Source organism: Azolla caroliniana, unplaced genomic scaffold (genome assembly GCF_043228905.1).
Source record: "Azolla caroliniana isolate FFs.n. ecotype wild unplaced genomic scaffold, voAzoCaro1.0.p SCAF_8, whole genome shotgun sequence".
In the NCBI taxonomy this organism is placed as follows: Eukaryota; Viridiplantae; Streptophyta; class Polypodiopsida; order Salviniales; family Salviniaceae; genus Azolla; species Azolla caroliniana.
Window position 1 is genome coordinate 8,280,032 of NW_028230443.1, and position 72,089 is coordinate 8,352,120.

General features: G+C 45.0%; 2 protein-coding genes across 3 annotated transcripts; both read left to right on the top strand.

Moving 5' to 3' along the window:
* The first annotated feature begins 25,947 nt into the window (after window positions 1-25,947).
* Window positions 25,948-26,619, top strand: LOC147860961 (uncharacterized). The gene has a single exon (XM_087323899.1). It carries the CDS (start codon window positions 25,948-25,950, stop codon window positions 26,617-26,619), a length of 672 nt encoding a protein of 223 aa, XP_087180025.1.
* Window positions 26,620-31,086: 4,467 nt separating this feature from the next.
* EMB2247 (protein EMBRYO DEFECTIVE 2247) lies at window positions 31,087-48,380 on the top strand. 2 transcript variants are annotated; one of them, XM_087323444.1, is made up of 27 exons: window positions 31,087-31,327; window positions 32,456-32,528; window positions 32,610-32,736; window positions 33,350-33,433; window positions 37,067-37,161; window positions 37,425-37,516; window positions 39,730-39,783; window positions 40,114-40,166; window positions 40,486-40,553; window positions 42,027-42,102; window positions 42,254-42,337; window positions 43,162-43,310; window positions 44,299-44,416; window positions 44,520-44,636; window positions 45,275-45,495; window positions 45,599-45,688; window positions 45,777-45,888; window positions 45,959-46,072; window positions 46,155-46,289; window positions 46,589-46,639; window positions 46,724-46,836; window positions 46,958-47,105; window positions 47,184-47,288; window positions 47,377-47,478; window positions 47,546-47,618; window positions 47,713-47,879; window positions 47,983-48,380. In XM_087323444.1, the coding sequence occupies exons 1-27, from the start codon at window positions 31,111-31,113 to the stop codon at window positions 48,112-48,114; spliced, it is 2,970 nt and encodes a 989-aa protein (XP_087179570.1). In that variant the 5' UTR covers window positions 31,087-31,110; the 3' UTR covers window positions 48,115-48,380. The 2 variants fall into 2 exon arrangements, with proteins under 2 accessions (XP_087179570.1, XP_087179571.1); XM_087323445.1 differs by lacking the exons at window positions 31,087-31,327; window positions 32,456-32,528; window positions 37,067-37,161.
* The last annotated feature ends 23,709 nt before the right edge of the window (window positions 48,381-72,089 follow it).

Genomic DNA, 72,089 nt, shown 5'->3' on the forward strand with positions numbered 1-72,089 from the left:
TGCATGGCGAAGCCCGAATGGTCCCCTCGTCACAAGACGGCCGAACGTACACGGAAGACACAAACACACGCACAAATGCTCGTACGCCTTTATGAGGAGGAGAGGTGCATGGGCCAGCCCGAACGGTCCCCTTGTCACAAGATGACCGAACGTACACGGAAGACACGAATAAAGAAAGAAGGAGAGAAAGAAACACAAATGATATCGACCAAAGAGATAAATACGTGTTTGATTCCAACGCACGAGGACCCCTTATAAAATAGGGTTTTGTTTACAATGGAAACTTATAGTTAACCACAAGCTCAATCCAAACATAAATATTAAATGCCCTTAGAGACAAAAGCAAATCCGAACACGGCGAAGATGAACACACGAGAACCACCAAAATGCCAATCCCAACGAACCACGACCTCCTGAACGGCGAGCACACGGGCTCACAACAACGAACGGGGCAGAGCAACTTCGAACCAACGAAGCTTGGGCTCACGAGCACTTCGAGTGCCGACGCGAAGAAGACGAGCACGTGGCGATGGGGGGGATGAAGGGGTATGAGATGAAAAGAAGTGGTGAATAAGAAAATGAAGAGCTTCGAAGGAAAATTGGCGATAGTCTCCTCCTCCCGAATGAGCCCCCCTCGACCTCCTTTTATAAGAAAAGAAGAAGGGGAGGTCGCCAAATTTATCTTCAATGAAAAAGGAATAAAATTCCTTAAATCACGTTGCACTATAAGTCCAAATTTGAACCGTGCACCTCTAGCTAGTAGTCAATGTGACTATCCACTAGCCCACTAACTCTCTCTTATATAATATATAATTCTATCTCTATAAATTCATAGCCTGTCTCCCCTCTACCTTTTATCTCTCCTCTCTCTTACTTTTTGCACGAGCTTCTATACCTCCTTTTCACCCTTTCTTTTTCCTTTTTATTTTGCATATGTACAATTAATCGCTTTTGTGTGCACACACATTGCACATGCACATTTTTGACCCCCCGCTTTCGCCAGTTTTTCCCACTCTCGAGCACGCCACATCACGACAATGTTGGACCGAAGTTTACGAGATCCGACCAGCATAGGACACACGTTCACTGACATAACGCTACAGGAGCTCAAGGTCAGTGGGGGTGGCTTTCTACTACCGGCAGAAGAGGACCGGTTTCAGAGAATGCTCAGGAGGCACGGGAAGGCTTTCACATTCTCACCGGAGGGGATCGGGTGCGTAGACCCGACGGTTGTGGAACCAATGGTGATCTTCACGGTACCGCATGTACCGTGGAATCTCAAACCAATGCCAGTACCCAGAGCTCACATCCCGATGCTAATGGAGCTGCTGAAACAAAAGGTGGATATGGGCATCTTCGAACCGTCGAGTGCCCCGTATTCTAATCGGTGCTTTATCGTGCCAAAGAAGACCAGCACGTTGCGCTTTATTCAAGATTTGCAGCCTGTCAACAAGGTGACCATTCAGAACGTAGCAATCGGACCGACCATAGACGAGTTCGCGAAGGCCTTCTCCGAAAGGTTGATTTACTCAGTTGGTGATCTGTACTCGGTGTATGATCAGTTCCAACTAGCCGTGGAGAGCAGGAACATTACAATGATGCGGACTCCTCTCGGCCTAGTGCGGATGTGTACCCTCCTACAAGGAGGGACGAACTCGGTAGCCCACATGGTGAACGCAATGAACAAAGTGCTGAGAGATTATATCTTGGGCATCACCATGCCATTCTTAGACGACATCCCGATCAAAGGATGCCCGGTGGAGGAAAAGGACGAGACAATCGGATCGGAACGGATGTCGATCCGGAAGACGAAGGATAAGCGTGGGCTGGTCTTCTCCGACAAGAGTCTAATTTTGGCGCATACCGGTGGATGCGCGGTTAGGTGGGGGCGGATGTCGTGGAGAAAACCGTCCCTAGGCCGAAACCAGGTATAACGTGCATAAACCGGCCCTTACACGTGGGCACAAGTTTTGTTGTATAGTACGTAGATAGGTACAAGTCGACTGAGGTGAAATCCTAGGTAGCACGCATTCATTAGGGAGAAAATCGAGGCGTATCCCTGTCCGAATGGACAGGGAATAAACATGGTGATACAGATGGTAACGGCCTCCCTCCTTGGGCTATAAAAGAGAGGGAGGGGTATTCCAAAGGGGTAATCGTGTTTTGTGGAGGACGAAGTGCTGCTAGACTGGAACCGAGCTCTTCTCCTCTGTCTTCTCCATAGTCATTTTGTGCAGGTTTTTGGGAGGCTGACTCTGCTCTACGGAACGCCTGAGTGCTTCCGGCAAAGTCTCCATCTCGCACTCTGTGTGTGTGTGTGTGTGTGTGTGTGTGTGTGTGTGCGTGCGTGCGTGCGTGTGTGTGTGTGCAGGCGTCAGAGCCTATCACTCACCGGCTTGCCGGTTGCAACTCCTTGATTTGTATATACATATACATTCGTTCTGTCTCCATTGGTCAGAGTTAGTTGCGACTCCTATGAATCTGTTTGTCTGTGCACGTGTGAAGTACATCGGTAGTTTCTTTCCCCTCTTCTCATTCGGTTATTTCTCGGTCCAAGGCCCCCGTGGTCCCGCCTCGTTCTCCACGTTGTCGTGTGGTTTTTCACATACGATATGAAAACTAGTAAAATAATTATTTACGATTAGCTTAATATATGGATATGGAAAGATAGATGTGTTCAAGAGCCTCATAGTGTATTTTACTACGCATAAAACGGATAAAAAAGTATCAAGTTATGTGAGTGTGAAGTTTGAAGAAAAGAAAAGAAAATACAAAACTGTGAGATATCCCACATAAATAAGATAACATTGGAACCCAGAATATATAAGGGAAACCAAAACATATTCATTCTATCAATGTGTGGAGCATGGAATGTTCAAGGTGACTTGGGCTACACTATGTGGTGTCACACTTCGGGCGTATGCGCATGTGCATGGTTGCGTGGACGTTTTCGGACGTATGCGCGCATGGATGTCTTCGGGCGTACGTGTGGATGTTTCGAACGGACGCGTATGTGCAGACAAGCGCGCGGTCGAGACTTTTGCGCGCAGATGTGTGCACGGTGCAGGTTGGATGTGCGCACACGTGGATGCGTACACTACGGCGCGGTCGGGATGCGCGCATGCGTGGATGCGTACATTACTACGCGGTCGGGACTTTTGCGCGCAGACGCATCTACGGTTTGGTTGCGACGCACGTATGGATTGCGCACGAGCTAAACTTTATGGATGATTGTGTCATTTGGCCGAATTATATGGACAATCGCATGCAACCAAAAGCCAAGGCCATGCAACTAAAAGTAAAAGGCATCCATCTAAAAATGGAAGCATGCAACTAAAAGCAAAGGCCACGGTGCAGGTTGGATGTGCGCACATGTGGATGCGTACACTATGGCGTGGTCGGGATGCGCGCATGCGTGGATGCGTACATTACTACGCGGTCGGGACTTTTGCGCGCAGACGCATCTACGGTTTGGTTGCGACGCACGTACGGATTGCGCACGAGCTAAACTTTATGGATGATTGTGTCATTTGGCCGAATTATATGGACAATCGCATGCAACCAAAAGCCAAGGCCATGCAACTAAAAGTAAAAGGCATCCATCTAAAAATGGAAGCATGCAACTAAAAGCAAAGGTCATGCAACTAAAAATAGAGGCCATCCAGCTAAAAGTGGGCATGCAAAGTAACATTGGGGAGGGGGATCAACGAGGAGCTCGATATATGTCGCTTTTTTTCCCTCCTAGTTTTTTTTTTTTTCCCCCCCTTCTTTTTTCTTCCCTCTCGGATTCGAGAAAGAAATTATCTCACATATTAATATCAAACTCCTAACTTTGTTTACTCGATCTTTCTGGTCAAAAATTATCTCTCGTATTCATATCAGACCACTCCTTGCATGGTTGTTGGCTCCTTTCTTTGAAAAATTAATCTCTCATTTCCATACCCAACCCATTGTAACACGATTCTGAAATGATAAAGAATCGATTTTCTTTTGCAATAAACGAATGATTTACTCGAGCGAGACCCGAAAGCCGCTACGAGTGAACTTCGGAAGAGGCGGGCTGAAAAAGATTGTGGAAGAGGAAGATGCAAGGCATCTAGAAGCCATGCACTACGCCGCATCCACCTTCCTCAGCCGGTCAAGAACAAGCCGAAACACAACCGGAACCCGAACGGCAAAGTGGTCAGCAGGCAGAGCAAGAAGTGCAACTCGACGCAGTTAGGCAGGACCGGCCACTGGCAAGTGAACCCATCAGCCAACTCTCCATGCAGACGCAACAACAGGGTACCGGCAGCCAATGGCTCTAAAGTGGTGGCGGACCAACAACAGCCACGTCGGACAAAGACAGCCGAATGTGTCGGACGACGGAGATAGCCGGACCGACGACAGGACATCAGCGGAAGAGTAACCGGAGAAGCGGCCGGACGAGCCAGACGGACAGCAGCCGACAGCCGGAAGGAACTGTGGCAGTCAGAAACCCTAAACAAATAGCTAGAGTTGCTAAAATGATGGGTTGGATGGCATCGGAACCGGAGACAGAGATGGAGAAATGGACACAAAGACGGAGCTGGCAGACAAGGCCGGACAGAGACAAACGACACCGGCAACGTCGAACAGAGATGGACGACCAACAATGATGGAACCGGAAAACAGAGAAAAACGGTCAGACATGGAGGCAAGGGCAGACGCACAAATCGTATGGCGACGGTGCAGAGGAAGCCATTACAACTATTGCACAACGAGCGACATAGGAAAACAAGGAAGAAAGAAGAAGACAAAGAAGATGCAGACAACGAACAACGACAACAATAGGAAAGAAAACAGAGAAAAGAAGAAGAGAATGAAGTAGGAAGAGAACATAGAAGAAGAAGAAGAAGGAGAAGAAGAAGAAGGAGAAGAAGGAGGAGATGTAGTCGTTGATGAACAGAGAAGTAAGAGGAAGAAGTCATGGAAGAAGAGAAGGCACATAACAGAGGATGGAGAGAAACGAGAAAGGAAGAAGAAGACAAATCCGGAAGAAGAACTACATAAGAAAAGAAGAAGAAGCAAATGAAGATAGGACAGAAATGACGACAAGAAGAGAAGCGGGAAACGAAAGCAGAAAGAAGAAGAAAGAGATGAGGGATACACACAAGAGAGAGTGCAATAACAGACCACAACAATAACCTAGAGATAAAGACGAAATTGAAGCAGAAGATAGGACGAGAAGAAAAATAGAGAAAGGGGCATTCGAGGAGTTTTGAAAACCTGAGGGCATCCAAAGAATTTCAAAAAACATGATGGCATTGTCAAAATTTTAAGAAATCAAAGGGCACCTATGGAATTTCGAAAACTCATGAACCTAAAAGAAATGGACACGATCCACACACAACTCACAAGATAAAAGGAAGATACACATACACATAACGTTTTGGTGAAGTGTCTTAAGTGGACACCCTTTGTCGTAAGTTATCTCGCTGTAACACCCTTTGGTGAAGTGTCTTAAGTGGACACCCTTTGTTAGGTTGTTCTCCGGCCCTAAGGATTAACAAAGTTTTTGGCGACCACGATTCCTGCATAATCGTAGTGAACAACGGCGGGAATGGATGACTAGGCCAACAGACGACCCGGTTACAGAGAGAGCACGAAGACTTGTTGAACGGCGAAGGCGGCGAGAGGCTTTCCAACAAGCGGCGAAAGAAATCCGATCGAATTGATCATTTTCCAAAGTGATCCGGAAAGTGGCGGAGGAGTTGCTCCGTCTGAAACAAAACGCTTACCCGGACGAAGGAAGCAGCTTAAGCAGTCTCCGAGAAGCGGAATCCCTTCTCCAGGCCTTGGCCAAAAGAGATGGTGAATCTGAAGCGTTTTCGGCGCTGGAATCGGATTCAGAAGGGGGTTACAGCGCGCACACGAATATCGCAGCAGTAACGACACCCCAGGAGGACCGGAGGATGAGTAGTCGGATACATTACTGACACCGGAACTAGAATTGTCAGACCGGGAACCTCCGGCACTAGACGTGGAGCAACCTCCGGAGACGGAAGAGGACAAAGAAAGACCTCCGACACCGGAAGTCAAGCCGGCAACACCGAAGGAGGACCGACAAAGACCTCCGACTCCGACAGAGGACCAGCCACGACCTCTGACGCCGACAGAAGAGCAAGAAAGACCACCGACACCGCCAGCCCGCGCACCGACACCGGACGACGACATGTCGTTCCAGTACCCCAAGTATAGGGATGACCCGGACGCGGAGGCTCATGTTCATGCATTTCAACAAACATGGGAGGCGAACCATGTGTCACAACGGTTAACCGCGGCCGAAGAGGAACGATCTAAGATAGCCGCGTGACATTGGAAGGACCGGCCGCCAGATGGCACCGGACGCAGGACCCCAGCACCATCACCACCTTTGCGGACCTGAAAGCTAAATTCTTGCACTTCTTTCAGAAGGAGGTGAACCAGAGAGAAATGGTGGGCATATTTTATACCATCCGGTAGGACCCTGGGGAGAGCATTCCGCAGTTTGTCATCCGGTTTCAACGGATGCACAGTCAGCTTACCCGAACACCTCCAGAGGAAGAAACACGGGCGCTCCGGGAACCTCTACGTACGGTATGCACGGTCATCGACTTTCGCACAAGTACCGTCGACCAGATCATCGACTGGGTTAGAGAAATGGAGAAAACAAGCTCATGGCTAACAATGGGAGCACTCCAACGAGCGTTACCAACCGATGAGGATCTCCGGTTTCGACAGGCCATTCAATGCACAACATGCCTAAATGCCGGACACTCAGCACTAGAATGTACCATGCAGTCGCAATGTCTACTGTGTCATTCTAGGAACCACACAATGGAGTAGTGCGAGTACAATTTGTTGAATCGCCAAGCACCACTGGTTCGGCAAATCGAACCACGGAGTACCAAGGAGGAGGAAGAAGAACGTTGGAGGTGAGAAGTGTGATACCGACCGACACAGGATGTCCGGTACAGGGACAACTATGACCGATATGATAGATATGATCGGTACTGGGATCATAATGGACGGTATGAGAGATACAATCGGGACCAATCCCCCGGTTACAACCAACGACGGGAAGCCTACGGGAGACATGATGACCAGCCCCGTCAAGAGTATCGGAATAAAAAGAAACGCCATTTCAAGAAAAGGGGTTACCTACGAGAACCGGAGAAGGGTGCCTCAAGCAGCCAACCGGATCAAAGCCCCGCCGTTACCATAGGTCCTCCACCGGGGCCAGGAAACAACGCCGAATCCAACACTACCCGGAAAGCATATTGCTACTATTGCCGACAAGAAGGACATTATAGTAATCAATGTCCGGCAAAGAGCTATGATAAACAACCGGCGGTGAACATGGTAGTCACCGAAGTCACAGACCTACAACAGGTAACCACAAGATCGAAGGGTAAGGCAACAGAATGGGAGGCGCAAGAGGCCATCCGCAAGCAGGCAACGGAATGGGTAGAAAAGACGAATGCGCGAAACATGGCAGAGCTTGCGCAACAAAAGGAAAATACCGAAGAGCTCGCCGGCGGCAGTCAGCCAGAAAATGCAACATGGCAGGCATTGCAGGAATGCCAAATCACGTTTCCATTAGGACGGCTCCTGCAGCTAGTGCCTAGATTCACAGAAGGACTCAAGACAGGCATGACAGCAGGAGAAACACCACTGGCTCCAACATTCTTCTCAAATCCAGAGGAGGGACCGGCAGTAGTAGACACAAACAGTCCGGCAATCACAACCATCGTGAAGGGAAAGGAGTTACCCGAAACAGTAATAGATGGAGGATCCAGTGTCAATGTGATTAGCCTCTGAACGTGCAAAACCTTGGGAATCCAAGAGTGGGAACCATGCCCGTTCTGGCTGCGAATGGCGGATAGAAGCTCAGTGCGACCGACCGGCTTGATACGAGATTTGGAAGTAACGATCGGCGGCCACACATTTCGCATTTCGGCAGTAGTGCTACAACTACAGGCACAAGGAGCTTGCCCACTATTGTTGGGGCGGCTGTGGTTGAAAACGACGCACATTAAACAAAATTGGAAGAAGAATATAATCACCTTCCGGCGAGGAAAAACAAAAGTATGGGTACCGACACAACCACGGACGGGTACCGGGAAGGAATTGACACCCCTATATGCCGAATGCGTCAATATGATGGACGGATTAGCAGACGAAGAGGTAGATCAATATTTGCAAGATAATCTGAAGATCGTACCACTGTTCGAAATCAACGTAGCTGAAGCCGTATCACCATATATACTGCAACCAGACGGAGCCGATGAGGAACCAAATAAAGAAGTGATCTGGGAGCTACGGCAAGCACAGGAGGCGCTGGAAAGAGAAATGGCTGTATCACAACGGGTTAAAGCATCCCAACTCGAGGAGGTAAATCTAGGAACTACGGAAGAGGCGAGACCGGTGCACATCGCCAAGGAAATGACTCCGGAGAACAAAACGGCGATGATTACACTTCTCAAATAATTTCGGGACTTGTTTGCCTGGTCTTACGAGGATATGCGAGGGCTCGATCCTTAGCTATATCAGCATCAGATACATTTGAGCAAAGACGCCAAACCGGTAGCACAACGACGGTACCGGATGAATCCAAATTACGCCGCCAAAGTCAAGGAGGAAATCGACAAGTTGCTGAGGGTTGGCTTTATCCGCCCAGTAAAGAAATCTACATGGCTGAGCCCGATAGTAGTCGTACCAAAGAAAAACGGCAAAATTAGAGTTTGTGTCAACTACCATAAGCTTAATGCGGCGACGATAACAAATGCATTCCCACTCCCATTTACGGATAGAGTTTTGGACACAGTCGCTGGCCATGAGGTATACAGTTTCTTAGACGGATTCAGCGGATACAACCAGATCCAGATGCACCCCGATGACAAGGAGAAAACGGCTTTCGTCACCGAATGGGGAGTGTTTGTTGTCGTAGTAATGATGTTCGGACTAAAATCGGCGCTAGCAACGTTCTAGAGGATCATCATGGAAATATTCAGAGAGTTCATACCGGCATTCATGCAGGTGTTTCTGGATGACTTCGCCGTCTATAGCCGGGAAGGAGATCACTTTCAGCACCTCCAACTGTGTCTAGAGAAATGTCGGGCTTACCGGCTAACCTTGAATCTGGCAAAATGTGTATTCGGAGTGTCAAGCGGGGCGCTATTAGGACACATTGTGAGCAAGGAAGGAATTGTCGTGGACCCGGACAAAGTAAAAGCAATCTTGGAGGCACCGGCACCAACAACGGCCAAAGCATTAAGCCATTTCTTAGGTCAAATCTGGTGGCATAGCCGAATGCTCCGGTATATGGCGGACCTAGCTACACCACTACATGTTGTGGTACACCGAACACCGTGGACCGACACCGAAGACAAGGCGTACCGAGCACTCAAAGTACTATTGTCGCAAGCACCGGTAGTACAAACCCTGGATTGGGCTAAGGAGTTTCATGTGTCCGTGGATGCGTCCGACATTGCAATCGGAAGTTTGATGATGCAACTTACGAAGCCAAGGTGGTACCGGCCCGTATATTACGCAAGCCGAAAGTTATCCCAAGCCGAACGAAATTATTCCACCACGAAAAGGGAAGCTTTGGGCATGATCTACAGTGTGACAAAATTCAGACATTATTTGCTGGGAAGGAAATTTTCCTTCCACGTAGATCATTCGGCACTCCTCTATTTAGTTTCCAAAGCGTCACTAACCGGTAAGTTGGCACGGTGGACGTTACTGTTGCAGGAATTTGAGTTCGAAATATTCCACCGACCCGGCATACAGCACGCAGTCGCAGACTATTTGAGCCGGTTAGATTCCGGCGAGACTGGTGACGGAGTCCCGGACGAGTTTCCGGATGCTGAGCTATTTCGAGTCACCGCGGAAACGGCAACAGATGAAACGGTGGCACAAGAAGATAAATGGCTAACGAATATGCAACAATTTCTGAGCACCGGATTGCCTCTGGAGGAGATGAACTGAGACGAGAGGAAACACCTGGCGGTACAAAGTCGGCACTTCTGTTTAGTACGGGACACGCTATACCACAAAGGCGCGGACGGTATATGGCAACAGGCGGGGCGCAGCGACGAGAAGGATATAATACTACGAGAAGCACACTGCGGAGTCGCCGGAGGCCATTACGCCGGAGATGCTACGGCAAGGAAGATATGGCAGAGTGGCCTACGGTGGCCGACAACATTGAAAGACACGGTCCGGTACGCTAAAGAATGTGATCTATGTTAGCGAATGGGCCAGCCAACCGAACAAGCTAGGATGCCGCACCAGCCAGTATTGCCATTAGAACCATTTCAGAAATGGGGGCTGGATTTTGTGGGTCCATTTAAACCGCCAGCGATGCGAACCGGCAACCAATATGTAATTGTCGCTACGGATTACTACATGAAATGGGTAGAAGCCAAAGCCTTGCGCGACAACACCACGGCGTCGATGGCGAAATTCTTGTATGAATACATCTGGTGCAGGTATGGATGCCCGATCAAGCTAATAAGTGACCAAGGAGGGCACTTCCTCGGCCAAGTGGTGGAAAGCCTGACGTCGTTCTATGTCGTGGTGCATAAACAGAGCACGCCATACTATCCGCAAGCAAACGGGTTAGCCGAGTCGACAAACAAAATGCTACAGAATATCCTTCGGAAAATCGTCAACGAAAACCGGACAGAGTAGGATACGAAGTTGCACAACGCACTCTGGGCTTACCGGACAGCCTACAAAACAAACATCCAAACCACACCATTCCAGCTAGCATTCGGATTGGAGGTCGTCATGCCGGTAGAGTTCCAGGTCCCGAGCTTACGGATTCAGATTAGGGAACGGTTAAACGAAAAGGAATCGGAGGCAATTCGGTTAGCGGCTCTGTGTGAACTAGAAGAACACCGACTAGCGAGTATCATGCACCTGGAACTGGAGCAGCGGCGAAGAAAGGCGTTTGTGGATCGCCATCGAAAAGGAAATGAAAAGATGTTTGGAATCGGCAAGCCGGTACTAGTGTTCAAGACCCGAATGGGAAAGATGCCGGGGAAACCAAGCAATCGGCAACAACGAAGCCGGTAAGGGGGACAAAGAGTCGGCAGACGGGTTGGATAAGAGGACGGCAAACCGTCACAAGGCCGGCAAGATTCCTCATTCGGGTAAGGGTCCGATAGGACCGGAGGCGAGGCGAATTAACCTAACAATTGATAATCAAAAAAAAAAAAAAAAAATCGAAACGAATCAAAGAAATCATGCAAAGGAGTGGTGGGAACGGCCATGCAAACGAGGGGTAAAGAGGCACTTCAAAAAGGTACGAGGGGGCTATGAATAGGGCATTAAACCACCACCACATGGCACGTAATGCTATTATAGTACACGACCTGCACATGCGTAGGCTCGAAAAAGGCGCCAAGATGCAAAGAGAAACACCCCCCCCCCCATCAAGACCTTCTTCTTTCGCGAACCAAGGAGCACAGACGTAGACAAGCACTTGAAGATCATCAGAAGAGAGCCAACACACACAGAGCTTCCTCACACAGAGCCTCCTCACACAGAGCTTCCTCATACACAGCCCTCTACCAACGTTGTCTGACCTCGACGCAGACATGGACTGCCAGACTCTCTCTGAGGCTGCCAAGAAATGGCTACGACAACACGGATTGGAGGGGTTCCTCACAATCATGGAAGCACCAGCACATAGAGAAGTCGACAAGATCATCAAAGAAATTGACACCGAGCTGATCACGGAGGAAGCGATTCGTGCACTAACAGGCCTTCCGGAGGGAGGCATCTATACTATTGACAACCCTACCTCCGAACAGCTCATCAAATACTTCGGCGAGTATTCTCTGGCCAGCAAGGGCTACAGGACACAGGGCGGAGAAGATATGTTATTCCGAGAAATTTCCCGTGTACTCCATGAGTTCGGCCACGTATACCCTCGACCCCCCGTCATGCCTCAGAACCGAGCAAGCTTGATCATTGCAACATACGAAGGGGTCAAGGTGGATTGGCCGGTGTTGATCGCCGATGGATTATGTGCGGCTATTGACACCGTAAGAGGTAAGGAAGCCAAAGAAGGCCGCAAAATATGGCATGCGGTGGTGCAATGGCTCACCCTATTGGCGCCACCTATCGAGCCCGTCCAAACCAAGAAGTGGGGAAGAGCAACAGACGACACCCCGAAAATTGCTTCAAAACGACAGCAGTTGTTGGCCACCAAGACCACTAAGGGGAAGACAGCCGATACGGAGCAGGCGGCGAAGGAGCACGCCATCCGGAAGCAACCGACGGACACGCAGGAGGAGACACCGGCACGGCCCCTGAAGAGCACATTTCGCCGACCGGTGCAACAAAAAACGGACACCCTGGCGGCAAGAATGAATGCCGAGACTCATGAGGAGGAAACGGAGGAAGAACCTACGAAGCACCTCCAGCGCCGGCCGACGACGAGCACCGCAGAATCGGCCAAGAAGTGTTTGGACCCACAGAAGGATGGAACGCCTTTACCCCACATTGAGAATCCCACGCCAAGGGAGGAACCGGAACCGGTTCGGATGGAGCCGGTCTCAGAAGCCCCTGCACAACAAGCAATACCGGCAAGCCCCGAAACGCAAGCGTCGGTAAGGCATGTGCTACCTTCGTTAGCCGGTCAAGAACAAGTCGAAACACAACCGGAACCCGAACGGCAAAGTGGTCAGCAGGCAGAGCAGGAAGTGCAGCTCGACGCACTTAGGCAGGACCGGCCACTAGCAAGTGAACCCATTAGCCAACCCTCCGTGCAAACGCAACAACAGGGTACCAACAGCCAATGGCTCCGGTGGATAGGAGAGCAGGTTGCCGGAGTGATACTATATGTAGAGATGGAAGAACGAGCGCAGATGGAACGGTTGCTAGTCACAACCGATGAACTAGAGACGGCCCGGTCAAGGATCCAGTGCCTTGAACAAGACTTGGATCGGGTCACAGAAGACATGGCCAAAATGGCCTTAACCACAACACAGATCCAAGCACCGGTGACTCCGATGGATGTACAGAATAAAGAAACAACCACGCCTATACATACGAATAAGACCCCGGAGACAGAAACCGTCCTGGAGAAAGATGCGGAGCAAGCCCAAGAGCTTGCCGAATTAAGGGACGAACTTGCCGCACAAGAAGCACTATGGAGCCGTGAACGAGATTTGAAGAAAGCGGCAGAAGAGGAGCTAAGGAAGACTTCTAAAAACCTCCGCTGGGCAGAAGAAAATATGCGGAAAGGGCATCAAGCTTACGACTGGCTAAAGGAGGAAAAAGAAAAATTGATGTAGGAGAAGGACAAGTTGCGACGGATGGTAGAAACAGAAATCGAAAGGCTGAAAGAAGAACTCCGTCAACAAAAGGACCGGGAAGACCGCACTCGCCGGCAAATCAACCAGAGGCTGAAGTAGAAGATAGAGGACTTCGACCACCTGCACCGGAATTTTAAGAGCTTGGACACGGAGTATAAGCAACAACAGGAAAGAATGGCCGAGCTCCGACAGGAAGTTGATAGGGCCACAACGGCACTCGCCGACGAACGGGTTGAGAATACAAAGCTATTGGAGGAAGCGGCAAGGGACCGGATGGAGCTCCACAAGTAGCACAATGAAGAAAAGGAGAGGGCGACAATGGTGTTACAGAGGGTGCAAACAACCTGTCAAAGTCAATTGTCGCGTTATAGGGAGCAGGAGGCGCACACTGTCAGAATCATCAAGCAATTGAAAGAGGAGCGACAAGCCGCGGAGAACAAATCACAGATGGGAATGGAACAAATCTAGTGCATCCTCCGGGCGATGGCTAAACAAGACCAAACGCTTGATTGACGAGAGCTTCGTGTGATGCTGGACGAAATGGGCGCAGAATACGACTGAACTCCAGTTGCTCAGGGCGGACGCCGAAAACCGACGGAAGGAAGGTGACGACTGTTACATGCTCACATCGGAGGACTTCACCGCCATAAAGGATGAGCTGGCAGAAGATTTCACGGCTCTGGCGGATGAGCAATTGGTGCAGGTCCGACAACTCATAGCTCAACTGGACGACGATCAGATGGATGCTCAAATCCAGTTTGAGAGCTATGAGCGGTCCAGGCTTAGGGAAGAAAAAGCAAGGCAGGCGGCAATGGTCAACCTCAGTGATGAGGAACCGTCGCCGGTACAATGACCAGACGGAGACTAGGTCGGGGTAAGTCAACCAGAGACAACTCCGATGGAGGAAACAATGAAGGAAACGCCGGTGCTAGAAAGAAAGAAAGAAAGATGTATTAACGTCTTCTAAGGCCAAATTTGGCCCATGAGACAATTGGTTTACAACAATAGAGTATTTATCCAGTCATCATAACTAAAAATAAAATTAAGTAAAAAAAAATAGAACTTAAACTAAAAGAGTTCTAGTAGTGTACAATATGTAGTATACTCGAAAGTGACTATACACTAAGCCTAATTTTATTTCCACCCAAGCCTCTCGAAAAGAAATGGGGGGTCAAAGGGTCTTGATGTGGGTTCCAATGTAGAGAGTGCCCTAGCCATGGCTTCTAGGCGGTGTAGCTCACGTTCCCTTATTTTTAATATTGCTTCCACATCACGTTGAGTTGTTTTGAAACCCGGCACCCGAGGACGTCTGGTTCTTCTCTGGTTTTCTGCCTCATCAATGGAAAGGCCGGGTGGTGCAAGTGTATCGACATTCGTTGTCTCCTCAGGTTCCTGAAAAACTGCATTTGTTACATGTTCGTGATCATTAGCAACATTATTGTCAACATTTTGTAATTTATTCTCTCTGTGTTGTTTTAGCTCTAGAATGTATTTGCCTAATTTATTTATATCTAGAGTATCTAATAGTTTGGGGAGGGTGGGAGACGGACCAAGTATGTCTTGGTATTTTGCCCTTATCTCGGCATAGGTTGGACACTTGCATGTAAAGTGGTACTCATCCTCTATCTCTATGTGACATAACCTACATATCCTTTCCTCCCTAGGGACTCCACTAGTACGGCCATTTTCAATCTCAAGTTGGTGAGACGATATTCTAAGTTGTCCAATGGAAACCCTTAGTGCATGTGGTAAGAATACATCTAGATATTTTGGCCGTGTGATAAAACCTAACTCAGAGAAGTGCATGAAGTGTTTCTTATAGTACGACATTTTAGATGGGAGTGGCTCTAGTGGGGTGATCCATTTACACCGAGTGTAAATTTGCCATATTTCTTGGCGTATTACTTTATTGCGGTTCTCATGAGAGATTAAGGTGTTATCACTCGTGTGGTTGTACCTAAGGGGAGGTAGGTTATTAATGTCTAGACCATTCGTGAGAAGCCAAGTCACCATCATGCCATACCATGAGCTAGTATAGCCGGACTCATACAATGATCGAGAGGCCTTAAAGGCTTGATGAGATATTCTATCATGTGGTTGGCTATGTATCCTATCAATAAAGACTACAAGTTGAAAAAGTGCCTCTACTAGCATTGGGGGTAACGTGAACTCGGCCCTAATAATGTCATGTGGTACAGTCGATTTGCTTCGGAGTTGGCGTGATAGCATCATCACCAATGGTCTCTCTAATTGCGTCCACATGAAGGATGGTAATCCTGGAGCCCAAACCGCTGATGCATACATGAGGGAGGGGGTCACTAATGAGTCAAAGAGCCACCCTTTAGTCCGTGGCTCTTGAAAGTGTGCTTGGTGGCATTGTCTCTCTAGGAGTGAGAGGGATACATGTCCTCTCGTGAGTCTATCCTTCGCTGCCTGTGTCATCGAAAATTTACCTGAGTGGGCACTAAAAGTGACTCCGAGATATACGTACGATCCAACCACCTCGACTGGGCTATGGGAGATAGTTAGTTGACACTTGGCTCTAACTTGGGCCGATGTGTGGAAGATAAGGACTTTCGTTTTCCCTAGATTCACTACCAATCCTCGTTGTACACAAAAGTCATCTAAGGCATTGAGGTGCCTCTGTAGGTCGTGTTCGGATTCAGAGAGCAAAACTATGTCATCCGCATAGAGCAAGATACGAACCTGCGTATCCCCAAGGACCACTCCGGTGCCTCCCTCACGAGCAATAAAATATGTGATCTCATCAATGTAGATCCCAAAAAGCGTCGGTGATAGGGGGCAACCATCGGAGTCGCAGCCAGAGTCGCAGCCACAAACGGAGAAGCAACCCCAGCCACAATCGGAGCAGCCGTAGCAGCAACAATAGCCACAACAGATTCTCCTAGAACCACTGGAGACCCTGGAGCAAAGCATCCTGGATATCTTGGACGAAGAGTAAGGGGCCGGTGTGGGATTCGACGTACAAGGTACTATCCCACGGGCGTGCCATGTGTTACCCGGCCGACAAAGGAGCTAAGGACGACAAAGACCAGGGTGTGAAAAGGGGAATTGTTATTTAGGAATCTGTTCAAATTACTAGTCTTAATATATAGATTAATATATGAGAAGATGTGGATGGACGGACCAGAATTAGTATGCCGATCCGGATCCGGACCGATCCCGAATAGGTGCGGTTGGCACCATTTTGTACTTCGCGTCGGTGACCTATATAAAGGCCCGGTTATAATGTAGTCATTAACGGAGAGTAATATAAACCTTTTGTTTAATCATTGAGTATTGTTCACCGTTCTGTGCTTATTGTATATCTTATGCGTGTTAATGATGTATTTCTAAGTAACCGATTAAGGTCCAATTAACCGTTGTGTTGTAAGTTATCTCGTTGTAACACCCTTTGGTGAAGTGTCTTAAGTGGACACCCTGTGTTAGGCTATTGTCCGGACCTAAGGATTAACACACAACCTCCGCAAAGCTTGTGTTATCGTTGATTGGATCCTGTTGGGATTACGGTCCCTTTCGGATGGGATGGTCGGATGCCCGAAGATGAATGCCGACAAGCCCGGTTGCGGTTTCGGAACCGGATGATGAAGACCCCGGCTTCGGAGCCGGATGAAGAATGTACCCGGAGAGAGATCCGGATGCAGGGACATATCTGTGAATATGTTTGCCAAGGGCCCTTGAGGCTATAGTTGTAAATAGCCCTAAAGTCATATGTGTATAAATATGACTTAGGGCAAACAGTTTTATAGTTGCTACTCATTTTTCTGTTTTTCCACTCAAGAGGAGTGAAGAGAGAGCAGCCGTGAGAGAGATAGAGCGTGAGAGAGGAAGAGGTCGATGCCTCTGTGTAATACCGCCGCCTGTGGCGAGGATAGCGAGCTCAGGGTCGTCGCCTTGCAGCTCGCCATTATATATTTCTCTGTGCATAGTTTTGGTTTGGAGTCTTGCACTCCCGTGGTTTTTCCCGTATAGGGTTTTCCACGTTAACCCCTGTGTTATCGTGTCTTTCTCTGTATTTCCCATTTTCTGCAACAACGATTCGTGTGTTTCCTCGGTTGTGGCCGAGTGGTGAAGGTGAATCGGAGCGTCGATTCTCAACAAACTGGTATCAGAGCGAGCTGCTGCAGAAAATGGAAGGCGGCGGCAGCGGGCAGCCGGGGATGATGGTGCTGAATGCGCAGAATTACGCCGACTGGAAGATCAAGATGGAGGATCTTCTGATTGTTCGGGACCTGTACGAACCGATTGACAGGTCGAAAATACCGAAGGGGGTACTTGAGTCGGAATGGAGGCTTCTGAACCGGAAAGCCGTTGCAACCATTCGGCAATACGTCGACGTGAGTGTTCTACAACATGTGGCGAACGACACCAACGCATATGAGATGTGGCGGAAGCTGTCGGGCCTCTACGAGAGGAAGAATGCGTTGAACCGGACCTCCCTGATGAGGAAGATAGTGAACCTTAAGTACCGGGACGGCGAGAGTATGGTGGAACACGTAAGCACGTTCATGGGATTCGTGAACCAGCTTGTGGCGATCAAGTTCCCGTTGGAGGATGCAATGCAAGCCATCATATTGATGTGTACATTGCCGGAAAGCTGGGAGAACTTGGTGGTGACTCTCAGCACCTCCTGCACCGAAGATAACTTGTCTTTACAAACGGTAAAGACAAGCATTTTGAACGAAGAAGCGCGTCGGAGAGATAAAGAACCGGCCTCCGATCCGAAGATGCTACTTGCCGAATCGGATCGGGGAAGACAACGGAACCGGAGTCCGCAAAGACGGGAGAAGTCGGGGACCCGGTCGCAGTCAAGAGGAAGGCCCACATGCTTCCACTGTGGGAAGCCGGGGCACTTCTGAAAGAATTGTCGGCATTACCGAAAAGACAGCGGAGCCGACGACACCGATTCGAAGAAGTTTTCGGATCGGAACGGTGCTTACCGGGGAGCCACGGACCGGAATGGTTCGGATCGGCGAGGGCAGGACCGGAAAGGAACGACGGCACTCGCGGCAAGTGAAGAGGAAATCATGCTCATCACCGAAGAAGGTGAACTAAACATTGCCGGCGATGAGACGACCTGGGTGGTCGATTCCGGAGCATCGTTCCACCTGACCCCGGAGAGAAGATACTTCTCATCCTACACAGTCGGTGAGCATGGCTGTGTTCGGATGGGAAATGAAGGTACGTGCCGGATTGCCGGCATAGGAGACGTGTGGTTGACAACCTCGACCGGATGCAAAATGCTGCTGAAGGATGTCCGACACGTTCCGGAGGTTCGATTGAACCTGATTTCGGCCGGGAGGCTAGACGATGAAGGCTACACAGGTAGCATCCGGAACGGCGTAATGAAGTTCAGCAAGGGGAGCCTGATAGTGGCTCGGGCCCGGAAAGTCAACACACTGTACCTTATGAATGCCTGGTTGTGTCCAGATGAGTTGAACGTGGCAGCCGACACTGCCGGTGAGTTGTGGCACAAGAGACTGTGGCACATGAGTGAGAAGGGGATGAAGAGGCTTGCAGAAGACAACCTTATTCCAGTGAAGCATGTGCACCTGGAGAAGTGCACCGATTGCCTGGCTGGTAAGCAGCACCGAACCTCTTTCCACTCAAGGCCACCGACGAGACGTAGCGCACCATTGGAGTTGGTGCACACTGATGTGTGTCAGGTAGAAACGAAGTCATATGGCGGAGCCCAGTACTTCGTAACATTCATTGATGATCACAGCCGGAAGCTGTGGACGGCACCGTTGAAGACAAAGGACCAAGTGTTGTGCGTTTTCAAAGAACTCCACGCGAGAGTGGAAAGGGAATCCGGCAAGAAGCTGAAAGCGATACGAGCGGATAACGGAGGAGAATACCGAGGGCAATTTGAGGAGTATTGCCGTTCGATGGGAATCCGGCTCGAGTTTACTGTGCCGAAGACGCCGGAACTGAACGGGCTGGCCGAGAGGATGAACCGGACCATAATGGAGAGGGTCCGGAGTATGCTGGCACATGCGAAATTACCCAAGGGATTTTGGGCTGAGGCAATGTCGACGGCGACATATGTGATAAATAGATCACCCTCAGTACCCCTGGATGGAGACACGCCACAGAGAGTGTGGACCGGTAAGGAAGTGTCCTACCGGCATCTGAAGGTATTCGGGTGTCTCGCATATGTGCATGTGGCAAAGGACCGGAGAGGAAAGCTAGATCCAAAGACCCGGCCATGCATATTCCTCGGTTACGGCGACGACGAGTTCGGCTACCGAGTATGGGACCCGGTCGACAAGAAGATATTCAGGAGTCGAGATATCATCTTCATGGAGGACAAGACACTCGCCGACTGGGAGTCGGAGAAGAAGATGAAGAGCTCCAAGTCGACCGGTGAGGATCAACTCTACGAGGAGCAGTCCCGACCGGCAAGGGACCGGTTAACACTCGAAGATCCGGCCGAAGACGGTGAAGAAACAGAACCGGCCGAAGAAGATGAAAATGATACCGGAACCGGCCCCGATCCCGAAATGGATTCGGATGAAGAAGAATCGGAAGAACCGGTTACCGAAGCTCCGGAACGGAGATATCCTCTAAGAGAGAGAAGGGCCCCCCGGAGATTTCCGGAACCAGAGCACGTGCTGCTAACCGACGAGGGGGAGCCGGAGAGCTTTGAAGAAGCTAAACTTGACACCCATAGCCGCAGGTGGCTAAGTGCCATGCAGGAGGAGATGGATTCCCTGCATGAGAACCACACATATGAACTTGTGGAGTTGCCGAAAGGAAAACGGGCACTCCGTAACAAGTGGGTGTTCAAGCTGAAACCGGGAGATGCCGGAAACCCCCCGAGATACAAAGCCAGGATCGTGGTGAAGGGGTTTCAGCAGAAGAAGGGCGTCGACTTCGACGAGATATTTGCCCCGGTAGTGAAGATGACCTCCATCCGGACGGTGCTGAGCATAGCGGCAAGCATGGACCTCGAGGTAGAACAGATGGACGTGAAGACGGCATTCCTTCACGGTGACCTCGAAGAAGAGATCTACATGCTGCAACCGGAAGGATTCGAGAAGAAAGGGAAGGAGCACCTGGTATGCCGGTTGAAGAAGAGCCTTTACGGACTGAAGCAGGCTCCCCGGCAGTGGTACCGGAAGTTCGACTCCTTCATGACCGACGAAGGGTACCACAAAACGCAGTCTGATCACTACGTGTTTGTGAAGAAGTTCGAAGGAGGAGACTTTCTAATACTCCTCCTGTACGTGGACGACATGTTGATCGTCGGACGGGACCAGGTCAAGATACGGATGCTGAAGAAGGCTCTCCACCGAACCTTCTCAATGAAAGACCTGGGTCCGGCGAGGCAAATACTAGGGATGCACATCATCCGGGACCGGAAGAAGAAGCAGCTGTGGTTGTCACAGGAGAAGTACGTAACAAAGGTGCTTCATCGGTTCAACATGTCGGAAGCAAGACCGGTCGGGTCAACACTCCCGACAAACTGCAAGCTGTCCAGCAAGCAAAGCCCCAAGACAAAGGCTGAGAAGGAGGACATGATGAAAGTACCATATGCCTCTGCCATCGGGAGCTTGATGTACGCAATGGTGTGTACCCGACCGGACATAGGATATGCAGTCGGAGTGGTGAGTCGGTACATGAGCAATCCCGGCAAAGAGCATTGGAACGCGGCCAAGTGGATACTCCGATACCTGAAGGGCACAGCAAACGTGTGCCTCCGATTCGGCTCCGGTAAACCCGAACTCGACGGCTTCACCGATTCGGATATGTCGGCTGATGCAGATACCAGCCGGTCCACATCAGGGTATGTGATGACGTATGCAGGGGGAGCTGTTTCCTGGCAGTCGAGGCTGCAGAAGACGGTTGCATTGTCAACCACGGAGGCGGAGTACATGGCGGCTGTTGAAGCCGGCAAGGAAATAATATGGATGAAGGACTTCATTGGAGAGCTCGGTATCCGGCAGGAGGAGTATCGACTCTACTGCGACAGTCAGAGTGCAATCCACCTTGCGAAGAACGCGGCCTATCACTCCCGGACGAAGCACATCCAGCGAAGATATCACTGGATCCGGGAAAGGATAGAAGACAAGGAGTTCGTGCTGACGAAGATCCACACGGACGAGAACGGGTCGGATATGCTGACCAAGGTGCTCACACCCGACAAGCTGGAAGCATGCCGGAAGAGGATCGGATTGGAGAGACATCCCATGCCGAAGTGAAGGGGGAGTTTGTTGGGATTACGGTCCCTTTCGGATGGGATGGTCGGATGCCCGAAGATGAATGCCGACAAGCCCGGTTGCGGTTTCGGAACCGGATGATGAAGACCCCGGCTTCGGAGCCGGATGAAGAATGTACCCGGAGAGAGATCCGGATGCGGGGACATATCTGTGAATATGTTTGCCAAGGGCCCTTGAGGCTATAGTTGTAAATAGCCCTAAAGTCATATGTGTATAAATATGACTTAGGGCAAACAGTTTTATAGTTGCTACTCATTTTTCTGTTTTTCCACTCAAGAGGAGTGAAGAGAGAGCAGCCGTGAGAGAGATAGAGCGTGAGAGAGGAAGAGGTCGACGCCTCTGTGTAATACCGCCGCCTGTGGCGAGGATAGCGAGCTCAGGGTCGTCGCCTTGCAGCTCGCCATTATATATTTCTCTGTGCATAGTTTTGGTTTGGAGTCTTGCACTCCCGTGGTTTTTCCCGTATAGGGTTTTCCACGTTAACCCCTGTGTTATCGTGTCTTTCTCTGTATTTCCCATTTTCTGCAACAACGATTCGTGTGTTTCCTCGGTTGTGGCCGAGTGGTGAAGGTGAATCGGAGCGTCGATTCTCAACAGATCCGACCATTCGGTTACTCGTCGCACATTCTGATAACACAAGCTTTGCGAAGGTTGTGTGCGACAACTATGAGGATCTTGTCGAAGAGAAGAGGAAAAGAACCGGTGAAGAAGATGGCACCTCAAAGCATCACAATACAAGGAATGCAGGGAAAGAAGGACAAGCCCAACCTACGCCACGAAAAGAGATAGGAGAAACAAGCATGAAGCCCGGTGGATCGAACCAACCTTCTCGGATGGAAGTCAATGAATCTGTGAAGAAAGGAAAGGAACGAGTGGTGCCGACTTACCAGCTAAGGTCGGACATAGAACAAACAACCAACTTGCGGAAGGTCCTTGAGGAGAAGGTTTTAGACAGTCATGTCGACCTTGCTTTGAGAGACCTACTTGGGATCGCTAAGAAGGAGTTCCACGATACTATCGTGGACTTGATTAAGCGGAAGCGGCAACAATCGGATGAAGAAGAGGTGAAAACAAGTGCCATAACCATGGCAAGATCCAAAGAGGAGGAGGAAGAAGAAGTGATGGCGGACAACCATTACTCTCGGCCTCATTGGGCAAGAGCGACAACGGAGACGCCGGTGAAGATCGGAGAGAAGAAGGAGACCGTGGTAGCCTTGATTGACCATGGTTCGGAGATCAACCTCATGTCGACCAAATTCTACAAGAAAGGAAGATGGCCGATCAACACAAACCACGGATGGAAGATACGAGCGGCAACAAAGGCCACGGAAGATTTGTATGGAGCTTGCCCCAATGTTAAAGTCACAATCGGAGATGTGGAGATGGATCAACACTTCTTCGTGCAAGACTCGGCTTCACATCCCGTCATCCTAGGACAACCATATATCACATCGCCCCGGATGGAGACTAAGGTGTTCGATGATGGAGCGGCCTTCGCGCGAGTCAAGAGCCTTGACAACCAAAGATCTGTTCAATTCCTTACGGTGCGGGCTAATCACGAAAGGAACCGAGATAGCCTTGGAGGCGAATCCTCGGATTTTTAGAGCGGACTATTGAAGCGTGGGACACAAATAGTTCGAGCAATCATAAGTCCCCACAAGGAAGCGAAATAAGTGGATCGCAAGGAGAAGCAACATGTGTGACACCTAGTGGCGCATGTAAACTAACACTACTCAACAAGAAGGACAAGCATCGGATACAAGACTTCGAGAAGATGCTGAAAGAAGAAAGCATAATCGAAGAAGAAGAATTCATGTCTCATATTCTAGAGGAAGCCTCATTTAACGACACCATTGGCGAAATCGAGGAAGTCATGGACTTGAGCTACCCTCACGATCAAAATGTGATTTCGGTTAACTCTATCAACATGTACGCTATCATCGATGAATATCATCGAGGCATCTTGATGGAGGAAGCTGAAGTCAACACAAAATATAAAACGGTGGATAAGAAGATCAAGCCAGTTGCGGTTCCGCTACCGGAAGATAGCTGGTAGAAGATGAAGGAAGTTGCTAATGATCCGAGCTTAAGGGATCCAAAGGCAATAGGTCATGACTTCACCAAAGAGACAAAAGGAAAGCTACAAGTTGGAAGGGAAGATTTCCTTCTCCCCGAAGAGGAGAGAATGTTCCGCGGAATGCTTGAGAGACATGGGAAAGCCTTTGCCTTCTCTCCACAAGAGATCGGATGTGCCGACCCGAAGATGATATAGCCGATGGTGATTTTTACGGTGCCGCATGTACCTTGGAACCTCAACCTGATACCGGTTCCAAGAGCTCACATTCCAAAGTTGATTGAGCTTCTAAAGGAAAAGGTTAGGATGGGAATTCTTGAGCCATCCAATGCTCCCTACTCTAATAGATGGTTTACGGTGCCGAAGAAGAATGGGTCCTTATGCTTTATACAAGATCTCCAACCTGTCGACAAGGTGACGATCCGAAATGCCGGAATTGGTCCAAGCATGGATGAATTTGCCGAAGCCTTCGCGGGAAGATCGATCTATTCCATTGGTGATCTCTACTCAGGTTATGATCAATTTCAATTGGTCGTCGATAGTAGAGATATAACGACAATGAGGACGCCGATCGGGTTGGTAAGGATGTGCACCTTACCCCAAGGTGCGACAAATTCCGTAGCCCACATGGTGAATGCCATGAACAAAGTGTTGAGGGATTGTATCCCTGATATCACAATGCCCTTCTTAGACGACATTCCAATCAAAGGATGCTTGGTGGAAGAAAAAGATGAATCGAAAGATGACGATGGTTGCCGAAGATTCGTCATCGATCATATAAAGGATAGCGAGAAGGTGTTGCAAAAGCTTGAGGATGCGAATCTCACGTTTTCGGGAGAGAAGTCTGCATTCGGTCAACCAGAAATATTGGTAGTAGGACACTTATGTGGGTCTTATGGCCGGAAGCCATCTCCATCCAAGGTGAACGTTATTCAAGAGATGAAAGAAGAATGCGTGTCTCAAACGAAGGTGCGAAGATTCTTGGGAGCATGTGCATTCTATCACATATGGATTCCACATTATGCCCATGTCGTTGAACCATTGTATGGACTATTAAAGAAAAGGAAGAAGTTTGAATGGGAAGATGAGCATACCTACGCGATTCGAAAGCTAAAGAAACTATTATTGGAAGCTCCAGCACTGTGCAAAGCCGACTACACCGATGGTACTCCGATATATGTGACGGTGGATACGAGCCCAACAGGAATTGGATGGGTGATGACAAAGAAAAGAATCGGTATGCAATCTGATTCGATGTGAAGGTGTTAACCGAAAGACAAAGGAAGTATGCTCAAGTAAAGAGAGAGCTATGGGGAATAGTATCCGCGATTAAAACCGACCGTGACTACCTTATAGGAACAGAGGTCATAATCGAAATCGACTGTCTACCTATTCTCGAAATGATATCCGGTTGTACTACACCGGATACTGCTATGCTGCAATGGATTGCCAATATCAAGTCCCTCAACCCCGAGATTCGGCATATAAATGGGAAGCATAATGTGGTGGCCGATATGTTGTCAAGGGCGAGGTATCAGGGTGAAGAAGATTTGCACTCCAACAAAGAGGATGTTGGCCTAAACTTCTTTATGGTTTCTTGTGCTCAGGTGCTAACAGTGTTCAAAGTAGAAGATTATGAGGGTGAATTCATCGAAATTGGCAAATACTTAAGCTCTCTTACAAAAGATGAATCATGGTCAAAGGAAGACTTCTACCGAATTAGGAAGAAGGCCTACAAGTTCTTCCTCAAAGAAGGACATCTATGGAAGATTCCGAAGAAGAAGAATGGAACTCCACTTCGAGTGGTGTGCAAGAAACAGGATCAACAAACACTAATTGCTGAATTTCATGATACTGTGTGGGCAGGTCATCGTGGTATATGGGCAACATTTGCAAAGCTCAAGAGAAGTATTGGTGGTCGGGTGTTTACAAAGATGTAGCAAGCTATATTGAAACATGTGAGCAATGCCAATTATACTCGAATATTCAACATAGGGATGAACTTCATCCGACATATCCATTATCAATGCACTATAAGTGGTGGGTAGACATAGTGGTTATGCCAATGGGATTGGGGCAAATGAAATATCTCGTGCTAGCAAGAGAGGATCTCACCAACCAAGTAGAAGGACGGGCGCTAAGGAATAAAACAACTTCGGCGGTTTGTAGGTTTCTCCTTGAAGATGTTATTTGTCGATACGGATGTGTCGGCAAAATAGTGGCCGATAGAGGAGAATTAGATGCGAATGAAGCTAAAGAGTTCTTTTCAAGAATTGGCGTCAAATTATCGCTCACCATGGCATACAACCCGGACGCAAATGGGAACGTGGAACGAGGACATAATCCAATTGTAAAAGCTCTAGCAAAGGCTTGCGACGGCAAGATGGGAAATTGGCCACGATTACTACCTTATGCATTGTGGGCAGATAGAACTACACATAGCATGACTACGGGATATATGCCCGCCGAACTCATATTAGGACAAAAACCAATAATGCCTATTGAGCAAAGTGTTGCTTCGTGGACGTCTTTGCCATGGCAAGAGGAAATGAGTCGAGAAGACTTGCTAGCCACGAGGATTCAACAATTAGAACGAAGGCCCGAAGATGTCCAGTTGACAATAGAATGGTTGCGCCAAGCTCGATTGAAGAACAAGGAGAATTTTGATAGAAAGCATCGTCTTCGACAAAGAAAAATTGAAGAAGGAGATTGGGTTCTTGTCTATGATAGTAGTCTCGATAATCAATATAGCACTACTCGAAAGTTCACAAAACGATGGTTTGGCCCGTATATGGTCAAGAAAATAGAAAGCAATGCAACCTATTTTTTAGCGGAGTTAGATGGAACTCGACTTGCTTTGCCAATAGCAGGGAAGAGGATCAAGATCTTTAAGAGAAGAGAAGCCCCAAATCTTGAGATCGAAAATCTAGATGATGTATCCTCGAACATCGAGGTTGAAGAAGAGTAATTAAAAAAGAGGAACCTCACCACAATTGGCACATACCGGTGGATGTGCAGGTTTGGTGGGGGTGAATGTCGTGTGGTTTTTCACACACGATATGAAAACTAGTAAAATAATTATTTACGATTAGCTTAATATATGGATATGGAAAGATAGATGTGTTCAAGAGCTTTATAGCATATTTTACTACGCATAAAACGGATAAACAAGTATCAAGTTATGTGAGTGTGAAGTTTCAAGAAAAGAAAAGAAAATACAAAACTGTGAGATATCCCACATAGATAAGACAACATTGGAACCCAGAATATATAAGGGAAACCAAAACATATTCATTCTATCAGTGTGTGGAGCATAGAATGTTCAAGGTGACTTGGGCTACACTATGTGGTGGAAGTTTTCGAATGTACGTCTTCGGATGTATGTCTTCGTATGTATGCCCGTGTGCAAGTTTCGGGCGTATGTGTGGACATTTCAGATGGACGTGTATGTGCGGACGAGCACGTGGACACGTGTGTGCACACGTGCGCATGCGTTGATGCGTACATTACGGCGTGATTGAGACTTTTGCGCGCGAATGCGTACACGGTGCGGGTTGGACATGCGCGCGTGTGGATGTGTACACTACGGCACGGTCGGGATGCGCGTTGTGCGAACGAGCACGCGGACACATGTGTGCGCACGTGCTCATGCGTTGATGCGTACACTACGGCGCGATCGAGACTGTTGCGCGCGGATGCGTACACGGTGCGAGTTGGACGTGCGCGCGTGTGGATGTGTACACTACGGCGTGGTCGGGATGCGCGTTGTGCGGACGAGCACGCGGACACGTGTGTGCGCACGTGCTCATGCGTTGATGCGTACACTACGGCGCGGTCGGGACGCTTGCGCGTGGATGCGTACACGGTGGGGTTGGACGTGCGCGCGCGTGGATGCGTACACTACGGCGCAGTCGGGACGCGCACATGCGTGGATGCGTACACTACTACGCGGTCGGGACTTTTGCGCGCGGAAGCGTCTACGGTTTGGTTGCGACGCACGTACGGATTGCGCACGGGCTAAACTTTATTGATGATTGTGTCATTTGGCTGAATTATACGGACAATCGCATGCAACCAAAACCCAAGGCCATGCAACTAAAAGTAAAAGGCATGCATCTAAAAATGGAAGCATGCAACTAAAAGCAGAGGCCATGCAACTAAAAATAGAGGCCATCCAACTAAAAGTGGGCATGCAAAGTAACATTGGGGAGGGGGATAAACGAGGAGCTCGATTATATGTCTCTTTTTTTTCCCTCCTAGTTTTTTTTTTTTCCCCTTCTCTTTTCTTCCCTCTTGGATTCGAGAAAGAAATTATCTCACATATTGATATCAAACTCTTAACTTTGTTTACTCGATCTTTCTGGTCAAAAATTATCTCTCGTATTCATATCAGACCACTCCTTGCATGGTTGTTGGCTCCTTTCTTTGAAAAATTAATCTCTCATTTCCATACCCAACCCATTGTAACACGATTCTGAAATGATAAAGAATCGATTTTCTTTTGCAATAAACGAATGATTTGTCTCTCCCACTTGTCTTATGCTTAAAACTTGCTTTTGTTGTACATGTTGCTCTAAATCCTTCTAGTCTAGAACCCCGGCGGTTCCGTCTCACGATCCGCACATAGTGACGGATTTTCATGACAACGCATGCGCGTAACAACGCGACAGTGTGTTCCTCGTTCCATTCGAACTTACGCCTCTTTTTCAGCAACCCGTAGAGCGGTTCCGCGACGTGCGCGTAATGCGGAATCCAAATGTGGTAGAACACGCACGCACCGAGGAACCTCCGAACCTCTGTAACTGACTTGCATTCTTCCTTCATCACGGAGATGCCTCCACCTTTGCTAGAGACAGTTTCCGGCCGTAAGGCCCGCACGAGTGTCCAACCACCAAGATTTCGGATTGCCCGAAAGCCGACTTCTCTCCAGAGAAGGTGAGGCGCGCACTCTCGAGCCTTCGTAGTACCTTCTTGCAGTCGTCGATGTGGTTCGCCACGAACCTCCGACATCCGTCCGGCCCGACCGATTCATCCTTATCTTCCACTTGATTAGAATGTCGTCCAAGAATGACATGGTGACGTCCGGGATGCAGTCCCTCAGCACCTTGTTCATTGCATTCACCATGTGCGCCACCGAGTTGGTCCCCCCTTGCGGCAAGGTACACATCCACACTAAGCCGAGGGGAGTCCGCATTGTCGTAATATCCCTACTCTCTACGGCTAGTTGGAATTGGTCGTATCCTGAGTACAGATCACCAACCGAATAGATCGACCTTCCAGCGAAGGCTTCCGCGAACTCATCAATGGTCGGCCCGATTCCCGCGTTTTGAATTGGCACTTTATTGACCGGTTGCAGGTCTTGAATGAAGCGCAACGTGCCGTTCTTCTTCGGCACCGTAAACCACCAATTTGAATACGGGGCACTCAACGGCTCGAGGATGCCCATCTCCACCTTCTACTTCAATAGCCCCATCAGCTTCAGGATGTGAGCTCTGGGTACCGGAATTGGCTAAAGGTTCCACGGTACATGCGGTACTGTGAAGATAACCATCAGCTCCACGATTGTCGGGTCCACGCACCCGATCTCCTCTAGTGAGAATGCGAAGGCCTTCCCTTGCCTCTCGAGCATCCTCTGAAACCGGTCCTCCTCCACCGGCAGTAGAAAGCCACCCCCACCGATCCTGAGCTCCCGTAGCGTCTCGTCGGTAAACCAGTGCCCTATGCCAGCCAAATTCCGCAAACTTGGGTCTGACGCGACCCCCTTCATCCGCTCCTCGCTGCCCTCCAGTAAGGGTGTCGTGACTGACCTCACCTTCCGGTCCACATTCTTGTACCTCGTGTCCACGCGGGCCGTCCTATTCGACCCAACCTTCTCCCCAAAGTCTGCAATGACTTCGTACATTTCAACGGAACCGACCGGAATCAACCGGTCTTCATTCAGGCCTTCTTCGAAAACCTTCCCGATCTCTCCAAGGGTGTCGTCGAATGAGACCGCCTCCACGGCACCGCTAATCTCATTGATGGAGCTAAGGGCCCCGCACGCCCTAAGATGCTCCTCAACCCTCTTCTTTTCCCAGCCACCGACGTCGATTATCATACAACCTCCGTTGTCGGAGAACCAAAATTTTCTACCTATGGTACATGTGTGGGGTTTCTCCGGGGTGTCTGGACTATCGCGGCCCCACGCCTTGATAGCCCTCTCTAAAAATCCCATTGGCCATCACTGCTAAGGGTCTCGCGGTTGCGCTCGTGGTTTGGTCGTACAATAAAAAATTGGACGAAGTGATGGCCGTCTTGGCTCTTCACCCATGCGTACGCCGAACCGTTCTCCAACACCTTGGTCTCCATGTGGACTGCCGTAATGTATGGTTCGCCCAGTATCACCGGGTGCGAAGATGTCTCCTGCACGAAGAAGTGCTGATTTATCATGATGTCTCCAATTTTAACGCACACGTTCAGGCATGCTATGTGTAGTTCCTCCATAGCGCGCGTGGCCGTGTGTATCTTCCATCCGTGCTTGGTGTTGATTAGCCATTTCCCCTTTCTGTAGAAGTCCATTGACATCAGGTTTATCTCGGAATTGTGGTCTATCAACGCCACCACCGGCCCCTGACGTCCTCGATCTGGACAAGGGTCTCTGTAGTAGCCCTTGCCCAATGCAACTTCGAATGGTGGCTCTCCGCCAATTCACCCTCCAAGGCTGCGTCCTCTAAGTGTGTCGTCCACACTTCCATGGGCTTCTCTGGCTCTGGCTCTGGCTCTGTGGTGAGCCTTCTACGCTTCACCAAGTCCACAATGGAATCGTGGAGCTCCTTCTTGGCGATTCCAAGCACTTCCCTCAACGACAACTCCATCTTGCCATCGAGGATCCATTCCTCGAGGACCTTCCACAAGTCCGTCGCCCTTTCTATTTCCGTGCTTAGCCGGTAACCTGCCTGCTTTACCCTTTCTTGCGAGCCGAGACCACCGACGCCATTTCTCTTTTCCGTGTTCCGTGTCTCCTACCGGCCAGAGGGTCCGGCCCCTCCGCCCTTTCCTACTCGCTTATCTTCCACCAAAACTTTGTAGTTCTGGCACGCAGCCTCCACGAAATTGGTCTTCTCTTCAACCGGATCGTCCCATCTCGTGACCTCCTGGACCCGCTTCTTCGCGCGGTCCGCTACGAGCGGAGACAAAGACAACGGTCGGGCGACCAACAACTCAGAGTTGGGCGACCTTTGACAGGTTTTTTTTCGCACGTTCTTCCTTATCGAAATCTGACGGTGCAGATCGCACACGCCTTCCTCTAAGCTCTAAGCGACCTGCACCGTCTGTGGCCGCGATTCCTACGCCAGCCCTCTTTATGATTTGATGCAGAATAGACACGAGCGTAATAGATTGATAGATGTAATAATAAGATAAGCCAATTGCATTCGGAAATTCTTCTTCTTCCTCCTCTGCTACTGCTGCTGCTGTGGCGATGGCGATGGTTTCTTCTCGAGCTTCCGTGCCCCTGAAGCTCGCCAGACCCCCTCTCCCATTTGCTCCTCCTCCGTTTCCCCTCCCTTCCTGGACCTCCCTCTCTTGCCTCGGCTCCCCTCTCAGAGCCTTATCGTTCCCACCCTCACGACGATGTAATGCTCGCATCCGACTCTGTCCCCCTGTTCTGCTGAATCCCAGAGCCCAGCTTCATGGAGGTGAATGGGCTTTTTCTGTGCATAGAATTGTGTTCTCACTGATGCTTGTGCACACACCAACGTCGGGTTTGTTATATGCTACCTGGCAAATATTCTGATTGCTTTTAATTGATGACTACATTGACATTGTTCTGAAAACAATGTGGGAAACAGTCCACTAATGTTCCTAATTTTTCCTTATTCACTCTCAATCCCAGAGAGAGAGAGAGAGAAAGAGAGAGAGGAAGAAAAGAAAGAAAGAAAGAAAGATATATTAATGTCTTCTAAGACCAAAATTGTCCCATGAATGATTTTATTGGATATCCATTTTTTTAGCTTTGATACTTAGGGTTTGTTTGATGATTTCCTCATTTCCACATATTTACAATTTAAGGTTTTGGGGTTTTCTATGGTTCTGTTTTCCAGTTTCACCATGCTTATGTTTCAGGGGTTTGTTTCCAAATATTAGGGTTTTAAGGTTTAAGATTAGGCATCAGTGCTCAGCTTAGTCAGCTTTCGTGCTTTCACATTTTCTTTTCTTAATGTTATGCACACCCTTGTACAACAGCACAGAGATTGGTTTTCCAATTTCCTATAAATTATCACTTTTATTGGCATGATTTTCGAGTCATTAGCCAATCATGTGTTTGCACAACCTCTAGTTTGCCAGGAACACTTACCAAAATCCACATTCAAGCCAATCCTGATAAAGATCATGTGGCCTGGACGTTCCTCAATTATTGGCTTGTGCATGTGGTCAGTTATCCTGATTGCCAGTTTAGTACAACAACATCGAATATCCAAAGGTACATGATAGAAGCTGAAGCATAGTTGACCATTTGATAGTACTGCTGGTAAGACTATATATCATCCATGTGCACGTACACTCTCACTAACATTTTAGGTGTACATTGAGTGCTTTATGTAGTATTGAGGTAGGACCTCATGTACCATTCTAATGGACTTTGTTTGGTTTTGTTCCCATTCTAATAACTTAACCATTCCAATGGACTTTTCTCCTCAAATTAAGGGTCCACCTTCTGTTCCACATATCGAGGTTTAAGATTATCACTTTAGGATCTAGGGTGTGTTTGGCTTCATATTTAGTGTTTAAAGTCTGATTCTGATTTCTTGTTTCTGCTTATGTAGTGACACAGGTCTCTTCTAGCTCGGAGCTCCCGAAGAATTTTGATTTCTCATCTGAAGAGAGGATCTACAAGTGGTAATGTTTTGTACTAGAGTTATTGCTGGTCTTCTGGCCATTTTTATCTGCTTGATGATTTTAAGGTAACCATCTGGACAGGTGGGAATCACAAGGCCTGTTTAAACCCAATGCAAACTTTGAGGATGAACCATTCGTTATTTCTATGCCGCCTCCTAATGTCACTGGAGCCTTGCATATGGGACATGCTATGTTTGTCACACTTGAAGTATGTGTTGCATTTCATTTTTATCTTTATTTGTAGTACAGTGTTTTCTTCCACTTTTTTTTGACACAGGTAACTGTTATGAATGATGGCCATATCAAATCTAGGGGGAGTGACGTGGTTGTCATACTTGACGCTCTTTGAGTCTTTAGAGCCACAGTCATGTTGATGATCCGAGTGAAACCTTGACGTGGTTGGAAGATGTGTGTAAGCATGGGATCAAGGGGTATTAGATGGATGTCCAAAATCATGGTGAATTGGACAGTCTTACTGTTAGCAAAGTGGCAAGCCTGTTTATTCTTGCCTAGAAAACTGCCATATCTATCTAATAGGAACCCATGAAGTGTACTAGCAAACGGATCATCTACTATGAATCATTTCTATCTAATAGGAACCCACATATTACGAATCTAAACCCTAAACCCTAAACTCCACATGTGTTTAATATTTCAATGCTGGGTTCCTCACAAAAAACTCCCTACCTTTTTTTGATCAAATAGTCATTAATTAGTTCAATGGCATTAAATTGTTGCTTGATAAGATTTCAAATGCTATTTCTTTCTTTATCCACAATCTTTTTCTATTCTCTGTTTGATTCGTAATTAATCTTGTCAAGGATATAATGATACGTCACTGGCGGATGAGAGGAAGATCAACATTATGGCTTCCTGGCACAGATCATGCTGGAATTGCTACACAGGTAACTAGAAGACTGCAGGAGCTCTCACTGTTCATTAACATAGGATACAATGCATCATTTTTCTTTTTAAATTTATCTTGTATGCCAAATTTGCCTCTCGTATGTCAAGTCTAGAATTGAAAAAAGATTTGAAGTTGTTTTACATAAGGATTTATTTATTTATTTATTTTAAAGCTTTGATTTCTCTAGATAGCATGAATTTATGTAAATGTTGTCTTTATTTCACCTGACCTGACATTTAAACAGTTTGGCTTGTTCTTATCTCTCCATTTTTGTAATGTTTACCTAATCAATTTGTTTCCACAATGTTTGTGTAATCTTTGCGTTCTTGCACTTTTCGTTTTGTGCAATGCTTTCTTTTAATCTCTGGATTCTTCCCCTCTGTGTTTTTTTTGCATCTTTGCAATGTATGTCTAATCTTTGTTTTTTTGTAATGTTTACCTAATCTCTTCATTTATGCAATGTTGGCCTAATCTTTGTGTTCCTACCCTCTACATTTTTTTGCCATGCTTGCTTAATCTTCACATTCCTGCCCTCTATTTTTTCCCAAGGTTTGTTTAACCTAATCTTTGAGTATTTTGCAATGTATGCTTACTCTTTGCTTCTGCTTTCTCTGTAGGTGCCTTTGCGTTTTTTTCCAAGGTTTAATTAACCTAATCTCTAGACTCATGCTAGATCAATGGAAGACCCAAATACTGTAGAAGAAAAGGACGTGATTGCATTATTGTGGATAGTACCTGAAGGGCACACAAGGCACCCAAAATACATGTTCCATTAGCTATCGAAGATGAGAAAGCAACACAGTAATGGCATTTGATAATGCAAGAGGTCAATTGTATCCGAGATGCTATATAAAGAGGCTTGAAAGAGGAAATTTTAAAAGAGAGAAAGAAGTAGATAAACAAAGTTACACGCCTCTTTGGAGATGAATGATTGGAAGCCATACAAAAAGACCCTGCAAATTTCATAAAGAACTCAAACATAGGAACTCAAGGATGACAAGCTTTTGCTCAAATGGGCTGAATAAAGAGATTGTAAGGCCATTATTACGGAAAAGAGAGCCACATGGCAATGTATGGCGTATGAGACCCTACACATGACTACATGGAATTGCAATGGCTCTCTAAAGATAGATGTTAGGTGCTTTGAAGTTATCTTCAAGAACACAAATATTGCGATGCATACAAAGACCTATCAATACATTCCTCTAATAAACTCATTGATGTATGTTGTCCCTCACTAAAGATACAATGAATCACTAGATGGTCTTGAGGAGTAACTATATTGTACAAAAAGGAGCTCCATGATAGAGTGCAAGTTGTGCATAAGGATGTAGATGTGCATTATATGTGGGTGTGAACTAAATTGTAGCTATTTGCCTACACTTGTGACATGGACTCATTCTCTTACAGAGTAGAACCTGGGGGACTGGGTCTTCACAAGGAAAATGATTGGAAAGATTTGGAGAAACCTTTAGCCTCAATAGTTGCCACATGATACAGAGCAAAGCATCACCATGATGCAATCTGTATGGAAAAGGATCAGCCCCCATAATCAACAATGAGTTTTTCTGATTCAAGGTTGGCAATAATGTCATCAAAACAACTTGTTGATCACAAAGATAATCATTGTTGGTATTGCTGAGATGCAACAATGGTTTGAGTCCCATGGCATAGGTATAAATGCACTACCCCTATTCCAATATTGCTTAGATTGTCTCCATTTAAACATGGCCAAAGTGGAAAAGACTAGAGTAATCTGAACTGATATTATCAAATTGGATAACGGAAGAACATGGATCAGCCCCACATCTCTTGGTAGGAGGATGGCCCACCATAAGGCAGATTTCTTACACATCAGAGGATAGATTCATCATCAGGACCTCTTATATGAACATACATGTATGGGAAGCTGTGGAACTCTTTACATCACTCATAGATTTAGGTAGACAAATATGCACATACATCTCTGGAAAAACGAATCTGTCAATTGTGTCATTAGGGGGTGGAATCTGGAGAGCTCTATGTTTGGTATTATGCTGTTTTTTATGAAATAACAGGAATATATAATTTCCTCTTGACCATGGCTTTGGCCCACTACGCAAGGCAGTGGAATATGAGGACCAATGGGGCTATTCTTGCTAGAACTCAAGAAACACAAGGAGAAGTTGTTGATGGAAAAAGTACAACCACTCAACCTCATCAACAAAGAAGAACTGCAATGATTTTTAGCCCCATCACTCCTATTCATGTTACAAGTCAATCAAGGGTCACACAAGTGGGCTAGTATCTAGGACATTACAAAGAGGTTACAATAGATTGGGCAATAGCAATTTGTCGTGCACTTAGGCCTTGGCCTCCTGGACCACAATCTCACGAGTTTTGCCATTGACATATAAAGTCCATTATCTCCCACCATCCACGGCTCGTTTCTTGTGTTGTAGTTCTCTCCATTTGGATCAACCTATGCCATAGATATTTTGAATACAAAAATTACAATCTGTTTAACTTGAGAATCTAACAATCTATCGAACATGATTCTTTAGTGGCTTTTATTTTCTTTACTGTTTTCACTTGATTACATTTATTTTGGTTTGTTTTTCTCAAAGATGATACAACATTTTAATACTCTTGTTTGGTCTTATTGGTTATTTTGACCTCTTAAAAGATGACAATATATCTTTCTTTCTTTCCTCTGAGTAAGCTCTCAAAACCCAAAACCAGTTATCATATAGTGATCCTCTTACCCAATAGTCTGACAAAGAAAATTGAGATGTGCGCAGATACATTATTCTTCATATGCAGTCATACATATCATGTAACTATCACTATAAACATGTAGCCCTTTTCTCCGAAATATAACTGTGTATTCAGTTTTCTTGTTCTTGTTTATGTTTCTGCCGAAGCCACAATCACTTTATAAAATAATATCTTCCACTCTATGAGCCTGACTGACTCTTATGGCTGACATATCATGTCAATACCTAAAACAAAGGAAAAAAGTACATAAAATCATCAAAATTGAATGACTGTATTTCTGCATGGTTACTTCCCTATACTGATGCTCACAAATCTGGAATGAGGAGATGGCAGTATACAAATGAAACACAGCCTTCAGCTTATTAAAAACAAACCCAGGTTTACTTCTGATGACATGTCATAAAAGCTGGTTTGAAAACCTATGTTTTTCTTTGCCCAACTTTGAAAATATAAATGTGAAAAATAATTTCTAGTGATAGTCGCAGGTTTTGGGCTACCTCATTTTGTACTTTGTTCTGAGTGAGGCAACATCCTAATTCTAATGAACTTTATGTAAATTTAATATAGATAAATATATAAAAAATAATATCATGTGCTTCCATCACAGCGATGAAGTTAAACTATTTCAGATGTGTATGACTGAAAAAAATAAATATCTGCAAGATCCTAAAAAGAATCTCTAATAGGCTTTAGATGACACATCCTGTTGATTATGATGGATGTACCTGTTCCGTTGAATGTCCTATTTTAGCTTCATAGTTGATCCGTTATTAACTTCACATTTGAGTGATAAGCACATAAAAGTTAGTCCATTCTTCATGACTTTAGCTTGGCACATGAAGATGAGCTTATTTCTTATTGCATTGAAATGCAGCTGGTTGTTGAGAAAATGCTCACATCTCAAGGAGTAAAGAAGTCAGATCTTAGTCGAGAAGAGTTTGTGAGCAAAGTATGGGAATGGAAGAACAAGTAAGTGAATACTAGAGACAATCGACTGTGCTTCTACTGCACAGCTTTGCACACACTAGCTCTGTAAATTTAGTTGGTGCAAGAGCTCCTGTTTCAAAGGAACTATATATTTAGATATATTCTATTTGTTAAGGAAAAAAGTTTCTGAATATGTAACAATCAGGTGTAAGCCACTAAAGATTCAGTCCTGAACATGCATTTAGTGTTCCATTTCAGTGAAATAGGATTGAACATAATTCAAGAGTATTGGAATGATTTCATAGGTTTGGAGGGACTATCACAAATCAACTTCGAAGATTAGGAGCATCTTGTGATTGGAGTAGAGAACATTTTACTCTTGATAAGCAGCTCAGTGGTAAATATATTTTCATATTAATTCATATAAATTAAAGGGTTATCTGTCATATAGGTGTCGCAGAGGTAAATAGCTGAGGATATTGATTATCTTTTTCATTTTTGCCCACACTTTGGCATATAGAGGATTTTTATCCATAATTTTTATACTACAGTAGATGATCTATTTTCGTGAACTTCAGACACATGCACACCACTATTACAGGATGTTTCGTTGGAGGAGATATTTTCTGTACAGATGTTATGTTTTTGCATTTTTCTTTCATCACTGATTATAGGTAATACAAATAACAACAGGTCAATAACTAGTCTGGCTTTACAATTTGTTACCTCTTCATACGCACTGTATGGTTGTTTGACTTAGATAGGCATATAGAGTTACACTTACAGAGATGTATATATGTCAATACAAAATTTCTATTACATATGAGGGTAGATTACAATGGTAGTCTTCCCGTGCACTCACAACTTAGAGCTAAGATGGGATCTGGACTAGTTGACTACAGAGTTAGTTGACAGATGGAAATCACAGCATTCAAGTGTAAGGGGAAGAGGGTGGATATTTATATTCAATGTTTGGTCTTATTGTAACATTAAATGTGTAAGTCGGTGATAGTATTGGGGATATTTCTTTTTTGTCAACAGACGTGTTAATATGACTTAACTCCCTAGATATAGGCTAGCGCTAGATAGTACTTATGTTAAGTCAATGGCACATATTTCAAGACTAAGTACATCTTAACCTGCCAAGGGAGAATATTCTTCTCGTCAACGGGACTAGTTGATTGGACTCAACTAGTTGACCTGACTAGTTAATTCTATTACCATACTTCCCTCTTTCCTAAATACATTCTACCTAACTCATCTATGGTTTCCACTTTGAAACCTCATTGATCCATATGGTTGAGTTGCACAATAGCTACTCCTCATTTGGGTGCTATCACAAGATGTGCACCCTAAGAATACATTTGGGGATAAACTGACGACTTGGGGATGATGATTTACTATATCTAACAACAGTTCACTAAACTCATGTTTAAAACATCTAGTACTTTCCATCATTCTTGCCATGTCTCTCTATAGCTGTACTTTTCCCCTTATTTTGAATCCGTCTTGTACTATTTGCTGGATTGAATCAAGGGAGCTGTCTTTATTCCATTCAGCAAATGGCAAAGCTTATTTTAAATATAATTATGTTAGTAAAACTGCCTGTTGCCTGAGTATCTGGCTAACCCTCAAGCATTTGGCTAAGGGTATACACAGACTTTCCATGCTCTTGAGAGAAACAATCTTGATAATTGAGCAGAAGAATTGAATAGAGAAGGTGAGGTAGGAGCAAGAGGTGTAATAAAAGCAGTTTAGGATAAAGATTTCGTTAAGGTGTTGAAAAGAGGAATAGTAAGTATAAAAAATGGTATTATAGTAGATAATAAGTTCCTATTTGTGTGAAATGTAGAATTGTGGTTTTCACTCCTCAATCGAAATATCAGATTGCAATTAAAATATTGTGAATCAGGAGATGATCTCTGTAAAATAATGTCAGAGAGTCTCAGTAGAGATTTTTGAGATGAACGTTGTGGCAGTCTATGATGGAATGGAAGATCATATACATAAGATTTTAAACCTGATGGGCACATAATAAGACACATCCCGACTTTACCTAGACCCAATGGAAATTGTGATGTTCATGTAGCCCATTCTACCAATACTGTACTGTATACTCCACTTGTCTGAGCACAGGCAATCTTTATTTTATTCGCCATGTCCTCTGGTTGACTCTTTCTTCCTTCTCATGTTATGATACGAATGAGCTGAAGCTTGACAACTCTGATATGTTAACTGAAAAGGGGGACAAGACGTGCACGATACACATACTGAATCCTGATAGATGGGCACAAATGGAGAACACAAAGAATCTTTTATATTTCAACTAGGGAAGAAGAAGGTGGGTATCTGTCTTGGTGATGCTCACAGCTGCTCTAATATTTCCACCTGTATATACAATGTGTATTATGCTCGATAACAAAAACAGATTTTTGATAATTTACTCCAAAGAAGTACTTGTACATTTATCTCTTCTTTTCTGTGTGATTAATTAACGAATTAATGAAATGTTTATAAAATTCAAAACACAGATATATGTAAGGTATCAAAGTTCCATCTTGTGTCATGTTTCATATCTTTTCTAAAACCTTTACATGTATGTCTCTGCAGAGGCTGTGATAGAAGCATTTGTGCGGCTTCATGAAAAAGGGCTTATATATAAAGGTAATTAAGTTATCCTTCTGGAACATACTTTTCAAACTTCAAATTTCGTAACATTGAAATTGATCCAGCAGTATGGATCTTGTTATATTCCTCATTGTTTGGCATGAAAAATCAGAACATTACCATCGTGTTTTCCTTTCTTAGATGACATATTTCCTCCTCTTTGCTTGTATGCCAATCCTTTGAAAACCATCTACACCAAATAGTGCAAATTGTCTTTCCTTTCTGTTTGTACTCTTTGAATATGCTCTTTTTAACTGTCCCAGCGATTTGCTTGAACTTAAAATAATAAGGTCATTCTGACACTGTGAAATTGAATTGCATTTGTAGGGAGTTATATGGTCAACTGGTCCCCGAATTTGCAGACTGCTGTCTCAGATTTGGTGAGACACTACCGTGTTATTTCTTATTCATACAAAGGGTTTAGGAAAATATGTAGCCAGAGTGTAATGATATTATATATTTCATAGATGTTACTGTAGTATTATATTTTTATTGATAATGTTTAGATTGTTTTGGAAAAATGTTTCAGTGTGTCATTGTTGAATTCTTTGTGTATTCTATATCAAGTGCAATAAATTATACATAATTACTTTCTTTTTTGCATGTCACCAGAGAACTTAATTTTTTTGTGCTGGAAGCAACATTGCTAATTAATTTTTGAAAGGAATATGCTTTTAACAAAATGCAGCCCTATTCTAGGAAGTGGAATACACAGAGGAGCCAGGCACGCTATTTTATTTCAAATATCCGATTGCGGGTGGTGGCAGGTATGTGTTGATCATATACCTGTAATTTATAAAAGGGAAAAGTACCAAGATACGCCTGGAAGTTCGTCTATTTACCAGAATGCCCCTGGAAGTTCCAAATTTACCAAACTACCCCTATGTCCAAAAAATTACACTTTATAAAGTAATTATACACTCAAATCTACAAGCCCTATTTACCAAAGATGGAAGAAATGGACCCGAACTAGCCATATTTACCAAAGATTTGAGTGTATAATTACTTTATAAAGTGTAATTTTTTGGACATAGGGGTAGTTTGGTAAATTTGGAACTTCCAGGGTCATTCTGGTAAATAGAAGAACTTCCAGGGGTATCCTGGTACTTTTCCCTTTATAAAATTGTTGGTAATATTGAGGTTTTGGGAAGTAGAACAGTTCTTTTCATAACGTTTCCTGCTGCCAGAAAAAATGAAACAGTCAAATTTACTTTACTGCCTTTTGTTGCAAAACTTCTTTTCCAGGGTTTTTGCTTGTGTCTGAAAGGTTTTCAGATGGTCTTAATGTGGTTTTCCAAGAAGAAAACCATACTAAAATGGGCTGTAAAATTTCCAATATTTAACTTGGCATTGCTGCCATAGCGCTTCCTTGACCTCCTTGCAGCCTAGTTTCAATTAACCAAACATTTCTAACTCATGGATGTTTATTTTATTTGTGAAGGCATCAAAAAAATTGGAACCATTTCTACCATTTCCTATTCTTTTGAAACTCGGAAGTCAAATTTCACTGTTCCCCTCATTACACAGAATTCGTACCAAGCACAAATCAATTAAATGGTTTACTAAAAAGTATCTTTTTTATAAGATTAAGGATCCGAGTTGTAATCTTTTAATGTTTCTCTGCAACCCAACTAGTTCTTATGCAAGCGTTGGTGCCTTTTAATACCTCAATGTGACAGCATGGAATAAAAAATAATGTACCCTGAGAGATATATGCAGAGTGAAACCTCTATCAAGCCTAATGTGCAATCTTTTGTGAGAGGTCAGAAAATATAAAAGAGTTTGGCATCATAACACATTAGAATGATTCTTTCTCGAAATTCTAAGATGATGCAAGGCTATGGCTGGGAGGCAAATCACATATTCTTCTTGCCTGCGTTTCTCATCTCTATACGACATTGAACATTACTGCTATGGTTAGATAATAGCAATGAATTAGTTGAGATCATTGTAATAATAAGTCTACTATGATAAAGGAGGAAAGAAAGAGGTGATACCACGGGAAAGGAAATTTGTAGCCTGCTCTGCTCATAACCTAGAATACAAGCAACTCGCATATCCTATAGTGTCCACATCTTAGCACAACGAATAGTGTATGTCTAATATAATGTTTCCATGATCTTCAATGCACTTATGATTATACATTTGCATAGAATACAATTCCATGATCATGTTATAATATCAAGTTTCTCAGCAAATCTAGGGTGTTTCAATGTTCTAATTTTTCTGAACTGCTGCAGAGATGACTATTTGCCAATTGCGACAACAAGACCAGAAACTTTGCTAGGTGATACAGCAATTGCGGTTCATCCTGAGGTCTACTCCAGATCATAACTCTCATTTTATTGTAATTGGTATATATGTTTGCAACAATGTCGTGAAATGTTTTATATATTTATCTTGTTCCATGAATTTCCACTATGGGTTTTCCAATAATCTGATTTGTTCAGTTAACTGACATTTTTAGGATGACCGATATGCAAAGTATGTGGGAAAGCTGGCAGTTGTACCAATGAGTGGTGGCCGTCAAATTCCAGTTATAGCAGATGAAGTACGTGCAGTTCATTTCCAATGTGTATGCATAGAGATGTGTTACTGTAAATGCCTAACCTAATCAAAATTTTACGGTACAAGAATATGCTAATGCTACAATTAAAGAGGGAATTTGTTGGATAAGTTCTTTACCAAAGCAACTATAATTATTAAAACAGAATGTTACAGCTTTGACCATATGAATAATGTGCTGATGTGAAGAATTCAAATTAAGTCATTTGTGTCACTCTTGTTGTCAATTTGCTTCTCATTAAAGCCATTTATTTAATGACTATTGTGGTAGCTACCTATTTTGTCAAGAGATTCCATGCTCTTAGGTTTTGTAAAGTCTGAGAGTTTGGTGCAGGGAGCTCATATTCCCAAGAGCAGCATGTGTGTGCATAGAGATAAATCAGTGGAAGTAGTAGGGATAAACAATTCAGTATATATGGTGCAATATATTAATAGAGCATTCCCATTATATCTGTTGTTCCATCATTTGAAGAATTAAAGGAATTATCATTCCAATGTTTCTAAAGAGAGTGAATACTGTCTACCGTTGGTCCCAACCTAGGTTGGATGTTTTTTTGTAAAAAACTTCCGTATTAATGTATATCACTAAGAATTACATGTGCTGCATTTGTTTTGGAAAATTACTTTCCTGGCATTTAAATTTCTTCCTCTTATGTTTAATGGGTGTATGGAAATATTTTACAACTTCCTTGTGCATTTGTCACCATATCTTATTTATCTTGTTGTACCGTTCTTTGAAAATTTCTAGATAGTAGCTTAAAGCATCAGCTAGGGATGTCTTTGATTGATAAGTCAAAAATGGTTTTTCAGTATGTTGACAGGGAGTTCGGAACTGGAGCACTGAAGATAACTCCAGGTCATGATCCAAATGACTATGCAATTGGGATGAAACTGGGGCTGCCAACAATAAATATATTGAATAAGGATGGAAGTTTAAACAACAATGCTGGAGCTTACATGTAAGTTTCTCAAATAAACGTAAACATAAATTGTGTTTTAGCTTTTGTAATATTCACTGCACACAACGTCAGAAGTGAGAGCATCCTGATGGGGGTAATTCACTGATACTGGTTGCCTTATGATTATTACCTGAGAGCATCGTGGCTGGGTAATTCACTGATAACTGCCCATAACTAGTTATCCTGCAAGATAGTAGCCACTGCACCTCCCCTGTATGGGTATTTGGATGTTGCTAGTTTGCATGTAATCTTAAAATTAATGATGTGATTGGATATTTGCAACAACTGGCATTGGCACATTCCAAAATAGAACAGCTTCCTACAGTATCCACTGATAATTTTGTATTTCTTTTTATGTGATTGACGTTCACCCTTTGTTTGTCAGTCCTATTTCCTCAAGAAGTTTTCCTTACATAGTTGTAGGTGTCTGAGGGATGCGTGTTTAAGACCACGATTTTCTTAAAGGTATATTTGTGGTTGCTCTCATGTCTTTTTGACTGAAGGTACTTTGTAGGTTAAGTTTTTTTCCAATGTAGATGACACACTTTCTAATTTGCTCAATGAGTGGCAAGTACTATTAACATGTAGCTCTCTCCATGCTTATACATTATTTCTGGATATATTGTAATCAAATGAATGCCCTTTTATGATAGTGCAATTTATCATTAGTTCATTGGACCATATGTGTTTCAACCATTCACTTTGTGAAGTTTTAGGAAAGAACCAATCTAGTGTCTGTTTTATTGATCATCAGAAAGTTATCTCCAGTTTGGTTCTCTGTTCAGTATTTATCTACCAGGTTATCAAATATTGACACAAATTATGTTTCTTAATTATATTTGTTAACGAAGTGGTTAATGTGTTGAAATGATACAATTGAAGCTTGCCAATTTTGTTGAACTGAAATAGATTCACGTCAAAAGTAGTTATCATTAAAGTATTTCGTTATCTGATAATATATTGAGTTGGAATATTTGGTGATTTGTAGTGGACTTGATCGTTTTGATGCTCGCAAACGGCTTTGGGCAGACCTAGAAGCAGCTGGGCTCGTAATAAAAACAGAGCCTTACACTTTACGAGTGCCTAGGTCGCAACGTGGTGGTGAGGTATATTCTAAAGGAAAGAAAGATATATTAATGTCTTTTAATATGTACATGAATAAGTACTGTTTTAGATCCAGACCTAATCATCATTTTGTTATTATGATAGATTGTTGAACCTCTTGTGAGCATGCAGTGGTTTGTCAAGATGGAACCACTTGCTCAAAGGGCCTTAGAAGCAGTTGAAAATGGAGATTTAAAAATCATACCCGAGAGATTCGAGAAGGTGACAGTCAAAATCATAACGTGTGGTGGTTTTAAAAATTGGATGATATCTTTGACCTCTGTAATATTCTACCAAAGTTACTTCTAGTGGTAGGGAAATTCATTGTTTAGATGCAATCATCACCGACATTGTTTTACAGCCCCTTCCAATGTATGATAGGTGAGAACTCCCTTAGGTGGTTGTGTTTCTTCCATTATTGCCTACATCACCTGTAGGTAGGTACTATAATTTGCTATTCCATTATGAAGAAGTCTTCGAGTTCGTATGCAGTTCTAGTGAAATCCATAAAACTACCTTGAAAATGTGTCAGAAAATGATTTCACCTTTTTCTCTAATGATCGAACAGAAAGACTTCATGATCCTTTAGGATTAGGGATAAGGATTGAGATCTCAAGTACCATAGTTCCTGATTGTACTCTTCACTGTTCTTCTTCCTTTTGTGCTCTGAACTACCTAGAAAATGTGACACAAAATGATTTCACCTTTTTCTTGAATGGTCAAATAGAAAGACTTCATGCCCCTTTAGGATTAGGGATAAGGATTGAGATCTCACGTACGATAGTTCCTGATTGTATTCTTGACTTTTTCTTCTTCCTTTTGTGCTCTGAACTACCATAATTAAAATTTCATGGCAGTAGACTTACAATCATTGGCTTTCAAATATCAAAGATTGGTGCATAAGTCGTCAGCTTTGGTGGGGTCACCGAATCCCAGTTTGGTATGTGAAAGGGATCAGTAAGACTGATGAATACATTGTTGCAAGAACTGAGGAAGCTGCATATGCTGTTGCCCGTGAAAAATATGGAGACAATTGTTATTTGCAGCAAGAGTCAGATGTACTTGATACTTGGTTTTCTAGGTTTGTTCATCTTAAGATTGGTGTATTTGCTTCCAATGTTTGTGCATGGATTGGGCAACCGTTCTTTCTTTATCTTTTCTTGAATTTATTTCTCTGGAAATAGTGGACTATGGCCGTTTAGCACACTTGGATGGCCAGATACTTCTCAAGAAGACTTTCAACGGTTTTATCCAACAACTGTGATGGAAACAGGGTATATATATGTATATGTATATATGAACATCTATTTTGTTGAACTATATATCAAGTTGTTTTTAGGATGGATTTTGGTGTTTGGTTAGGCACGATATTCTTTTTTTCTGGGTGGCAAGAATGGTCATGATGGGCATTGAATTCACTGGGAAGCTACCCTTCTCAACAATCTACCTCCATGGCCTTGTTCGTGATTCACAGGTAAAACATAATGGAACCAAGTCCTTTAATAATTTCTGCTATTCGATGATGTATAAGTTTCTTTTTGCAGGGTCGTAAAATGTCAAAGTCACTCGGAAATGTGATTGATCCTCTTGACAGTCTAGCTGAATATGGTGCTGATGCTTTAAGGTTCACACTTGCAACAGGAACAACTCCTGGTCAAGTGAGTGCTTGTTGTGTACATGCAGCCCCTAATAATCTTTATATTTTGTTAGTAGTTAATTCATGTTCATGTCAACGTCCAGGATGTGAACTTGTCAATGGAAAGGCTGAATGCTAATAAAGGATTCACTAACAAGCTATGGAATGCAGGGAAGTTTATTCATCAGAATGTACATGCCTCAGATGTGCCCTCAAATGGAGGACCGTCTGAATTGAAGGTAACTAACCACATATGATATCCTATGGTACAGTACTTAGGTTGCATTTGACAGCATGGCTGTAGGATATTTATTGCTTTGCAATATAAGGACGAGATTGGATTTGAGAACCACCTAGATCTTATTTCTTCTAGCTGTATTTTCCTTCATTATATATTCCCTTACGTCATTTACCTGCTGATATTTTTGAGGATGGTTTCAAAATTAGATAAAGAGCATTAAACTTTAATTGAGGCAAAATATTTTAATCTTGCTACACAATTTCAGAATATGTTTAAGTATGAAGTTTGACTTTATAGTTTGATTCTAAAGATGATCTGCTTCGACTTCCGCAAAGTGAGCAATGGATTGTAAGTACTGTACTTCAGTCCATTGTTATATATTTGTTCGAAAACACTCTGTTAATGCATGTATCTTCAATATTTATGGGGTAGGTAACAAAGCTCCACAGTTTGGTAGATGATGTAACCATAAGTTATGAAAAGCTGTTTCTTGGAGAGGTGGGAAGAGCTATTTATGATTTCTTTTGGAGCGATTTTGCTGATTGGTATGATAAGTTTCAACACAGAATGGTTACTTATACGTTGGGCACCATTAATATATGATTATATTATATCATAAACGAAAAGGCCATGAGCTACCCTTTTATAGGTTGTCTTTGTTTTTAGGTATATTGAAGCTAGTAAAACTCGGCTGTACCAACACAAGGATGCGCCAGAAGCTTCTGTATCACAGTCAGTACTCCTGTATGTTTTCAACACTGTGCTGAGGTTATTGCATCCTTTTATGCCCTTTGTTACTGAAGAACTTTGGCAGGTTGGATTTGTATATGCCTAATATGAAAATGCACAAAAATCTCTCATATACATTTCTGACTATTCATATGTGCTTCAGGGGCTTTTCAGCTCAAAAGGTCCTCTTATAACTGCACCATGGCCAGCTTGCAATCTCCCGAGGAATGATGAGACTGTAAAACATTTTGAAATCATGCAGACATTGGTTGTGCTCATGCCCACCTTATTTCCATTTAGTCATCGAGGGAAACAAAAATATCTTATATAGAATTATTTTTACCTTTGGAGTATAGATCCGGGGTATACGAAATGTAAGAGCAGAATATTCTGTGGAGCCAGGCAGGCGGATATCAGCAACAATAGTTACGAGTGGTGATCTGCATGATTATTTGAAGGTCTGTGATGTATATTATGGAATTCAATGAATGCAGGAGGAATTCCCACTGACAGTTTAATATACAGGTAGAAAAGTCTGTAGTAATTGCATTAGCCAAACTTGATTCTGAAAATCTCCAAATATCTACTAGTATTCCAGGTATAATAGTCCTCACATGGTCATCTTCACGTTTATTAATTTTTCTCTTGATTCATAAAACCAAACATCTATTCTGGTTTCTGGGTGATTTTAGTCAATGCAGACAAAGCAATTCAACTGGTGCTATCAGAGGATTTGGAAGTATATCTTCCGTTATCGGATATGGTAGATATAAATAGTGAACTCCAGAGGCTCAGGAAACAATCCTCAAAGCTGCAATCAGAATTGGATGCACTGACAAAACGATTGTCCTCCAGCAATGTATCCCTTAATGTCTTTCCAAGATGTTGAAGTTTTATGTGTCTTTATTTATCAGTATGCAGAGTTGATTTGATGGTGAGTATAATTCTTCTTGGTTTTGTAGTTTGTAGAGAAAGCTCCTGCTTTGGTTGTTCAAGAGGCTCAACAGAAGTCCAGAGAGTTGGAGGAGAAGCTTGGTATTATCCGAAAAAGAGTTACTGTATTGGAAGCCATGGTTGTCACACCTGCAAACTGATTACATGAAATGATCTCGATAATGATTACAATATTGATCTTTGTAACCTTCCCCCCTCGATAACACAAAGCATAATTGATTATTTTCATACCAACGATTTTCACTACAATTTTCACTAAGCTGGTAATCAGCTCACTCCTCTTTCACCACTATTTCAGGTGTTGTATGAGGATGAGAAAATCTTTCCTTTTCCGGGAAATATGTGGCATTTGTCAAATCCAGTCTCGATTTCATTGAGTAATGTCAGCCCATTAGTTTGCTGAGCATTTTTCATTGTTGTATTGGAATGAGTTTTTCAAAGAGTGTTATGTCAGACTAGTGCAATAAGTTATCATCACCTGGTTTAAGGTGTGGTTAATAAATGTCATGTCAAAATTCGATCAAAGTAGAAGTGTATATGTAATTTCTATCATTGGGTACATCTTTTCGGTTCCTAAAACATTGCTGTTTGGAACAGAAGCTATCCATTGGCAACGAGTTTGCTTTGCCTTCTGAAGGAGCATTAACGTCATGAGTTGTTTGTCAAAGTGTTATATCGAACTAGTGCAACGCAATATCATACCTTCTTTGAGGTGTGAGTTTCAATAAATTGCTTTGTCTAATCTTAGGAATAATGGATTTTCATATGAGACCATAGTAGTGCTTAATAGATTAAATTATACAAGTAGATGAAACCAAATATTGTGTCCCAAGTTTCAATTACAAATTCTACAATCATCCACATGTCCACATAAGGTGCTAAAAATTGAAGATGTGATATTGCTAGTATCTTAAGTAATGGATGCTTATGAACAAGGAGTCTATGTATACACCCAAAATCACATTCATAGTTATATGACAATGGGAATTAGAGAATCCACAAGTTAAACATCATGCTCATTTTGCATTAGTTTGGGACTTGGCTGATCTAATTATGTACATTTATAATTCAATATGTATACATTCTCCTCTATTTATTCGTTCTAACATAAAATAAATGAACAATAATTTTGGTCACTCAATTAGAATTCCATTGATAGGTTATGTTCAACCATCTACAAATGAGAACCATAAATCTAGGAACTCCATCCAATTGGTTAGGGGGGATATCCGCAGATAAAAAAGATAAACAAGCATCTCATAAAGGAGAAGATGGATAACAAAGTATTGATCTAGGGTAAGTGTTGGAACTATTGTAGTCAAAATTGTTCACCATGCAATATTTGGTCCAAATATACTACTAGAATTGTAAAGTTGTGGGAAAGTTGCCTCTTTGATAGCCATATATCAAGAAATCTAGCATATATTTAGGACAACCAAGAACCTGTAATACAACACTTGGGGTTTGTGAAGTATAGGAAACCAAGAAGCAAATATGCACATCAAAGGGACTTCCTCAAAACTCTCCCTCTCTCGCATAGGACTTAGGACTTAAGAAATTGGCCTCTCGAAAGGCAAGCGATCTTCAATGTATAAAGGTTGAAATGCTCAAATGGACGGGAAAGGAAGCCCATGCATGGATAAGAGATATGTTTAATCATGCATTGCAACATGGTATGCCATATGATTGGACTACAAATTGGATCAAACCTTTACATAAGGTGGAAATGTAAATAACGTAAACAACTATTGAACCATCATGGTTGGTTCACTAATGGCAAAACTATTTGGATGTATAATGGAATCAAAGATAAGTGCATGGGCCGAAAAAAATGGTGCATGAGCTTATGGACAAGTTGGCTTTCAAAAACACCAATGAACAACTAAAGGCAAATGGTGTGCATATGAATTGTGCAACACATCTAGTCGATTTTTTAAGAGCTAATATGTCAACGAGTGCAACTGGTGTTTATTCCTCGCAGGTCCGAGATATCAAACGTGAATTTCGGGAAGTGAAGATAGATGAAGTAAATAAGGAGAGGACCTGGGAGTGCCAAGGAATTCCCGAATTGCGATCTCTCCATGATGTTCGGGGTTATTCTAGGTTGGATGGTCATTGTATTGCGGTTAGAGAATTAACTTGTTTTTGCTTCCATTGTGTGCAGGGAAATTGGAGGTATTGTTTAAACAAAACATATATTCAGAATTGGGAGTACCATACATTGAATGGTAAGGAAGCACTTGGTGGAGAAACAGAAAAAAATGTTGACTTCACATATCAAGGAAGTGGAGATACTCTAAGTGATGTCTTAAACGTTGGGGATAATTTCGTTGTAAATGCAGAAGAAGGCAATTCAGAGGGTATTGATTTCTATATATTGAAGTGCATGGTTTGTAAACAGTGTGCAACGAAGAATATTGTAGATGCTTGGGGAAATTTTGTATTTGGCGGGACATTCTACATTGAAGATATTTTTTATGCAAGACTAGATGATTACGATTATGTATACAGGCTTTTAGAAGACAAACCAGTAGCGTACATGTACTCTCATTTGGTAAGGTGCATCAACGTCCCGATGGCGCAATACAATAGCTACTCAGGTTTATACACAGTTAGTGCTAATCTGTATGAATGTATTTACAACAGTATGCCATGGAATTTGTAGCTACAAGCAGATCATACCAGTTTTCTTGTAAAGTGGATAAATTAGTTGTATTGCAAAAAAACAGTTTAATAAAATCATTTGGGAGTCTTCTTTTTTATATACAGTCTTCTTTCTGTTCTTCTTTCTTAATAAAATTGTGTCTGTTTAATAAAAAACTATTTAATAAAATCGTGTCTGTTTAATAAAATCGTGTCTTTTTTATATGCAGTCTTCTTTCTGTTCTTCTTTCGTAAAAAACAATTTAATAAAATCGTTTGGGAGTCTTCTTTCTGATATGCAGTTATACTTATTGCAACTTTCAGTCTTAGTGTCTGTTCAATGTGCATAATGACGATTATACTGTCTAGAATACATTTTGCCAATGGTTTTATTACTCTCAAGTGAACCATGTATAAGTTCAAACAGTTTTCCTAATTCGAAGAAAAAGCAGCAACATGAAATCAAAAATCATGTACCTACTCTTAAAATTACACAATAGATAATTTACTCAAAACAAGCGATTTAATTCTTCATTGATTAATATGTCATCAAATTACATACATATTTATAATACACCATTGGTAATGTCCACAAAGCGCCTATAAACAGCTAAGCTCTTGCTAGTCAGTGGAACTACTCTACATATATGATTTGCGTACCGAGCTCAGTATGGAGTCCACAACCATGCAATTAGTTGACACCTCAATGTTTTCACCAAGTAGTTATCAAGCATTTCCTCGGGTACAATGAGACAACATCTGCGAAGGTTGAAGTAATGCCTGAAATGTTATGTATCCACAATCAACGTATTGTCGGCATTATATTCGGGCCAAGTATCCCAAAAATCAGAAAGTCTTTTGAATCTTGCATTATCCTTCTGCTCACATTTTTCTCGTGTCCACTGACCCTTGAAATGTTGTCGCCACTTAGGGAAGAATCTTTCTACACACTTCCACACATCTGTAGTTTTTCACTCAAAATAAACAAATCAAAGTATTGCACAGTCCACTCTAGAAATTGATTCGTGTCCCTCCTTGGCTGCATATATTGCACACTCATTAGGACTTTATCAAGCTCCAAGATCAAGGCTCTTCTTTCGTCTTCTAATGGTTTAGGTTTTCATTCCAAGTATTGGTAGCACACGATCAATTTCAATCAACTCAGTTTCTATCGAGACTCGACACAATTGGTGTCCTTTTCCTCTTCAAACCCTTGGTCGATTGTGACGTTGGTTCTAGCTTCACCTTGTATTGTTGTTGTGCAGTTATTGGGCCTGGCTTCACACTATTTTGCTCTTGTATAGTCGACTGCGTCATCGGTCCTGACATTACCTCTGTGCATGTGGATACTTCTCTAGTCGATATCAGCCCACTAGTATCACATGTTGCATCTACCTGCAAAATCAGATCATTCGTGCAATATGCTTGATCTACTTGCGTGACCAGATCATTTGTGTCAATTGCTACATCTATTTTCAAGATGGGCCCCTCTAAACACGCAACAACATCAATAGTTTCCACACTACCATCGGCCTTAAGAGCAATAGATTCAAACCCTTTAGACTCTGCTCCATCAGAAAACACCAACATATTCACACTCACAAAGTAGCTAACAATCTCACAAAACAACATAATGAACATGAAATATTCTGCAACAAAATAATAATATTATCTTAATATCCATCATAGAGTTCCATTACATAATGTGGATCAAGCAACAACCAATCTAAGGTTTTACTTGTCCAAATAGATCATAGAAAATCTTCATAATTTTCTAGGAAAATAGTTAACAGTCATATCCCACTAATCAGTAATTGGCAGTAATTAGCTCCAATTCAAGAGCCCCTTGAACGAGTAATTGGTTTTGTCCCCGATCATGGCCCCATCTTCAGCCTTTTTCTAGTCGGTTGCCCATTTAGCCTTGCTTCTTTTACCCATTGCACAAGTGTGTCCTCCTCTGACAACCTTTCCATCACCTCAGCAGCGGCTTGCACGTCAGTCGCGTCTTGTGCTAGCTTTTCAAGTGGGACATTATTAGTAGTTAGGCTCAATGGGGTTGAATCAAGGTTTTGGGATTCAAAGAAATGTTGCATCAAGTGTTCAAAAACATTGTTGTTATGAACCTCAGATTTACATGTTGTTTCCAATATTTCATGGCTTTTCACAACGTTGCCTAATGCAATACAATCTTCCAAAATAGGGTGGAGTTGATCTAAAGGAGATGTGATAGTAGGACTCTTACTTTCAACCACGTTGCTAGCTATCTCCTCATCGGTTGCGGCATCATCGGCACCGGACACCTCATGCAACCTCCTTAATCCACGAGATTCTACAACAACATGTTAGCTAATTAGCGGCTTCTCTTGTGTTTTTCTATCATCGTAGCTGACAACTAAATATGGTAGCTAATTAGCAACCACTCTTGATGTTGCTCGATACTACTACATCCTAGCTAATTAGCTACAGCTTAGCTAAGTATGGCAATAGCTAATTAGCTACCACTTAGCTAATTTGCTATTCTACCTAAATATGGTAGTAGCTAATTAGCTAGATATCTTAGCTAATTAGTTGCTAGACTATAGATTGGCAATAGCTAATTAGCTATTCTTCTTAGCTATAGTAGTAGCTAATTAGCTACCACTCTTGATATTGCTTAGCCAATTAGCTACATCTTAGCTAATTAGTTGCTAGACTATAGATTGGCAGTAGCTAATTAGCTACATCTTGGCTAATTAGCTATTCTACTTAAGTATGGTAGTACATAATTAGCTAAGTGGTAGCCAATTAGCTACATTGTAGCTAATTAGATGTTAGATTATAGGTTGACAATAGCTAATTAGTTACATCTTAGCTAATTAGCTATTCTTCTTAACTATGGCAATAGCTAATTAGCTACCACTCTTGATACTGCTTAGCTGATTAGTTTCTAGACTATAGATTGGTAGTAGCTAATTAACTACATCTTAGCTAATTAGTTATTCTACTTACGTATGGTAGTAGCTAATTAGCTACCACTTAGGTAATTAGCTATTGTAACATTGTAGCTAATTAACTACTAGATTATAGGCTGACAGTAGCTAATTAGCTATTCTTCTTAACTATGGCAATAACTTATTAGCTACATCTTAGCTAATTAGTTGCTAGACTATAGATTGGCAGTAGCTAATTAGCTACATCTTGGCTAATTAGCTATTGTACTTAAGTATGGCAATAACTAGTTAGCCAGTAGCCACCACTCTTGATACAGTTCAGCTACACAGTATAACATTACATTGTAGCTAATTAGCTACTACACTTTATACCGCTTAACTAATTACCTACGTTGTAGCTAAATAGTGAAGAACATATATGCGTGGAAACGTATGTGACGACCTGTCGGTTATGCTCAGCAAACAACACAGAAGGAGAGCACAAAGATATAGACAGATGATAGACACACATATGAAGCTTTAATAGAAGCTCTCTTTATTTCTATTCTCTCTCTCTCTCAGAGACTCGACGTACAAGATGATCAAGTGTTCTCTCTTTACAAAGTTAGGTTATCACTTATATACTAAGCTCTAATTCTTTAGACGAGTTCACACTAGAATACAAAGTGGAAGGAGTCGGCCTTTTATGCCAGCAAACTCCCCCGTAAAAGGACTACTCTTTCCTACATGTACATGTGTTTGGGGTTATCTCCCCCGTAAACCTAGATTACAATACTAATCTAAATTTATGTTACAAGTAGGTCGGCATATAGCCAAGTCAGCAGAGGTGAGGTCTGTGTCGAGCCTAGCCTGGCTCATTATCATGATTGATTCGGTCGACTCTTAGCTTATGTTCCTTTTTTGGCTTTCTTTTGCTCAATCACTTGTCGCAGTCCCATGTTTGTCCTTAGTGCTCCGAAGCGTTGATCTGGGAGTGGCTTCGTCAAGCAATCGGCAATGTTCACCTCGATGTCGATCTTTTGGACTTTGAGCCTCTTCTCGGTTATGAGTTCCCGGATGTGATGATATTGCACCTCAATATGCTTTGTCTTTGCATGATAAACAGGATTGTTGATGAGGTGTATTGCACTCTGTGAGTTGCAATAGATGGCAAGCGTTAGTCGGTCGATTCAGCCTGTAGCTGAAAAGTCGGTGCAGCCAGATTGCTTCCTTCATTGCCTCTGATGTTGTTATGTACTCGGCCTTCATGGTTGACATGGTCGTACCCTATTGAAGTTTCGACCTCCATGATATAGCCCCCCCACCATAAGTGAAGATAGCCAAATGTTGACTTCCGATTGTCCATATTTCCAGCCCGGAGTCAGTGTAGCCTTCGACTTTGGCTGAGGTTGTCAAACCGAAAGTCAGTTGTGTATCTTTGGTCCCTCTCAGGTACCTGAAGATGTGCTTGATGGCCTCCCAATGCTTCCGTCCTCGGTTTGACATGTATCAGCTGACCACTCCTACAACATAGGCTAGGTCGGGTCGGGTTGCCACCATTGCGTACATGATACTCCCTACGGCCGATGCATAGGGTATCTTCCCATTAAGCTCTCTCTCCTTGTCCGTTGAAGGAGAGTCTTTATCCAATAGTCGGATCTACGTCGGAAGCGATGTTGGTGTTGGCTTCGCATTCTCCATGTTTAAGCGCCTCAACACCTTACGAATATAGTCAGACTGGGAGAGTCAAAGAGTCTTGGTCGTCCGATTTCGCTCGATCCTCATGCCCAGTATGTGATGGGCTTGTCCGAGTTCCTTCATCACAAACTTGTCGTGAAGGCTTCGCTTCGACTTGCCGATCTCTCCTTGATTGCTTCGTGCAATCAGCATGTCGTCGACATATGGGATTAGGTAAATCCTAGACTCGTCGGCCAGTTGCCGAACATACATGCATGGGTCAGAGTCGGATCGGTGGTATCCAAGCTGCCTGATGTAGGAGTCGGACTTCTGGTACCACATCCTCAACGCTTGTTTCAAGCCATAGAGGCTTTTCTTCAGTCGACATACGAGGTGACTTTCTTGCCCTGTAAATGTCTTCTTCCTGTTGATCCTAGGGGCCGGACAACAGCCTAACACATGGTGTCCACTTAAGACACTTCACCAAAGGGTGTTACGGCAGGATGACTTACGACACAACGCTTAATTAGACCTTAATCAGTTGGTTAGCAATACATCATTAACACGCGTAAGATATAACAATGAGTACAGAACGGTAATCAATACTAAAAGATTAAGGCAATAAGTTCTATTAATTATCCGTTGTCAATTATATTGTAATCGGGCCTTTATATAGGTCTCTGGTGCGAAGTACAAAACGGTGCCAAACGGCACCTATTTGGAATCGGTCCGGATCCGGATCGGCATACCGATTCCGGTCCGTCCGTCCATCTTAATAAAATAATTACAACAGTTCCCGAATAAACTATTCCTTTCACACTCTGGTCTGGACATCCTTAAGCCTTCTTTGCCAGCCGGGTAACACATGGCACGCCCGTGGGATAGTACCTTGTACGTCGAACCCATTATCCGGCCCTACTACTCTTCGTCCAAAATGTCCAGAATGCTTTGCTCCAGAATTTCCAATGGCTCATCGGGAATCTGTTGTTGTTGTTGTGGCTGCTGCGGTGGTTGCTCCATTTGTGCCTTCTCCGTTTGGGGCTATTGCTCCGTTTGTCGCTCTGGCACCGGCGTTTCCTTCGTTGTCTCCTCCGTCGGAGTTGTCGCTGGCTGACTGATCCTGGCCTGGTCCCCGTCTGGTCCTTGTACCGGCGACAGTTCCTCATCACTAAGGTTGACCATTGCCGCCTTCCTTGCTTTTTCTTCCCGGAGCCGGGACCGCTCATAGCTCTCAAACTAGATTTGAGCCTCTAGCCGATCGTCGTCCAGTTGGGCTATGAGCTGCCGAACCTGCACCAATTGTTCATCCGCCAGGGCTATGAAATCTTCGGCCAGCTCATCCCTTATGGCGGTGAAGTCCTCCGATGTCAGCGTATAATAGTCGTCACCTTCCTTCCGCCGGTTTTCCACGTCCGCCCTGAGCAATTGGAGTTCCATCGTATTCTGCGCCCATTTCGTCCACCATTGCACAGAGCTCTCGTCAATCAAGCGTTTGGTCTTGGTGAGCCATGCCCGGAGGATGCATTGGATCCGTTCGGTTCCCATCAGTGATTTGATCTCCACGGCTTGTCGCTCCTCTTTCAATTGCTTGATGATTCTGACCGTGTCCGCCTCCAGCTCCCTATAATGCGACAATTGACTTTGATAGGTTGTTTGCAACCTCTGTAACACCATTGTCGCTCTTCCCTTTTCTTCATGGTTCTGCTTGTGGAGCTCCATCCGGTCCATCGCCGCTTCCTCCAATAGCTTTGAATTCTCCGCTCGTTTGTCGACGAGTGCCGTTGTGGCCCTATCAACTTCTTGCCGGAGCTCGACCAGCCTTTCATGTTGTTGCTTATACTCCGCCTCCAGCTGCTTGTAGTCCCAGTGCAGATGATCAAAATCATCGGTCTTCTGCTTCAGCCTCTGGTTGATCTGCCGGCGCGCGCGGTCCTCCCGTTCCTTCTATTGACGGAGTTCTTCCTTCAGCCTTTCGATTTCCGTCTTCGCCATCCGTCACAACTTGTCTTTCTCCTGCAACAATTTCTCTTTTTCATCCTTTAGTTGGTCGTAAGCTTGATGTCCTTTACGCAGGTTTTCCTCTGCCCGGCGGAGGTTCCCAGTAGTCTTCTTTAATTCTTCTTCGGTCGCCTTCTCAAGTCGCGTTCGCGGCTCCGTAATGCTTCTTGTGTGGCAAGTTCGTCACTTAAGTCGGCAAGCTCTTGGGCTTGCGCCACATCTTTCTCCGGAACAGTTTCTGCCTCCGGGGTCTTATTCGTATGTACATCCACCAAAGTCACCGGTGCTTGGATCTGTGTTGTTGTTAAGGCCATTTTGGCCATGTCTTCTGTGACCCGATCCAAGTCTTGTTCGAGGCACCGGATCCTTGACCGGGCCATCTCTAGTTCGTCGGTTGTGATTAGCAATTGTTCCATCTGCGCTCGCTCTTCCGCCTCTACGTATCCGATGACTCCGGCAATTTGTTCTCCTATCCACCGGAGCCATTGGCTGCCGGTGCCTTGTTGTTGCGTCTGCACGGCGGGTTGGCTGATGGGTTCACTTGCCGGTGTCTGGTCCCGCCTTTCTATGTCGAGCGGCAATTTCGGCTCTACCTGCTGACCACTTTGCCGTTCAGGTTCCGGTTGTGTTTCGGTTGGCCGCTCCTTGTCTGCTTGTTCTTGGCCAGCTGAGGAGGTTGGCATTTGTATAACTAGCTCTTGAGTTACGGGGCTTGCCGGTGTTGCCTATTGTGCAAGAACTTCTGTGAACGGCTCCATCCGAACCGGTTCCGGTGCCTCCCTTGGCGTGGGAGTCTCAGTGTGGGTTGCAGGCGTTCCATCCTTCTGTGGGTCTGAACGCTTCCCGGCTGATTTTGCGGTCCTTTTTACCGGCCGCCGCTGGAGGTGCTCCGTAGGCTCCTCCTTCGTTTCCTCCTCCTGCGTCTCGGGATTCATTCTTGCCGCCAAGGTGTCCGTTTCTCGCTGCACCGGTCAGTGGAGTGGGCTCTTCAGTGGCCATGCCAGTGTCTCCACGTCCGTGTCCGTCGGCCACTTCCGGTTGCCGCGCTCCTTTCCCGCCTTCTCTGCGTCGGCCGTCTTCCCCTTAGTGGCCTTAGAGGCCAACAATTGTTGCCGTTTTGAAGCAGCTCTCGGGGTGCTATCGGGTACTCTTCCCCGTTTCTTGGTCTGGACAGGCTCAACAGGTGGCGCCAATAGGGTGAGCCATTGCGTCACCGCATGCCATATTTTCCAGCCTTCTTTGCCTTCCTTACCTCTTACCGTATCAATGGCCGCGCACAATCCGTCGGCGATCAGCACCGGCCAATCCACCTTGACCCCTTCGTACGTTGCGATAATCAAGCCTGCTCGGTTATGAGGCATAACGGGCGGTTGAGGGTATACGTGGCCGAACTCATGGAGTACACGGGCAATTTCGCGGAATAACATATCTTCGCCGCCCTGTGTCCTGTAGCCCTTGCTAGCGAGAGAATACTCACCGAAATATTTGATGAGCTGCTCGGAGGTAGGATTGTCGATCGTGTAGATTCCCCCTTCCGAAAGGCCTGTTAACGCACGGATCGCCTCCTCTGTGATCAACTCTGTGTCGATTTCTTTGATAATCGTTTCGGCCTCCTTGTGTGGCGTCGCCTCCATGATCGTCAAGAAACCCTCCAGTCCGTGTTGCCGTAGCCATTTCTTGGCGGCTTCAGACAGTGTTTGGCAGTCCATCTCTGCGTCGAGGTCGGAGAGCGTTGGGGAGGTTTGACAGTGGTGAGTGTGTGAGAGAGAAAGTTCTGAGTGAGGGGGTTCTCTGTGCGCGAGCTCTCTTCGAATGATCTTCACGCGTCTGTCTGCGTCTGTTCTCCTTGGTTCGCGAAAGAAGAAAGTCTCGATGCGTGGGGGTTTTTCTCTCTGCATCTTGGCCCCTTTTCGAGCCTACTCGTGTGCAGGTCGTGTGTACTATAATAGCATTATGTGCCATGTGGCGGTGTTTTAATGCCCCATTCATAGCCTCCTCGTACCTTTTCGAAGTGCCTCTTTACTCCTCGTTTGCATGGCCGTTCCCACCACTCCTTTCCATGATTTCTTTGATTCCATTCGATTTTTATTTATTTATTTATTTATTTATTTTAATATGTGATTATTAGGTTACTTCGCCTCTGGTCCTACCGGACCCTTACCCGAAACGCGCATCTTGCCGGCCTCTTGACGGTTTGTCGTCGTTTTGCTCTCCCCGGTTGCCGGCTCGTGCTCCTCCTTGCCGGCTTGGTGGTAGCCGTTTTCCTCACAGGTTGCCGTCTTGGTTGGCCTGTCGGCGTCCAATTCGATGTCGATCCTTCGTTCAAATGGGTTCTTGGGCATAAGTCCTTTGTATGGCTTTAGTCTAAATCCGTTGACCCATTTACCCAGCACTTCGCCGGCAAGTGTGCCTAACTGGTAAGACCCATTGAACCCGCGTGTGATCCAATACGGTTCGGTCCATCTAAACCGTAGTTTGCTTGGCATTTTACCCATCCGGGTCTGGAACACTAGTACCGGCTTGCCGATTTCGAACATCTTTTCGTTTCCCTTCCGGTGCCGATCTACAAACGCTTTCTGTCGTCGTTGTTCCAATTCCAGGTGCATATGCTCGCCAGTCGGTGTTCTTCTAGTTCACACAGAGCCTTTAACCGAATTGCCTCCGATTCCTTTTCATTAAGTCGTTCCGGAATTTGGATCCGTAAGCTCGGTACCTGGAACTCGACCGGCATGACTGCCTCTAATCCGAATGCTAACCGGAACAACGTTGTTCGGATGCTTGTTTTGTACGTTGTCCGGTAAGCCTAGAGCGCACTGTGCAACTTCGTGTCCCAATCTGTCCGATTCTCATTGACGATCTTGCGCAGGATATTCTGTAGCGTTTTGTTTGTTGACTCAGCTAATCCGTTGGCTTGTGGGTAGTACGGGGTGCTCCGCTTATGTACTACCACACAGAATGACGTCAAGCTCTCCACTACATGTCCAAGAAAGTGCCCTCCATGGTCGCTTATCAGCTCTATGGGGCATCCGTACTGGCACCAAATGTATTCGTATAAGAATTTTGCCATCGACGCCACGGTGTTGTCTCGTAGGGCTTTGGCTTCCACCCATTTAGTGCAGTAGTCCATCGCTACGATCACATACCAGTTGCCAGTTCTCATTGCCAGTGGTTTAAATGGTCCGACAAAATCCAGTCCCCATTTCTGAAATAGTTCTAGCCGTAGTATTGGCTGGTGCTGTCAGGAACTCTATTAAGGCAGAGAAGGAATTAGTACTAAAAGAAGGATTAGTACTATTGTCGGGGAATAGTACTAAGACAGAGAAGGATTAGTACTATGAGAGGTGTCGAACTTTGAGAGAAGGAATGAGTGAGAGAGAGAGAGAGAGAGAGAATGATGATGCGAAAGATATATGTATTATATGAAGGAAGATATACAACAGTGGTTAGAAGGCTTAAGACTGGCGTTGAACCGATTTGGTTCGAACTAATGCCTTGCGCCTCCTTTTATAGTGTCTTCAGGAATACTCCTGAAGTTTCTAGAATGTTCCAGAGAAATCTGGAATATACATCAATTTCCCAATAAAACCTAAATGAAAATAATATCCTTCAAATTACAATTCATAACCTAATGGTAAAGTCTCGACCCGTGTAACAAAAGGTTATGGGTTCGAGTCTAGTTATGACACTATCCCCCCTTTAAAACGACGAGTTCCACGAGTCGTTTTGGATTGAGGACCCGGTTTCTCGGGATATCGTCGATGGAAGTCTTCTAGAAGAGCACGAGCATTGGTCACATTCTCGATCGGTTCCCAAGTACGCTCGCTGGGACTATATCCTAGCCAATCGACTAGATAGTAGAGCTTGTTGCGAACAATCTTGGAATCGAGGATGGCAGCGACCTCATACTCAGGTCCATCTTCGAGCTCGATAGGAGGTGGTGGTTGTATAGTACGTCCTAGGATAGTGCTCTCGTGATAGGGTTCGAGGAGAGAACTATGAAACACCGGATGTATCCGAAGTTGCGGAGGTAGCTCGAGACGAAAAGCGACATCATTAATCTTCCCGATAATACGGAAAGGACCTAATCGCCGATAATCCAACTTCTCACATGGGCGAGTAGTCTTGATGTGTCGTCGTAGCAGCCACACCCGATCTCCAATGTTAAAACTGGATGGAAGTCGATGACGATCTGCGTAGTCCTTGTGTGATTGTTGAGCTTGCTGGAGTTGAGTAGATAAATCCGCTTGTATCTTGCGTAACCGCTCCAAACGATCCTCCGCGCAAGGATTTGTGGACACTTCTGGGGTTTCAAGGACACACCACCGGGGATGATATCCTGTATAAGCGTAGAATGGCGTGACTTTAGTCGATGCGTGGATAGCGTTATTATAGGCAAATTCGGCGAACTGAAGAATATCTGCCCAGTCATTCTGATGATAGTTGAGAAAGCACCGCAGATACTGCTCCAGTGTTTGATTTGTTCGTTCGGCTTGACCGTCGGTTTGTGGGTGGTAGCCGGAGGAGAGGTTACAAGTGACCTTCAGCATTTTAAAAAGGTGCTTCCAGAATTTTGACACAAACTGGGGTCCACGATCGCTGATGATATTATCAGGGAGTCCATGATGCCGACATACTTCCCGCATGACAATTTCGGCGGTGTCTTCACTAGATATTTCTTTAGTACATGGTAAGAAATGAGCCATCTTCGTATATCGATCCACCACTGTGAGAATCGCACTGAATCCCTTAGAGACTGGAAGATCTGTAATGAAGTCAAGAGCAATGGATTGCCATGGCTTGCTTGGAATTGGTAATGGTTCTAATAAACCATATGGATGATGTCTTGGCATTTTTGCTCTGCAGCATGTATCGCAAGTCCGAACAAAATCTTCGACAAATTGTCGCATACGGGGCCACCAGAATGATCGTTGTACTAAATCTAATGTTTTAGTACTACCAAAATGTCCTGCTGTATATGTGTCATGGCAGGTTTGTACTACTCGAAGGCGGCAAGAACCATTAGGAACATACAAAAGTTCTTTAAAGAAGAGTAATCCATCACAGTATTTGAATTGCCGATAATCCGTACCTGGTGGTTGTGATTGTGAACATGACGCTCGAGAGGGGTCAATTTGTGCTAGTATAGCTTGGGCGAAAGCGTCAGTCTTCAAGTCCTCACGTATAGTATTGGTAATGTCGGAATCCACGGGCATGTCAAAGACCTGTGCTGCTTGCAGTCGTGCTGGACCCAAGATTACTTGCTTCTGGTTATCGAAAGCTGGCTCACCGGGACGTGGTGTTAGATACGAACGCCGTGATAATGCATCTGCCTTCCCTTGGTGCTTCCCCGGACGATATGTAATTTTGAAGTCGAAGCGTGTGAGGAAGTGGGCCCACCGAGCTTGACGTCGATTCAGTACACGAGCATCTTGAAAGTAGGCAAGGTTCTTGTGGTCACTGAATACAGTGACCTGATGAGGAGATCCCTCCAGGAAATGCCTCCATTGCATAAAAGAATCAACTATTGCTAATAGCTCTTTATCATGAATTTCGTAGTTGATTTCGGCGGCGTCAAACTTACGGGAGTGGAAAGCCACAGGATGTAGCTTCTCGTCGTTACCTTGTTGTGACAGAATGCTCCCCAATGCGAAATCCGATGCGTCAGCTTCGATAATGAATGGTTTTTCCGGATCCACATGACCTAAAATTGGAGCTGATGTAAACGCCTTCTTAAGACTCTCGAAAGCCATGTCCGTCTCTTTAGACCAAATGAATGATTGTCCCTTCCTGGTGAGCTGTGTGAGAGGCAGCACAATTTTTGAGTAATTTTGTATGAACTTCCGGTAAAAATTTGCAAAGCCTAGGAAGCATTGCACATCCCGCACCGAACGCGGAGTGTGCCATTCTATCACCGTTTTGACCTTGGCTGGGTCCATAGATATGCCTTCTGAGGAGATGACATAGCCGAGAAACTCCACTTGGTTGCACCCGAAACTACATTTCTCTAACTTTGCATACAGACCATGTTCTCGAAGTCGTTTTAGTACTAATAGTACATGAGAATCATGTTCTTCTTGGGTCTTTGAATAAACCAGTAGATCATCCAAATAGATGATCAAAAAATCATCCAAGAGATCTCGAAATATATCATTCGCCATGTGCTGGAAGACTGCCGGCGCATTAGTGAGTCCGAACGGCATGACCGTATACTCGAAGTGCCCATATCTGGTGCGAAACGCGGTCTTCCATTCATCTCCTGGTCGGATCCGTACGAGGTTATAGGCTCCTCGTAAGTCGATCTTCGTGAAGAACCTGGCACCGTTGATCCGTTCTAAAAGACTTGAGATAAGGGGAAGAGCATACCTATTTCTTACTGTGACCTTATTCAAGCCACGGTAATCTACAACGAGTCGAAGCGAGCCATCTTTTTTCTTGACGAAGAAAATGGGTGCGCCGGCTGGAGATTTCGAATGCCGAATGAAACCGTTCTCCAAATTCTCCTCTATATAGGCTCGAAGGACTTCTAGCTCGGTTGGTGACAAATTGTAGATCGGCCCCCATGGCGGCTCTTTTCCCGGTTGTAAGTCGATGGCGCAATCGTACGGCCGATGATGAGGAAGTGTGTTGGCTTGTACTTTATCGAACACATCAGCATACTGATGATACTTCTCGGGAAGTTGAACGGTGGACTCCTCTTTGGTGGTGCTGGAGGGTTGTACTGATATTGCGAAGAGAAACATTTCCTCCTTGCGCCCTTCCTCACGCAACTGACGTAGCGAAATGGTTGCAACCTTCTGGGTAGATCCTTGGGTTTGTCGCAACCGGATTTCCCTTGTCCTCCAATCTATGTCTGGGTTATGTAACTCGAACCATGGTAATCCTAAAACTATGGGATGTTCTGGAATACTAATAATATTAAATGATACTACACATGTTAAGTTATCTAGGACAATATTAACGGGTTCCGACTCTTCTATGATATTACCAGAAGCAATGGGACGACCATCAATGACTACTACTGAGGCTGGACATGGGAGCTTTCTGAGAGATATCTGATGAGCTCGGGCAAAATTCCTATCCATGAAGCAAGAATTAGCTCCGGAATCTAGAAGGGCTAAGGTATGTACTGGAGGGGTACTTTTAGTACTAACTGCTACTTGGGCTACGAACACATCACTAACTTGCTTAGAGGGAATGGAACCACTAATGGGCTGCACAGATCTAGGGCTGTCCAACCAAACGGCTCCTATTTTGGCTGGACTTAGTCGTTTAACTCTTCTTCTAATTGGCTAAGGACATCAAATTTGTTTGCAAGATTCGGACTATTAGTACTATTAGGACTATTATGACTATGAGGACTATCAGAGATTCCTACTGAAATAGACTCGGGTTTAGTATAGTCAGAACTAACAACGACTTGGTTTACCTGCCTTCTTGGTCTATGGGGACAGTTTATCGCGATATGCCCTGGTCCACCGCAATAAAGGCATAATCGGTTTGTTCGGCGTCGTTGCTTTTCCTCCTCCGATAGCGGCCCACGACGACGTGTAGTGTCAATTTCCATTGGAGTTGGAGTACTTACTGGAGGCGCATTATGTGACTCCCTTTGAAAAGGTTTCGCTACCACTGAGGCATAGGTAGGCTCGGATCTTGCCCTCGGCATCTGAAATTGTCGTTCCGAACGTCGCTCGAAGAGGCGGTTGTCACATCTGACCGCTCGACTGATTGCTTCTGTTAATGATTTTGGCTCTTCAGGGAAAGTCAAGAGTAAATCCTTGACATCGTTGCGTAGACCATAGCGGAACTGCTCCATCAATGCTTGATCATCCCAGGGGATATCGGCGGCGAGTAGGCGGAAATCTGCAGCATATGCGGAGGCTGGACGGTCACCTTGGCGTAATCGCCGGATTTTGTTGATTGCAGTCCTTATGCTGTCAGTATCTCCAAAACATGCTTTAAACTCACTTATGAATTCTTCAAAATTATTTAGTACTGGAGATTCCTTTTCTAGTAGCGGAGCGAACCATGCTAATGCTGAGCCATTTAACAACGTGGCTACTAAACCCACTCGTGATGCATCGGTGGGATATCGGGACGGATGCATTTGAATAACTAACCGTACCTGGTTAAGAAACCCTCTAAACTGCGATCGCGTTCCATCGAACTTCGTGGGAAGGCCAATCTTGGGTTCTTTATGAATCCCTTGTGCTCCGTGCCCTTGTTGTTGCATTGCTACGATGGTTGCTTCGAGTTGTTGCACGCGTAACGCAAGTTCCCCATGTTGTTGTTGCGTTTGCTGCTTTTCTAAGGAAATTTGCTGAAGATCCCCCAACAAGCGTTGATTTTCTTGTTCCAAAGCATGAAACTTCTCTTTCAAGCATTGAAATTCCGAGAAAACGGATTGATACTCTTCAGCGCTAACGGTGGCCATGGGATGAAGGAAAAGGGAAATAAGAGACTAATAGGAAAGGAGGGAGACAGAAGGAAGAGGGAGAGAAAAGACCAGACAGGCACCGAGAAATCGGTTCAAACTGTCAGGAACTCTATTAAGGCAGAGAAGGAATTAGTACTAAAAGAAGGATTAGTACTATTGTCGGGGAATAGTACTAAGACAGAGAAGGATTAGTACTATGAGAGGTGTCGAACTTTGAGAGAAGGAATGAGTGAGAGAGAGAGAGAGAGAGAGAATGATGATGCGAAAGATATATGTATTATATGAAGGAAGATATACAACAGTGGTTAGAAGGCTTAAGACTGGCGTTGAACCGATTTGGTTCGAACTAATGCCTTGCGCCTCCTTTTATAGTGTCTTCAGGAATACTCCTGAAGTTTCTAGAATGTTCCAGAGAAATCTGGAATATACATCAATTTCCCAATAAAACCTAAATGAAAATAATATCCTTCAAATTACAATTCATAACCTAATGGTAAAGTCTCGACCCGTGTAACAAAAGGTTATGGGTTCGAGTCTAGTTATGACAGGTGCGGCATCCTAGCTTGTTCCGTTGGCTGGCCCATTCGTTGGCATAGATCACACTCTTTCGCGTACCGGACTACGTCATTCAATGTAGTCGGCCACCATAGGCCACTTTGCCATATCTTCCTTGCCGTAGCATCCCCGGCATAATGGCCTCCGGCGACTCCGCAGTGTGCTTCCCGTAGTATTACCTCTTTCTCGTCGCTGCGCACCGCTCGTCGCCATATACCGTCCGCACCTTTGTGGTATAGTGTGTCCCGTAATAAACAGAAGTGCCGATTTGTACCGCCAGGCGTTTCCTCTCATCCTGGTTCATCTCCTTCGGAGGCAATCTGGTGCTTAGAAATTGGTGCATATTTGTTAGCCACTTATCCTCTAGTGCCACCGTTTCATCTGTTGTCGTTTCCGCGGTGACTCGAAATAGCTCAGCATCCGGAAACTCGTTTGGTACTCCGTCGCCGGTTTCGTCGGAATCCAATCGGCTTAAATAATCTGCTACCGCATGCTGTATGCCGGGTCGATGGAGTATCTCGAATTCGAATTCCTGTAATAGCAAAGTCCACTGGGCCAACTTACCGGTAAGTGACGCTTTGGACACTAGGTAGAGGAGTCCGAATGATCTACATGGAAGGAAAATTTTCTTCCCAATAAATAATGCCTGAATTTTGTTACGTTGTAGATCATGCCTAAAGCTTCCCTTTCCGTGGTGGAATAATTTCTTTCGGCTTGGGATAACTTCCGGCTTGCGTAATATACGGGCCGGTACCATCTTGGCTCCGTAAGTTGCATCAGCGCACTCCCAATTGCTATGTCGGGCGCATCCACGAACACATGAAATTCCTTCGCCCAATCCGGGGGTTGCACTACCGGCGCTTGCGACAATAGAACTTTGAGTGCCCGGTACGCCTCGTCTTCGGTGTCGGTCCATTGGAACGGTGTTCGGTGTACCGCAGCATGTAGTGGTGTAGCTAGGTCCGCCAAATATCGGAGCATTTGACTATGCCAACGGATTTGGCCTAAGAAACGACTCAATGCCTTTGCTGATTTTGGTGTCAGTGCCTCCAGGATTGCTTTTACTTTGTCCGGATCCACGGCGATGCCCTCCTTGCTCACAATGTGCCCCAGTAGCATTCCGCTAGACACGCCGAATACACACTTCGCCTGATTCAGGCTTAGCCGGTAAGCCCTACACTTTTCTAGACACAGTCGAAGGTGCTGAAGGTGGTCTCCTTCCCGGCTATAAACGGCGAAGTCATCGAGGAACACCTGCATGAACGCCGGTATGAATTCTCCGAATATCTCCATGATGATCCTCTGGAACATTGATGGCGTTGTTTTGAGTCCGAACATCATCACTACGGCAACAAACACTCCCCATTCAGTGACGAAAGTCGTTTCTCCTGGTCATCGGGGTGCATCCGGATCTGGTTGTATCCGCTGAATCCGTCTAAAAAACGGTATTCCTCATGGCCGGCGACTGCGTCCAAAATTCCATCCGTAAATGGAAGTGGAAATGCATCAGTTAGCGTCGCCGCATTAAGCTTCTGGTAGTCGACACATACTCTAATTTTGCCGTTTTTCTTTGGTACGACTACTATCAGGCTCAGCCATGTAGATTTATTTACAAGACGGATAAAGCCAACCCTCAACAACTTGTTGATTTCCTCCTTGACTTTGGCGGCGTAGTTTGGGTTCATCCGGTATCGTCGTTGTGCTACCGGTTTGGTGTCTTTGCTTAAATGTATCTGATGCTAATATAGCTGAGGATCGAGCCCTCTCATATCCTCGTAGGACCAAGCAAACAAATCCCGAAACTCTTTGAGAAGTGTAATCATCACCGTTCTGTTCTCCGTAGTCATTTCCTTGGCTATCTGCACCGGTCTCGCCTCTTCCGTAGTTCCTAGATTTACCTCTTCTAGTTGGAATGCTTTAACCCGTTGTGATACGGCCATTTCTCTTTCCAGCGCCTCTTGTGCTTGCCATAGCTCCCAGATCGCTTCCTTATTTGGTTCTTCGTCCGCTCCGTCCGGTGGCAGTATGTATGGTGATACGGCTTCAGCTACGTCAATTTCGAACAGGGGTACTATCTTCGGATTATCTTGCAAGTATTGATCCACCTCTTCGTCTGCTAATCCGTCCAGCATATTGACACATTCGGCATATAGGGGTTTTAATTCCTTCCCAGTACCCGTCCGTGGTTGTGTCGGTACCCGTACTTTTGCTTTTCCCCGCCGGAAGGTGATTATATTCTTTCTCCAGTTTTGTTTAATGTGTGCCGTTTTTAGCCACGGCCGCCCCAACAATAGCGGGTAAGCTCTTTGTGCCTGTAATTGTAGCACTACTGCCGAGATGCGAAATGTGTGGCCGCCGATTGTTACTTCCAAATCTCGTATCAAGCCAGTCGGTAGCACTAAGCTTGTATCCGCCATCCGTAGCCAGAACGAGCATGGTTCCTACTCTTGGATTCCCAAGGTTGTGCATGTTCGGAGGCTAATCACATTGACGTCAGATCCTCCATCTATTACTGTTCCGAGTAACTCCTTTCCCTTCACGATGGTTGTGATCGTCGGACTGTTTGTGTCTACCACCGCCGGTCCCTCCTCCGGATTTGAGAAGAATGTTGGTGCTGGTGGTGTTTCTCCTGCCGTCATGCCTGTCTTGAGTCCTTCTGTGAATCTGGGCACTAGTTGCAGGAGTCATCCTAATGGCAGCGTGATTTGGCACTCCTCCAATGCCTGCCATGTCGCATTTTCGGTCTGACTACTGCCGGCGAGCTCTTCGGTGTTCTCCTTTTGCTGCGCAAGTTCTGCTACGTTTCACTCATTTTCCTTTTTAACCCATTCCGTTGCCTGCTTCCGGATGGCCTCTTGTGTCTCCCATTCCGTCGTCTTGCCCTTCGACCTTGTGGTAACCTGCTTTAGGTTTGCGACTTCGGCGACTACCATGTTTACTGCCGGTCGCTTGTCATAGCTCTTTACCGGACATTGATTACTATAATGTCCTTCTTGCCGGCAATAATAGCAATATGCTTTCTGGGTATTGTTGGATTCGGCATTGTTTCCTGTACCCAGTGGAGGACCCGTGGTAACCGCGGGGCTTTGGTCCGGTTGGCTACTTGAGGCGCCTTTTTCCAGTTCACGTGGGTGGCTCCCTTTTTTGAAATGCCATTTTTTATTAAAGTTCTTTTTGTTGCGGTACCCTTGACGGGGGTGGTCGTCATATCTCCCGTAATCTTCCCGTCGTTGGTGATACCCGGGGGAGTGATCCCGTTTGTGATTCTCGTACCGTCCATTCTAATCTCAGTACCTGTCATATCTCTTGTACCGGTCATAGTTGTCTCGCCGATCGTCGTATCGGACATCCTGTGCTGGTCGATATCGCTCCTGTCGCCACCAGCATTTGTCTTCTTCGTCTCAGCTGCTACGTGGCCCAATTTTCCGGATTGGTGGTGCTTGCCGATTCAATAAGTTATATTCGCGCCGGTCCATCGTGTGGCTCATAGATTGGCAGAGTAAGTAGTGCGTCCGCATGGTGCACTCCAGTGACGAGTGTCCGGAATTCAAGCAGGTCGTGCATTGGATTGCTTGCTAGAACCGGAGATCCTCATCAATTGGTAACGCTCGTTGGAGGGCTCCCATTGTTAGCCAAGAGCTCGTTTTCTCCATTTCTCTAACCCGGTCGATGACTTGGTCGACGGTGCGAAAATCGATGACCGTGCATACCTCGTAGAGGTTCCCGGAGCGCGGCTAAAAATATAGCCCGTGTTTCTTCCTCCGGAGGTGCGCGGGTAAGCTGACTGTGCATCCGTTGAAACCGGATGACAAACTGCGGCATGCTCTCCCCGGGGTCCTGCCGAATGGTATAAAATAGGCCCACCATTTCTCTCTGGTCCACCTCCTTCTGAAAGAAGTGCAAGAATTTATCTTTCAAGTCCGCAAAGGTGGTGATGGTGCTGGGGTCCTGCGTCCGATGCCATCCGGCGGCCGGTCCTTCCAGTGTCACGCCGAATTCGGCTATCTTAGATCGTTCCTCTTCGGCCGCAGTTAACCGTTGTGACACATGGTTCTCCTCCCATGTTTGTTGAAACGCGTGAACATGAGCCTCCGCGTCCGAGTCATCCCTATACTTGGAGTACTGGAACTGCATGTCGTCGTCCGGTGTCGATACTCGGGCTAGCGGTGTTGGTGGTCTTTCCTGTTGTTCCGTCGGCGTCAGAGGTCTTTGCCGGTCTTCCTTTGGTGTTGTCGGCTCGACTTCCGGTGTTGGAGGTCTTTCTTTGTCTTCTTCCGTTGTCGCGAAGATTCGCGCGTGCGTGTGCTACTCGAGCGACCACCGGGGTCTTGGACTGGGGAGGATGATCGCGGAATTATCGACGCTAGATGACGATCAATGTAAGATTAAATGAAAATGGTTTACTTGAGAAGAAGAAAAATTGTACACTTGAGAAGTAGAAAAATATGAAGAAGATAAAGACAAATATTATATTGATGATAATGGTGTTGGTGATATCACATATTGAGCCCCCCTTACACAAGCCCAACTAGAGGCTTTTATAGGTCTTTCCATGCTCGTGACATGCACATAACCATGGGCTAAAACCATGGTTTTGTGCACACGGGTTTGCTTATGTCATGCACAAACCATGGGTTTAAAACCATGGTTTTGTGCACATGGTTTTCTATGGTAGTTTCGTCTATAATTTGTATATGAAAAGGAAATACATATAATCTACACTATATGATAGTTGTCCTAGTGGTAAGGCAATTGTCTTGTATCTTAGAGGTGCAAGGTTCAAACCTTGCTTGCACCCCTCTATATGAACTCAAGTGCCACTAGGCCTTAGGAGGCTTATTTGCTAAGTGTATGTGCACATCCTTGGTTTATTCATCTCACTCGGTTTCACACCGTAGCCGAAAATCGTCACGACATCCACCCCCACCAAACCCGCACATCCTCCGGTATGTGCCGAGAAAGGTGAAGAGGTGAGATCTTTGGCAACGGTGATCAACCGAGTTCCTCTACACGCTCGTCGACTTCGTCTTCCACTTCGAGTATGCGCAATCTTTCCAACCGAACCACCGTAGCCACCCGATCCACCATATCCGGCGCTCACACCTTCTTCCCCGATCGGTTGTAGTAGATCTACCGAACGATGTCGTCGATACGACCGCTCTTCCTTCGTCCACCGCGCGTGTCCTTCGATTGGACTCTTGGCCACTCCTCACGCTCACCGTCTTTAACTGGGTATTGTAGATCGTTCGTGTCGATCTCCGATTAGGCCGGGTTTGCCCTTTTCCGGATCGGTCTCCACCGATCGCTTCTTGGCTTGGTTGGCCTTCGTCTGCATTCACATTTCCCCGAGTCGGGCTCGACCGATTGATTCTGGCTGGGTCGGCCCCCTTTTGGATCGGAATCGTCCGATCAATTTTCGCCGAATCAGGTTTCGGCCGGGTCGGCCCCGGTCGATCGGCTCCCATGTGGATCTTCCTTCGTTCGGGTCGGAATCCCGGCCGGATCGTCTTCCGGTTCAACCAGTTCTCGACTCTTCCTTCCTTCCCGCATGCAACCTCTCCATCGAACTCAACCGCAGCTTCATCCTTGGCCTCCACGTCCGCCATATCCTTCCCTCCATGTATGCTCGCTGCGAGCCATATTGTCTCCTCTTCGCCACCTCCTTTATCTTCGGTCTTATGCCGACACACGGTCTCGACTGCCGAAGTCTCCGGAACCAGTGTGAAGGAATCCCTTCGTTCATTTACATTTACCTTGTCTTCTTCATCGCCCTTCCGGTCGTCCTCTTTTTTGTCCACACATTCTGTCTCTCCGGTCTCACGTTGGTGCACGTGCACAACCGCCGAAGTCTCTAGAATAGGTGTGGGGATATCCTTTCTTCCTCGATCTTCTTCCTCTT

What these genes read in the sequence shown, in the direction of transcription:
- LOC147860961 (XM_087323899.1), top strand. Translation starts at nt 25,948, where the DNA reads ATGGCATACAACCCGGACGCAAATGGGAACGTGGAACGAGGACATAAT.
- EMB2247 (XM_087323444.1), top strand. Translation starts at nt 31,111, where the DNA reads ATGGCGATGGTTTCTTCTCGAGCTTCCGTGCCCCTGAAGCTCGCCAGA. An exon ending in ACAACTGTGATGGAAACAGG is followed by an intron (nt 45,689 to 45,776) that starts GTATATATATGT and finishes GTGTTTGGTTAG; the next exon opens with GCACGATATTCTTTTTTTCT. An exon ending in CAGGAACAACTCCTGGTCAA is followed by an intron (nt 46,073 to 46,154) that starts GTGAGTGCTTGT and finishes GTCAACGTCCAG; the next exon opens with GATGTGAACTTGTCAATGGA.